We start from the raw sequence: 72,089 nt of genomic DNA, 5'->3' as shown, positions 1-72,089 counted from the left end.
CCTTTGAAAGTGGAGGCTGGTGGGGTGATAAGTGAGGACAAGGGGGACCCTATCATGTTTCTGGGAGGGAGGAGAAGGTGTGAGGGCGGATGCGCGGGAGATGGGCCGGACATGGTTGAGGGCCCTGTCATTTTTCATTAGGCCAGCCGCTGGCACAAGCTTGTGCTCAGAACTTAATGTTTATTATTCAACTCAGTCTGCTCTGATGATGAAAACTTGGGCCCAAGCATCTTTCAGGGGTTATCTTGGCATAGATAGCCATTACTAAAGCTGGTTTTATTGGTATTGCAAAATTAGGTAACAGTTTCTGCAATTGCTAATTAGGTATCAACCCAACATCACATGTGAAAATGCAGTTAGTAATGTTGCTTCTTATTGTACGACATTAACTCATCATCAGGCCTTGACAAGATTGTTTTAATTTTATCATTGGTGCAAAAATAGATACATGATACTCAAAGGATCACTGAATAGGAATAACTGACACCTTTAATGCAGTATATTTTTTCCTAATATGTAAATGTTGTGATGAAGTTCAAATACTTACCTTCTTTAGTCTGTAGTCAGGAACTCTGGTTCCCGACGTACCTCGGGCCTTCTGCGCATGCGCCAGCCGGGTAGTGGCTGCATAGGTGCAGTTCAGTTGTTTTGCATTCTTTAGGCCAAGGACCGGCCCTGCCCGCCTGGCCAGAAGGGAAAAAATAAAATGGTGCAAAGAGGCAGATCAGATGAGTTGATTGAGTGCCATCGTAGTGGGTGTGTCCCAGGGAGCAGGATATGGGAGGGGGAAATGGAGAAGGTCCCATACCAGGGAGGGGATCAGGGAGAGATCCCAAAAGGCAGCCTCAGACAAGTGATAAAAGTCAGAGGACAGAAATAGGTCCCTTAAGTGAAATTGAAGAAAGGAGCCAAGTAATAAGCTCTGAATTCAAGAAAGAACTGCAGGGAGCAGACTCTAAGCAAAGTGGGCATGAGAGAAGCCCTGAAGATCTGAGAAGGTAGGCGAAGGTTGGTGACTCCATGCTGCGGGCCACTGGGGCAAAGGTACCTCTTTGGAGCAGTGGTGTTCTGCTTGGTATGGCCAAAGATCTGAAATCATGGTTGGAAGGTGAAGCTTGAGTGTACTTGGAGATCCTGGGGAAAAGAACTTTGGAAAGTGAGATTGAAACCCTGTGAGATGGGTCATTGCTGAAGATGTCCGAGTGGGAGCGACTTTTGAAGAGGATTCCATGGCAATATATGAAAATTTGGAATTAAAAGTCTGATGACGTCCATGAAACCATTGCTAATTGTCATAAAAACCCATCTGGTTCACTAATGTCCTTTAGGGAAGGAAATCTGCTATCCTTATCTGGTCTGGCCTACATATGACTCCAGACCCACAGCAATGTGGTTGCCTCTTAAATGCCCTCTGAATAAGAGCATTTAGGGATGGGCAATAAATGCTGGCCTAGCCAGCGACGCCCACGTCCCATGAATGAATAAAAAGTAAAAATCTTCAAATGTGGAGATTGGAAACCCTCGTGAGAAAGCTGAAGTTTCAGTGAGATTGGTTGGCTCACAATGTGATAGACACCTGGGTGGGTTGTTTAGAAATCCATGGAGTCTGCTTTGGTCTCATATGTCATCTATTGTGTAGCGTGGTGTGTCTGACCACAGTTCGCCTGTTAATTCATATATACCTCATGCTTACCCTTAATGTTAGAGTATAAGATAGATATTATAAAGTGTTTTAGCTTTCTGAACTTGTATAGTAAAGTTTATTTTTGTTTGTTCCAAACCTGTGGAATCTTGTGACTTTATTCACTTTAGTAAACATCTTGACTCTCAAACTTTGTCTACTTTAAACAAAATATTATTGGTCCCTAAACAAATCTCCACCCACGTCCTGGGGTCTGGCCAAGGATCATAACATAAATTGGGGGCTCTTGCGGGATCTTGAATCCACAGACAAATGCAAATGCTGATACTTGCTGAGGTTAAGGTTTGTAAGATTTCCACGGTAAGTTTTACTATACTGATTGAAAAGCAGAATGGCTTTGTCAATTACTACGACTTTTCTGAAAAGGGAAGACATACCCTTGAGTGATTTGCAACAATTAACCAAGGCTAGGTTAATTGCATTAGGAGAAAACTTAAAGTTAGAGTTAAAAGTAGGGGCTAAGAAAGAAGCACCTGGGATTGGAAGAAGAAAAAGTTAATCCAGATAGCAATTCTGATGAGTTGGCTAGATTCAATTGCAAACGAAGCAGCCTGAAATGGAAAAAGAAATGAAAAAAACTTGAACTTGAAAAAGAAATGGAAATGTGAAAGCTCTCGTTTCTACGAGAGAAATAAATCAGACAGCATGAACTGGCTAGAGAAAAGTTTAGGCTACAGAGCAAAAGAGAGTCAAGTAGCTTGGATGAGGAATCAAATCCCATTTGGAACTTTGATGTAAAAAAGAATCTTTGTTTATTGCCTAAATTCACTGAAGACAGATTGAGAGGTATTTTATCGGATTTGAAAAGGTAGCTACAAAGCTAAAGTGGCCTAAGGACACATGGACTCTCATTTTGCAATGTGTTTTGTTTGGGAAGGCCATATATATGTATTCTAGTCTTTCAGAAGAATAAACATGTGATTATGAGGCAGTTAAAGCTACAGTACTTAATGCTTATGAGCTTGTCCCTGAAGGATATCAGTTGAAATTTTGGACCAAAATATTTGTAGAATTTGCTGGGGAAAAAAGAATGCTGAGGAATGGTGATTTTGATCACTAAAGTTAGAACAAAATTTTGAGAATGTGAGGGAGCTAATGATAATGGAACAATTTTGAAATAGCATACCAATAACTATTAGGTCACATATAATGATGGGGGACATTGCTCTGAAACCTTATGAACTGTTACTATGGTGATTCCACAGGAATTACTGCTGATGCCCTCCAGCACTGACTCCACTGGAATCTGTAGGTTCTGTGGCAAGTCACCTAATTAGCATGGTGCCAGTGAGAATCCATGGCACTCTAGCCTTATTTCCAATGCTTGCCTGCCCCATGTCGCTGGGACATCTAGTGCCTGGCTGCCATTGGATAGAAGTTCCCAGGTCTCCTCTCCTCGAGTCCCCTTTGGACTGCCCTGTTAGGGGGCTGATCTGGGAGTTCTTACAATTATGAGGTTAATAGGATTACTACATTTTGGGATTGTAGCTTTAAATTTAAGGTAAATGAAGGGCATCATGTGACCTGTTCTGAAGTCTGCCTGGCAATAAGCCTGGGTGGTTTGATTGTTAGAGATCAAATGAAGGCTTAGATTGTTTTACTGAGAGGAGGGTGCAAGGTATTTACACTTGGAGAAAATGGAAATCTCTGAGTTTGCAATGAGTAGACTGAGTCCCCTAAAGTCCCAGAAAAGTGTTGTAGGTATCAGATTGTAAACAGCTGTGCTATAAACTGTCCATTTACTTTTAAGATGAAAGGGAGTTGAGTTCAAGAATACCTAATTTGCATTTCTACCTGAATGCAAGGTTAATGTTTTTCACGGTGCCATGAGGCGAGGGCAGAGGAAGCCATTTTTGAGACCACGTTACAGGCTTCTTTCTAAATCAATGGATATCACAGACAGATAGCAGAGGTTCTGTGTGGTCAGCAGAGAGAAGAGGCTGCTTGGCTTTGTGAGCTACCAGGGCCAGATGTGGGAGGCAGACAGTCTCTAGTCAAAGAGACGCATCCTGCAGCCATCTAAGGATACCAGGAGATTTGTCCTGGCATGGCTGGGGGACGAAGTATGGGAAATGAGGGTCAGAGGATGGCAGGAAGTAATAGAGAGAAAAAAAAAAAGTAAGAGTACACCAATAGTCAAGACTAGCTGTTACAAAGATAACAAAAAGACAAAACTGAAGGCTCTGTATCTGAATGTGCGTAGCATTCATAACAAAGCAAATGAATTGATAGTGCACATTGAAGTGAATAAATATGATCTGATAGCAATTACGGAGGGGCTGCAGGATGACAAGGATTGGGCCCTGAATATTGAGGGTTACATGACATTCAAGAAGAATAGGAAGCTAGGTAAAGGTGGAGGGGTAGCACTGTTAATCAAAGATGGCACTGGTGCAATAGTTAGAGAAGACCTTGGTTCAGGAGATCAGGATGTAGAATCTGTTTGGGTGGAGATGAGGAAGAGTAGTGGGAAAAAAGCCACAGTGGGAGTGGTCTACAGGCCTCCTAACAGCACCCATAATGTAGGACAAAGTATTCAAGAAGAAATATTGGGTGCTTGTGATAAAGGGACGGCAATAATCGTGGGTGCTTTTAATCTACATATAAACTGGTAAAAAACAGATTGGTAGCCTGGATGAGGAGTTCTTAGAAAGCTTTCGAGATAGTTTCTTGGAGCAGCATGTTCTGGAACCAACCAGCAAGTGGGTTATATTAGACTTTGTATTGTGTAATGTGACAGGGTTAATTAATGACCTCAGAGTAACGGCACCCCTAGGTAGCAGCGACCACAATATGATGAATTTTACATCTGGCTTGAAATGGAGAAGAATGGGTCTAAGACTAAGATTTTAAACTTAAATAAGGGCATGAAAGCTGAGCTAACTGAAGTTAACTGGGATACTGGGCTAGGGGATAGATCAATCGAGAAGCAAAAGCAGACATTTAAGGAGATAATTCAGAATATTCAGAATAAATATATTCCTACTATAAAGAAAATTTCTAAGGGGAGGACCCACCATCCGTGGTTAACTAAAGAAGTTAAGGAAAGCATCGAACGTAAGGAACTGCGCAAGGATGAGTGACAGGACAGATGATTTGTCAGAATATAGAGAATGACTAAAAGCTAAATCAGGAGAAAGAAATTATAGTATGAAAGGAAACTAGCTAGAAATGTAAAAACGGATAGCAAGAGATTCTACAGGTATTTAAAAAGGAAAAGAGTAAGTAACGTGAGTGTTTGTCCTCTAGAGAGTGACAGTGGGGAGTTAGTAGTTGATAGTGAGAAAATGGCAGAAGAAATTAACAAATGTGTTCACTGTACAGGATACAAAAAACATTCCAGTAAAAGCTGTAAATCAGGAGGTGAAAGGCAGAGAAGAACTTGGTGAAATTGCAATCACTAGGGAAGCAGAACAAACTGATGGAGCTGCGGGCTGGCAAGTCTCCGGGTCCTGATGAACTACACCCTAAGGTCTTAAAAGAGATGGCTAATGAGGTAGTAGATGTGCTGATGTTAATTTTCCAAACTTTGCTAGATTCTGAAAAGGTTCCATCAGACTGAAAAGCAGCAAATATAACCCCTCTATTCTAGAAGGGAGAGAGGCAGAAAACGGGAAATTATAGGCTAGTTAGCTTGACATCTGTCATGGGAAAATTGTTATAATCGATCATTTAAGGAGGTTATTGCTAGGCATAATTTCCAGAGGTAATTGGGAAGAATCAACATGGTTTTGTAAAAGGGAAAACATGTTTAACCAATTTATTGGAGCTTTTTGAAGGAGTAACGTGGGCTGTGGATAAAAGGGAGCCTGTAGATGTACTGTACTTGGATTTCCAGAAGACGTTTGAGAAGGTGTCACATCAAAGGTTGTTGCAAAAAATAAAAACTCATGGTGTAAGGGGTAATGTATTAACATGGATAGAAGATTGGCTAGCTGGTGGAAAACAGAGTATGCATAAATGGGTTTTTTTCTGATTGGCAGTATGTGATGAGTGGAGTCATGCTGGGGTCTGTGCTGGGGCCTCAACATTTTACAATTTACATCAATGACTTAGATGACGGGAGCAATGGCGTGGTAGCTAAATTTGCAGATGACACAAAGATAGGTAGAAAAGTATGTTGTGAAGAAAACATAAGAAGGTTGCAGATGGATATAGATAGGTTGAATGAATGGGCAAAGATCTGGCAAATTGAGTTTAATGTCAGAAAATGTGAAGTTGTTCACTTTGGCAGGAAGGATAGAAAAGCAGAGTATTACTTAAATGGAGAACGACTACAGAATAATGAGGTGCAGAGGGAGCTAGGTTTTCTCGTGCATGAGTCACAAAAAGTTAGTATGCAGGAACATCAAGTAATTAAGAAGGTTAATGGAATGCTATCCTTTATTATGAAAGGAATTGAACATAAAATTAAGGATGTTATGCTTCAGTTTTACAGGGCATTGGAGAGACCACATCTTGAATACTGCGTGGAATTTTGGTCTCCTTATTTAAGGAAGGATGTGAATGCGTCGGAGGTTATTCAGAGGAGGTTTACTAGATTGATACCTGGACTGAATGGGTTGTCTTATGAGGAAAGGTTGGACAGGCTGGGCTTGTTTCCACTGGAGCTTAGATGAGTGAGGGGTGACTTGACTGAAGTATATAAGATCTTAAACAGTCTTGACAAGGTGGACAAGGAAAGGATACTTCCTCTTGTGGGTGAGTCCAGAACTAGTAGGCACTGTTTTAAAATTAGGGGCCACCCTTTTCGGACAGAGATGAGGAGAAATTTTTGCTCTCAGAGGGTTATGCGACTTTGGAACTCTGACTCAGAAGGTGGTACAGGTGGGTTCATTGAATATTTTTAAGGTGAAGGTAGATAGATCCTTGTTAGGTGAGGGAATCAAAGGTTAACAAGGGTAGATGGGAATATGGAATTTGAAACATAAGCAGATCAGTCATGATCTTATTGAATGGCGGAGCAAGCTCAAGGGGCCGAATGGCCTACTCCTGCTCCTATTTCTTATTTTCTTATGTTCTTATAAGAGCAGGCTTTACTACTGGTGGCGGATTTAAGGAACTCTCCAAAAAACCCAGGAATGTGCCTGGAGACAGTCAATCAAAGTTACTACTCAGCAAATAGGGATAAGGAAACCCATTGGAATCTGGGAGCAACTGTGGATTGTTTGCTGAAAGGACTGTAATTCCATGAAAAGTGTGATGGGTGATTCAGTAAAAAGGGGGAATGTCACTTTCTGTAGTTAAAGTATAAGTTGCCTACAAGAAGAAAATAGTGTTTAGACAATGGTATTTCTTTAGTCATTTGTTACAGTAAGAGTTTTAAAATGTGAAATCTTCTTGAGTCATTCTCTCAGCTAATAACTGGAAGGTCAAATATTTTTCATAAAAGTTATTAGTCCCTATAGAGATCATAACAGATTTTAAATAAAAAATTACCTTATCTGAAAGAGTCTAGGCCATTTCCAAGGCTGGCAACACCTCTTTCCCACTGCCGTGTTGTCCACTTACATCTAGAGGCAGGTATGTTTAATTTCTCTGGGTTCCTTCTGGGCCAAGGAATCTCCCAGCATAGGAACTCTCACCTATCTCCATCTCCCTGTTGGCATCAGTCCTATAAGGGCTGGATGGAGGTACTTGTCCTCACAAGTCTCTTCCAGTGTGCTCCCTGTGCTCCCTGCAGAGGATTGGGATGTGGGGGGAGTGTATTTTCACATGTATGACTTCGTGAGTTTGGACTTGGTCAGGTCACATTGCATGCCACACTACAGTCTCACTCAGTAAAACCACTTAATTGGCCCTTAAATGTATACTTCTTTGAGAACGTTTTTGTGACAAGTTAAAAATTTGTTAAAAGCAAAATACTGCAGATGCTGGAAATCAAACAGAAACAAAAATTGCTGGAAAAGCTCAGCAGACCTGACAGCATCTCTGGAGAGAAAAACAAAGTTAACATTTTGAGTCCGTATGACTTTTCTTCAGAACTAAAGAGAAGTAAAAATGTGGTGAAATATATACTGTTAAAGGTGGTGGGACAGGTGAAGCTGGATAGAGGGCCAGTGATAGGTGGAGGCAAAGGAGAGATTGCAAAAGATGTCATAAACAAAAGGTCGAAGGGGTGTAGATGGTAGTGATACTGGCTAAAGGAGGTGCTAATGGTGTCATTAAGAGTAGAAAGCAGAATGAGCAAGTGACAGATGGCTCTAGTGGGGGTGGGGTGGGGGGAGGGGATGGTGTGGGAGAAAAGATCAAAATAGGCTAAAAGGTGGGAATAAAACAATGAATGGAAATAAATTTAAAAATAATGATAATAGAAATAGGTGGGGAAAATATATATATAAAAATTAAAAAATAAAAAATAAAAAATAATTATTTGAAAAGGGGGATCAAAAAGGGGTGAGGATTGAGGAGACAGTTCATGATCTGAAGTTGTTGAACTCAATGTTAAGTCCGGAAGGCTGTAAAGTGCCTAATTGGAAGATGAGGTGCTGTTCTTCCAGTTTGCGTTGAGTTCACTGGAACATTGCAGCAGGCCAAGGATGGACTTGTGGGCATGAGGGCTGGGTGGGGTGTTGAAATGGCAAGCGACAGGAAGGTCTGGGTCATGCTTGCAGACAGACTGAAGGTGTTCCACAAAGCGGTGACCCAGTCTGTGTTTGGTCTCTCCAATGTAGAGGAGACCACATTGGGAGCAGCGAATGCAGTGGACCAAATTGAGGGAAGTGCAAGTGAAGTGCTGCTTCACTTGAAAGGAGTGTTTGGGCCCTTGGACGGTGAGGAGGGGGGGAGGTAAAGGGGGCAGATGTTGCACCTTCTGCAATTGCATGGGAAGGTGACGTGGGAGGGGGTTGAGGTGTTGGGGGTGATGGAGGAGTGGACCAGGGTGTTCTGGAGGGAATGGCCCCTATGGAATGCCGACAGGGGGGTGAAGGGAAGATGTATTTGGTGATGGCATCATGCTGGAGTTGGCGGAAATGGCAGAGGATGATCCTTTGAATGCGGAGGCTGGTGGGGTGAAAAGTGAGGACAAGGGGGACCCTGTCATGGTTTTGGGAGGGAGAGGAAGGTGTGAGGGTAGAGGCGCGGGAGTTGGGTCGGACATGGTTGAGGGCCCTGTCAAGCACCGTGGGTGGGAAACCTCGGTTAAGGAAGAAGGAAGACATGTCAGAAGCACTGTTTTGGAAAGTGGCATCATCGGAACAGATACGACGGAGGTGAAGAACTGAGAGAATGGGATGGAGTCCTTACAGGAGTCAGGGTGTGAGGAGTCGTAGTCGAGGTAGCTGTGGGAGTCGGTGGGCTTGTAATGAATATTGGTGGACAGTCTATCACCAGAAATTGAGACAGAGAGGTCAAGGAAGGGAAGGGAAGTGTCAGTGATGGACCATGTGAAAGTGATGGAGGGGTGGAAATTGGAAGCAAAATTAATAAATTTTTCCAGGTCCAGACGAGAGCATGAAGCGTCATGAAGAGCATGAAACAAATTTGTTAAGCCATTTTCATGAAAATCTTACATTTTCAGGGAATAATAAAGTTTTTGAATTGGCATTTAGAGAGGAAATCGCCAATGCATATGATGGAGGAGTTGGGGGGGGAGGGGATGTGACGTTGGTGGGGAAATACTGATACAATCAAAAAAATTGCTTCAAGTTCCCAAATGAGACCCCTTGTTTGTTTTATTCTTTTAGCACTTTTGCAAAAACTGAAAGTCAAAGTCACAATTGTGGGGCTGAATAATACGACCTGGAAACAGCACTGTTTCACACCCGTGGTGATGTAATATCTAGCATTATGATGTTTGGTCACGTTCCCAACATCATCTTGCCAGTAAGCAATAATGCAGCGGGTAGGCAGCCCTTGAAATTGGGAGCCCCCCTGCCATTTTCAAGTTGTCAATTAAGGGATAGTTAAACACATTAGCAGTCTAATCAACTGCAATAATAAGTTTTGCATGCAATAATATGCTCTCAGCACAGGAAAAGTTACCAGGTGGGAATCTTGTTTTTTCCCATGGTTGCTTGTCAGGTGTAGAATAATGAGTTAATGAAAAAGTGTTGTGTATCATGATGTAACAATGACATCAGCAGTCATGTGCAAGAGACAAAGAAGATAAGATGGAATAAATATATATATGAGAGAGATGTACTTACCTAGAAGCTTATTGTGTATTATAGTGCAAATAAAGAAGTTCTTTGAAGGAACCTACTGGAGTTAGACCTAAGTTACTCATAAGTAGATGGAAACCTTCCCAATACAAATTAGGCCACAGGTTACCCAAAGAGAGATCCAAGTACTATTCAAAGTGGGAACCAAAACACAGACTTTCAGAGTGGGTTTAACAGCTGCAGTTGGGTCAGTGTGTAACTTCAGCATTGGAGCCTGCCATGGAGTTTCTGAGTGGTTCTTCTGGGAAGGTAAGGATTCACCAGCATCTATAAGGGTTTAATCCTGAAACCTGCCTTCAGACTTGTGCACTTAGTGCTTCATCTGCATTGCAGCCTATGTGCTTTGAGCAACATGGGGATTGTGATCTCCGGGGGGAGACACATTCTCCAGTGAGGAGGAGCAGGAGGAGGAGGTTAAGGAGGAGAGGGAGAAGGCCAGATGGTCAGGGGCAGGAGGTGCTTGAAGGTGCCTGACCCACACAGGAGCAAGGGGTTGCTGTGGGCAGGATGCTGCAGCCACAGAGAGGTGGAAGGAGGCATTATTCACCCAATCGCATGTACAGGGTGAAATTGACATACCTGCAAATGACCATGGGAACCTTAAAAATGTTACAGCGCACAAAGAGGTCAGTCAACCCATACTGTCTACACCAGCTAAAAAAGAGAATAAGAAGAAACTAGCTGCTCATTTTAGTCCCACTTTCCAGCACCTGGTCTATAGCCTTGCAGGTTACAGCACTTCAGGTAAACATCCAGGTAGCTTTTAAATGAGTTGGGCGCTTCAGCCTCAACTACCAATTTAGGCAGTGAATTCCAGATGCCCACCGCCATCTGGGTGAAAATTTTTTTTCTCATGTCCCCACTGATCCTTCTACCAATCATCTTAAGTCTTTGCCCCCTGGTAATTGACCTCTCAGCTAGGGGAAACAGGTCTTTGCTGTCTACTCTATCTAGGCCCCTCATAATTTTATATACCTCAATTAGCACACCCCTCAGCCTTCTCTGTTCTAAGGAAAACAACCCTAGCCCATCCAATCTTTCCTCATGGCTGCAATTTTCAAGCCCTGGCAACGTTCTTGTAAATCTCTTCTGTACTCTTTCCAGAGCAATTATGTTGTTCCTGTAATGTGGTGACCAGAACTGTACACAAAATTCCAGCTGTAGCCTAACCAGCTTTTTATATAGTTCCAGCATTACATCCCTGCTTTTGTATTCAATACCTCGTCTAATAAAGGAAAGAATTCCATATGCTTTCTTTACCACCTTGTCCACCAGTCCTGCCACCTTCAGGAACCTGTGGACATGCACACCAAGGTCTGTCACTTCCTCAACCCCTCCCATTTATCGAGTATTCCCTTGCTTTGTTTGCCCTTCCCAAATGCATTACCTCACACTTTTCCGGATTGAATTCCGTTTGCCACTTTTGTGCCCATTCCATCATTGATATCATTCTGGAGATGACAACAATCCTCTTCACTATCAACTACATGGCCAATTTTTGTGCCGTCCGCAAATTTCCCAAGCATGGCTCCCATATTTAAGTCCAAATCATTAATATATACAACAAACAGCAAGGGCCCTAATATTTAAGCCCTGTGGAACGCCACTGGAAACTGCTTTCCATTCGCAAAAATACCCATTGACTATTACCCTTTGTTTCCTATTGCACCACCAATTTTGGATCGAACTCGCCACCTTCCCTGTATCCCATGGGATCTCACTTTTCTGACCAGTCTGCCATGTGGAATCTTGTCGAATGCCTTACTAAAATCCATGTAGACAACATTTATTGCACTAGCCTCTTCAATCTTCTTGTTACTTCCTCAAAAAATTTGATTAAGTTAATAAGACACAATCTTCCCCTAACAAAACCATGCTGACTATCCCTGATCGACCCGTGCCTTTCTAAGTGACAGTTTATCCTGTCTCTCAGATTTGATTCCAATTTGCCCACCACCGAAGTCAGATTGACTGGTCTATGGTTTTCTGGCCTATCCGTCACATCCTCTAAGTAATGGTACAACGTTTGCCGACCTCCAGTTGGCTGGTACCTCAACTGTATCTAGTGAGGATTGGAAAATGATCGTCAGAATATCAGCTATTTCCTCCCTGGTTTCCTTTAACAGCCTGGGATACAATCCATCTAGCCCTGGTGATTTATCCACCTTCAAGGATGTCAGTCCTTCTAGTACTTCCTGTCTCATTCAGCTTATTGTATCTAATATTTCACACTCCTCCTCCTTAGCTAGAATGTCTGCATCATCTCTGTCCTTAGTGAAGACAGAGACAAAGTACTCATTGAGAATCCTGCCCACATCTTCAGCATCAACTCACCAAGTTACCATGTACATCTCTGACAGGCGCTACCCTTTCCTTTGTTATTCTCTTGCTCTTAATGTACTGGTAAAACATCTTTGGGTTTTCTTTGATTTTACTTACCAATATTTTTTGTATCCTCTTTGCTTTTCTAATTTCCTTTTTTACTTCATTCTGTACTTTCTATACTCTTCTAGGGTTTCTACAGTATTAAGCTTTTTGTGACTGTCGTAAGCTTTCTTTTTCTGCTTTTTCTTACCCTGTATACTTCTGGATAATCAGGGGGCTCTAGATTTGGCAGTGCCACCCTTTTTCTTTGTGGGGACATATCTACACTGTGCCCATAGAATCTCACTTTTGAATGCCTCCCGAATGCCTCCCACTGATTTGACACTGTTTTCCCTTCTAGTAGCTGTATCCAGTCTACTTTCGCCAGTTCACTTCTCAGCTTTGTAAAATCTGTCTCCCCTTAATTTAGAACTTTTACTCCAGTTCTATCTTTGTCCTTTTTCATAATGATGCTAAATCTAACTGTATTATGGTCACTATCTTCAAAATGGTCTCCCACTGCTACTTCATCCACTTGTTCGGCTTCATTCCCTAAGACTAAATCCAGAATTGCGTCCCTCTCATTGGGCTTGTTACGTGCTGGCTGAAAAAGTTCTCTTGAATGCAGTTCAAGAATTTTCGGCCCTCTGTACCCTTCACACTGTTCATATCCCAATTGATATTAGGGTAGTTGAAGTCCTGAACTATTACTGCCCTATTGTTTTTGCATTCAGAGATTTACCTACTTATTTGTTCTTTTAACTCCCTTCCACTATTTGGGGGTCTATAGTACACTCCTAGCAGTGTGGTTGCCCCTTTTTTATTTCTGAGCTCAACCTATATGGCCTCATTTGATGCTTCATTTCATATGTGATCCCTCTTCACAGCTGCAATTGATTCTTTAGCCAATAATGCTACACCCCATATTTTTTATCTATCCTGCTTGAAAACTATATCCAGGGATGTTGAGCTGCCATTTTTGCCCCTCTTTGCCCCTCTTTAAGCTAAGTTTCCATTATAGCGATGATTTCGTGCTGCCATGTATCTATCTGTGCCCTCAGCTAATCAGTTTTACTTGCTTTACTCCTTGTATTTACATATATACCTTTTAACACTGCCAATTTCCTGTGCTGTACACTTTGTAACCTGTGCTTCTTCTGTATTTCAGAGTCTCTCACTAATTGTCCATCTCCTGTTCCCTCCTCTGAATTTGCCTTCAGGTTCCCAGCACCCTGCCAATCTAGTTTAAACCCCCCACCCTCCCACCCCTCAACGGCAAAAGCAAATCTCTCTGTGACGATATTTGTTCCAGTCCAGTTCAGGCGTTGACCATCCAGTTTGTACAGATCCCACCTTCCCCAGAACCAGTCCCGATGCCTCAGAAATGTAATGCCCTCCTTCCTACACCAGCTTTCCAGCCACGTGTTTAATTTGTCATGAACATATAATAATTCTCATAATAGTGTTGTGAGTTATTGTAAAAGTGGGTTAATAGTGGAGTTTAGATAGGTTGTGTGTGTGGGGGGGATTTAATTGAATTGGAGACAGCTGGTCTGGAGGCTTTGAGTTATCAACGAAGAAGCTAGGTTTGAAATGCTAAATACGTAAACATTACGTTCAGAATGTGAGGTGTAAGGAAAATTTGCATTTATGGATAAATTAGGTTAGTTTGAATTTCAAAGAGATGGTAAGATGTTACACATAGCCAGAAGAAGCTAAGCCAAACTGTGTGTTTATTTTTCCCAAAGGTTACTGATAAAAATTAGTACTATGAAAGTTTGTGAGAAAAGTAAAGTTGCAGGGACATATGGGAACAATGGAATTTACATTAAAGGGGATGAGGCTATGTGTCAGAAGGAGAAGGCATTCTCAGATCTAACACAAGTATGAAAGGCCTCCAGCCTCTGTGTATCAAGTTGCTGTCTACAGGAACCGAAGCTGAGAAAACTCACTTTGAATTCGACTGTCCAGGGTATTGTGCTGCTTTGCTTGGGTCTATTTAAATCTATTTGTTTTCACTGTTGCCTTACCAGTGGCATAAATGGGAGCCAGATTAATTAGGTGTTTTAGGAGTTATTATAGTAGTAATTTGTAGACCTCTATATGTGCTTGAAATCTTTTCTTTTGTTAATAAATGTTTAATTTAGTTTTGTAAAAATTCTTTAAGCCTTGGTGGACTTTTTACTAGAGTTCAAGGCACACATCTTGAAATAAAATACAAATTGCAAAATCATTGTGACCGGTGATCAAGTTTCCCTCATGGATTTGATCCATCTGGCACACATCATCTGCTGCACCAAAACAAATCGCTCAATTCTCCTATTATACTCAGTCGCAGGTGGGACTGGGAGTAATAATGAGATTACTGCTTTAGAGGTTCTGTTTTTCAATCTCCTTCCTCGCTCTCTGAAATCTGTTTTTCAGGACCTCATCCCCTTTCCTACCTAAGTCATTGGTATCAACGTGAACCACGACCTCTGGCTGATCACCCTCCCCCAAAAGAATATCCTGGAGCTGCTCCATGACATCCTTGGCCCTAGCACCAGGAAGGCACCATATCATCCTGGAGTCATGTCTAAGGCCACAGAAATGCCTGTCTGTTCCCCTAACTAATGAATCCCCTATCATTACTGCGCTTCCTTTTCACTTCCTCCCCTCCTGTACAGCAGAGCCGCCTGTGGTGCCAGAAACTTGGCTCTGATTGCAAGCCTCCAAGGAACCAACCAGTATCCAAAACTGAAAACCAATTGATGAGCAGGACTGCAGGGGGACTCTTGAACTACCTGCCTAGTTGCCTTGGACTGCCTGGTGGTCACCCATTCCCTTTCTACCTCCAGGCTCCTAAGCTGCTGTGTGACCACCTCTATGAACATGCTATCCACGCAGCTCTCTGCCTCGCGGATGCACTACAGTGACTTCAGCCGTAGCTCAAGCTCCGAAACCCGGAGCTCAAGTTTCTGCAGCCAGTAACACTTCCTGCACATGTGGTCACCTAGGACACCAGTAGTTTCACGACTTCCGACATATTAAAGAACACGCATCCCACACGACCAAGGTGTCCTGCCAAGGCTGTAATTTACTTCCCTTATGTTAACTTTATTTTACTTCGGTTTAATTATACTACTTTATTTTACTTGATTTTGACTTAACCTTACTTCCCTTTGGCTGGTGTTTCTTACTTAAGAGAAGTAGCTTAGATTTAAAAAGAATGCATTTTTCTAATTTTCAGTTACTTGAAGACCCGCCCTATCAGCAGTTTCTCACCAACCAATGACCTTATGTTTCTCCTGTGATGTCACTCTTGGATGTTTTCAAACTCAGCGCTCTCGTGCAGCTTTTCAACTCCTGGGGTAGAATTTTGCCCCCGTTGGGAGGGGGGGGGGTTTGCGGGGGCGGGCGCAGGCCCGATTGGTGTCCCCGATTGAGCCCACGCTGCCATTTTACATGGCCGGGCCAATTAAGGCCTGCCCAGTGTGATGCGCACCCAGAAGTGTAGTGCGCTCCCTGTGCAGGCGGGTGGGGGTTCCCTGAGTTGGGAGTGCGCTCTTTTGTGCATGCGTGCGAAAGAGCGCAGAAATTTCCCTGAGGCACTTTTAAGTTTTAAAAGGTTAATGAAGTGGAGAAATAATTTTTATGACATGTCCCCTCCTGTGAAACTGCCACATGAGCTGGGACATATGCATTAATTTTAATAAAAATTTGTGTGAAAATTTAAAATCATTCATGAAACCTCATCCCGCCAGTGGATGAAGTTCCATGAAAAATACAAAGGCCACCTGGGCTCTTAGCCTGCCTGCCAACCTTATGGTTGGATGGGCAGCTCAGGTAATTGCTTACTTGCCTTTTTAAATGGCCTAAAGCTGCACGCCCGCCGAACTGAAAATCTAAATGATGCGCGGTGACGTCGGGACGCACGCCCAATGTCACCCTGCGTCATTTTACGCCTCTGCAAGTGGGCTCCACCCTCGCTCGACGAGCTGAAGTTTCAGCCCTGATCTCCTTGAGGCTGAGAAAGAGAAAGAAAAGAGCAAGACGAAAAAGCACCTCCCTCCCCTGCTCACCGAACTCCGTTATTTATGAAACTCGCAGTAATTCCACATTGTACCAGTTGCACTCCATGCCAGTGCACTTCACTTCTCTTATTTATGCTACTGAGATTCAAATGAGTCTCCGATCTGGCAGTTACTGAACCAGATTAGGCCGGTTACTTAATTGGCCGATGTCACTTGCTCTCCTGTAGAGAGCTTGATTAGCCCTGCACAAGCCATAAGAAATTTAACTTAAAACAGTAAATTTACGTTAAATGCAAGCAGTACTAGAGTTTATAAAAGACTAGTCCTTAAAATTTCACTCCCTTACTTATCAAACTCGCAATAATTTCACTCTGTACCAGTTGCTGTGGGACACAGCGCCAGAGGGGATTCAGGCTATTTAGAGCTCCTCTGACCACTTTATGTGAGATGATGGCCAGGGAGATTGATTCCCACTGAGTAGGTAGTCGTCCAATGCGAGTTGCGCTGAAGGTCACGGTAGTGCTGATTTTTTTTGCATCCGGATCATGTCAGGCTGTGTGGGGGGACCTCAGTGGCATAACACAGCCTGCTGCCCACCACTGCATAAAGCTCTTCATTGACGCAATGTTCAGAAGAGCAGATCAATATATTACATTCACTGTGGACCGAAACGGTCAGTCAGAATGAGCCAGAGGCTTCGCGGCAATGGCAGGTTGGTGCAGGGCGTGATAGACTGCGATCATGTCACCATTAGCGCTCCAGCAGGCCAGCCTGGGACATTTATAAACAGAAAGGGCTGGAATTCTCTGAATATTCAATTAGTATGTGACCACCAACAGATAATCATACAGGTCTGTGCTAGGCACCAGGGTAACAGTCATGACGTATACATACTCACGAACTCTCAGCTGCCAGACATATTCACTGGATCTGATACTTTGGAAGAATGGCTGCTCGGTGACAAGGGCTACCTGTTGAAGAAATGGCTCATGATGACAGTGAGGGGGTCCTAGGATCGACACTGAGCGCAGGTACAATGATACTCATGGCACAAGCAGGGCCATCATAGAGCAGACAGTTGATCTCCTTAAGATGAGGTTCAGAAGCCTGGACAGATCAGGAGGTGCTCTGCAGTACATTCTATCCAGAGTCTCCCTGATAGTTGTTGTGTGCTGCACTTTGCACAACCTTGCACTCCAGAGAGGGGATGCCCTGGAGGAGGAGGATCCAGAACAGACGATTCATTCCCCTGATAATGAGACCCATGAGGACGTGGGGGAACCAGTGCAGGAAGATGAGCAAGGACCTGTAAGGAAGCACCTGGATGGCCATGAGACACATGAGGCCCGAATACTGCAGAGGTTCCAGTAGCTCAGACATTCGAGGCCTCTGTGAACCTATACACTGGTTACATTTCTGCCGTCCCGCCTCCACAGGAGACCATTTACACAGCTCATGTCAGCACATTCACCACAGCAATTCATCACCCCTGGTTGCAGCCTGACACAGTATTCTGCATGGACTTCATCTCCCTCCATTTTCTCACATCTGGAAAAAAAACACTGCCCCTCTCTATAATGTCTAAGTGAAACATAATTTATTGGGTCTTTAGCAGTGAAGCTAAATATAAACACACCGGTGTGCACTGTCATGAGGCTATGCCCCTTCATTTTTGAAAAATTGATTTTTCAACTTTCAACTGACTGGAAACTTTGCAATTTGAAATGAAACAGAACAAACTATTTAAAAATGCATGGCCACCTTCCAAGTTGAAGGTGAAAAACAAACAAATCACCCTCAGGTGAGTGTGAAGTGGTAGACATTTCCTTTAATTCAGAGACCCATTGAAACATGCCACTGTCTAAGGAAGAGACATTAAAATGCAAAGTATTGGTTATTGAAACAGTGGCTGCCATAGTCAGACACCCAAACTCTCTTGGAAATGCAAAATGGGTGGAATATTTCAAGGCCAGGCTGCATCCACTGCACAGGAGGTTGGCAAGAAAACTTTCAGCTGAGGAAACCGGCTGAAGCTGGTCTCTCTCTCTCTCTTTCTCTTTTGGAATAAGTGTATTACCTGGTTTGGAAGCCAACTTTACTAGAAATCTACCAACAAATTGCAACACCTTCTACATCTGACTGCATCCACAAAACCAGCTATTCCAAATTGGCCGCAATGCTTAAAAATCTGCGCTTCCAGGACAATCAAAGAACACTTGACCATATATTCTTTTAACTTTTTTTTATTGGACTCTTAACTTCCTTTATTTCTGATACCTGTGTGTGAAAGACATCACATTTTAAATTATTTTTTCCCTTGGTTTCGTGGTTAATAAATTTGCTCTTTCTTTGACTCAAGGAAACCTTGTTTTGTTGGCTTCTTGTTGCTCACCGCTTAAATAGTTAAATACATTCTGATTTGGAAAAGGCATATCCTCATGAAAAGGAAACTTAAACCTTTGTTGTGACCCACTGAGGAGGTTGAATATAGGGGAGCCAGTTCAACCCTGCTCACATGGTCGTAACAGCATGTCAAAATGTGACTATTGTGGGGTCTTTTTGATTCTCTTCCAGGTGTTGCGGAATGGTGCTCCCCCCCCCCCCACCCCCAACAATCAGCTGCAGTGTAGACCGGCTGCTGACCAATTTTCCCCCTTGCCTTGGCTGACTTTGGCGGGCATCCTCTGGGCAGCTGAGGCAGTGAAGACCTAGCTGCAGTAGAAGTCACCTGCATAGTGGTTTGAGGTCCTTCTATCACCACAGCACTTGAGGGTGACTGTGCCAGTGGCAGAGGGGCGGGGGAAAGAAGGCCCCCATCGGAAGAGCCCTGAGTGATGCCTCCAGATGGCGACAGCGGCTGCTCACCCTCCACCATGAGGTCTGATTGGACTTTCCTGCTTTTCTGAGAGGGACTGGGCACTGGATGTGACTCCAGGCTCGCAGTTCCCTTATCGCCCTGGCTCTTGGCACCTGAGCACAGAGCCAGGACTATGGAGTGCAGGTCAGAGTGCATGCCCACAATTGCTTCTGCAATCTGCCGGATCTGCCCCTCCAAGGCTGTCACCAGTCTGCCTACAGAGGAAGCAATGCACCCTGTACAGTGGGTGATCGCAGTGCTCATGGCCTGAATGGACACCTCCAAAGTCCGTGCCAAAGCATGCAACCCCTCCGGTATCTCTGCCACATCTCCATGCACCTCATGCTGGACGTCCAGCACCTGCCACCTCCTGGTTGACTCCAGAGGTTCATCATTCAACTGGGACTCAGTATCTAGCTCACCTGCCGCAGTCCTCCGACTGCCAGAGGCCTGCCTCATCTCAGTCTCCTGCAGTTGCATATGTGACTGTGAAGTGCCCTCACCAGATTGTGCTTGCCCTTGTTCAAAGGTGCAGTCCCCCACCAAGGTGCCAGCATCTGCGCTGATGGTTGGAGTAGAGAGAGGATGTGCCATTGCACTTTCTGAGGCTTCCTCTTCTTCCTCATGGCTTTGTCTTCTTTGCCAAAGGTCCAGAAATCTTCCCTTCAGTGAAAATAGTCAAAAATAAATAAAAAACCTCACTCACCTTTGGCAATGTTTCCAAATTATTACACCCTTACTTCAGGCAAACCAATATCCCTGGTGCACCTGACACCATGTCATGCCAGGGGTCGCTTTAAATTAGTGGCCGTGACTTCCTTCCGGATCACGGGCTGCCAGTTTAGTGCCCAGATGTTCTACCCTGAATGGCCCATTGGGCGAACAGCCCATTCTTAACTGACACTGTAGGCCAGCACCCGTCCGGCTGTCGCTAATTGGTTGATTAGCATATTATCTGACCTCCTGGAAAGGCGGGAGCAGGAATTGGCAATCCACGCACTTCAAGGTCATACTCCTGCCCATCACTATGGACCGTATTATTCAGCCCGTGGTTGACTCTTAAATGCCTTCTGAAATGGCGTGGCAAGCCACTCAGTTCTCAAGGGCAATTAGGGATGAGCAATAACTGCTGGTCTAGCCAGCGATGCTCCTATCCCATCAACGAATAAAAAAAAATTATTGTAATATGGCCCCTTCATGGCCATTATTCAAACTGTTTATGATACTTTGAACTAGATTTGTCCCTAAGGTTTCTTCACGTACATTTTATTCTAGCCCAAACTGTTGAAAATCATAATTTTATTCAATTATTTAGCTTTCTTTTTTAATGTTAGAAGCTTCCCACACTATTTGGCTTCAGTTTTTATTGTAGTCAATATATAAATGCCTAATTGATTAAAAGGAAAATTGTAAGCAAGAAAAGCAGATTCTCAAATGAGAAAACATTGCAGAGAAGTATTTGCACTTATATCGTGCCTTTCAAATCTCAGAATGCCTCAAAATGCTTTACAGTTAATAAAGTGCTTTTGAAATACGCTTAAGTCCACCTGACAGGGAAGACAGTATTGACAGAGAATAGAATCATATGTTTCATCCAAGAGACGTTCAATTGTACTGAATTTAATCTACCACAATGAATTGCTGCTAATAATGACAGATAAACATAAAAGCGGTACAGAAAATTGAGTTTTCCTATTTGCAGTCAATTTCAGAACACTGCTATTATTGCTGGGGAGAATCTGGTTCAGAGTATAAATTTGCATAGTGATGACATCACACCACTTGTCCACAGAGCTCTGCAAGGAAACTGATCAAAATGTTTAAATTGAAAAACATTTATTGATAGAACATCTCTCCACTCATTAATTAAAAATATACTTCCTCTTAAGATTAATATATATTTTTTTTTTCACTGTTTTTATTTATTGCCCTAGGCCTTTGCCCAATAGTTAAAATCAGTTTTACAGAGGTACAAGGAAAATAATTCAAATTTATTTACAATTTATGTCATCAACATACTAGACTTTACTAGACTAATGCCTGGGATGGGAGGGTTGTCCTATGAGGAAAGGTTGAACAGGCTAGGCGTGTACCCGCTGGAGTTTAGACTTGATTGAAACATATAAGATCCTGAGGGGTCTTGACAGGGTGGATGTAGAAAGGATGTTTCCTGTTGTAGGAGAATCTAGAACTAGGGGTCAAAAATAAGGGGCGGTCATCCATTTAAGAAAGAGATGAGGAGAAATTTTTCTCTCAGAGGGTCGTGAGTCTTTGGAACTCTCTTTTTCAAATGGCAGTGAAAGCAGAGTCTTTTAATATTTTTAAGGCAGAGATAGATTCTTGCTAAGCAAGGGGGTGAAAGATTATCAGGGGTAGGCAGGAATGTGGAATTGAGGTTACAATCAGATTAGCCATGATCTTATTGAATGGCGGAGCAGGCTCGAGGGGCTGAGTGGCCTACTCCTGTCCTAATTCGTATGTTCGTATCAAGAGAATTCTGCCTTTTGTGTTAATACTGTTACTGAGTTTCCACATGAGGTTTTCTTTCTGTCTATTTTAAATGGTAGTGTTTTAAACAATTTCAGCATAGCTAAAGGTATTAGGAATTTCTTTATTTCCAGTTGGAACTCAAATTCATAGTGGGCTCTTCTGCTTTTGCTATTCTGGAGTTTGCTGAGAGTACTATTTACTGTAAGAATGCTGTGAAAATGTTTACCATTTTCGAAAATGCACAGTAATTTAGAGCAGAAATATAATTTTTTAATAGAATGCCTCAACATGCAATACTGCGTTGTATTTGGGGGATAGTATGCAGCTTGGCCTAGAAGAAACAGCAAGGAAGGAAATGATACAATGGAAAAATTAGAGGGCACAGATTTTTTTTAAAACAGTGTCCCACTTTTTTGAAACTCCAAACTGTATTTCCTTTGGTGAGGGTGGTATGTTTCTGTTCCAAAAAGTTGAGGTATATCTGATAATGAGGCAAATCATAAATTTTAAAAAAGCACAAAGTAGCAGAAATGAATAGCAAGTTAACTAGTGTGTGATAAAGAATGGAAAGATAAGGTTGCAAGTGAGCGCTTCGTCAGAACTAGTAAGATGAAGCAAAACACCACACCAAAATTTGAACACCATTTGTGGTTGAAAGAGGTACATGGAATTGAATCTCATGGTATAATCATTGCAGACATTTGCAGCGATCAACTTTTGGCGTCTTATAATGTTTTGGGTGAAAAACCTTAACCGGTGATCACATTTAATATAACAATACCCAATGCCATAGAAATACTGTGACTGTGATAACAACAAATATCTTATGACAAAGCCAAGTCTCTGTCAGCCATGGTTTTCTTATATCCAGATTGCAACATTTGGTTAAGGGATGGAAAGCAACTGTGAAATAATAAAGGTTTAGGATTCTTATTTCAATGCAGAATTCTAATTAATTGAATATTGTGTGTGCAAGCTTAGCTGAAGAATTTTAGTCTCAATGCCAAATGTTCTTAAATGTTGTAACAATGAGAGCTAATGGAAGAAAAAGGGTAGTTATTCAGAGCGACAGAAGGTGGGAAGTTGTATTCCACAAGGATCAATGCTGGGACTACTGTTCACAGTTTATATTAATGATTTGGATTTTTGAATCCAAAACACAATTTCTAAATTTGTAGATGACAACAAATTGGAGGTGGGGTTAGTCAATACTGAGGAGGACTGCAACAAATTATGAGAGGATATTAATAAACTTGTAGAATGTGCAAGTAGTTGGCAACTGAAGATTAACAAATATAAACGTGAGATTGTACAATTTGGCAGGAAGAATGGTCACTTATCACTTGGAAGCTGCAAGTCTAGGTGGGATAGAAGAACAAAGACATCTCAAGAGTACAAATGCATTAATCACTCAAAGATGCGCCAAAGTTAGCAAGGCCAAAAAAAGCAAATCAAGCACTAGACTTTTTTCCCCAAAAAGGTTACAATTGAAAAGAAGGGAAGTCATGCTAAACCCATATCAAATCTTGGTTAGACCACACTTAAGAGTACTGCTTGCAGCTCTGGTCGCCATATTATAGAAAGGATATAGAGGCACTGGAAAAGATGCAGAGAAGATTTACCAGGATGATATCAGAAATGTGTGGGTATACATGTCAGAAAAGGATTGACAGGCTCGGTCTCTTTTCTCTTGGAAAAAGAAGGCTGAGCAGTGACCTAATAGAGATCTTTAAAATTATGAAAGGTTTTGATAGAGTGAATACAGGAAGAGCATAACTAGAAGCCATCAGTATAAGTTAATCACCAAGATATCCAATAGGGAGTTCAGGAGAAACTTATTTTCCCAAGAGTGGTAAGAATGTGGAACTTCCACCACAGTGGGTGGTTGAAGCAAATAATATAGATGCATGTAAGCGGAAGCTGGACAAGCATTTGAGGGAGAAAGGAATAGATGTTGGGATGGTAGACTTATAGGAGGAAAAATGGAAGGAGGCTTAAGAGGAGCATAGACACCAGAATGCACTGGTTGGGCTGAATAGCTTGCTTCTGAGCCATATAACCTATACCTATACAAAATTAGCTTTTCTCACTTGGGATGATGATAGGGACCTCTATTCTCAGCCAACAGAGGAGAAAAAATGGGCCAGGGTTTCTGTTCCAAACTATTATCTACCTCTGCTGGAAGCGTATATGTGATTACAGCAGGTGAGGACAAGTTCTAGCAGTGATAGCGTCTGTAGTCAAATATTCTGAAAATATGTGATATCCTGATTGGCATTTTGGTCAATTTTGCAAGATTTTGTCAGTGGTCAAAAAGTGTGGTGGATGACTCATACACTGATTCATTGGTCATCAAATTTTGCAACATGCAATTTCAAGTGTTGTACTAACCTCATTTAAATAGTATATTTATTAAAATTAATTATTTGGGGAGGCGATGGCGTAGCGGTATTGTCGCTGGACTAGTAATCCAGAGGCCCAGGGTAATGCTCTGGACCCGGGTTTGAATCCTGCCGTGGCAGATGGTGGAATTTGAATCCAATAAAAATCTGGAATTAAAAAGATGACAATGAAATCATTGTTGATTGTTTTAAAAGTTCACTCTGCTGCCTTTACCTCGTCTGGCCTACATGTGACTCCAGACCCACAGCAATGTGGTTGGCTCTGAAATGGCCTAGCAAGCCACTCAGTTGTATCAAACTGCTACAAAGTCACAAAAAAGGAATGACACCAGAGGACCACCCAGCATCGACCTAGGCAATCTCAGCCCCGTCGACCTGCAAAGTCCTTCTTACTAACATCTGGGGGCTAGTGCCAAAATTTGGAGAGTTGTCTCACAGACTAGTCAAGCAACAGCCTGACATAGTCATCCTCATGGAATAATATCTGACAGATAATGTCCCAGACACCACCATCAGAATCCTTGGGTATGTGCTGTCCCACCAGCAGGACAGATCCAGCAGAGGTGGTGGCATAGTGGTATACAGTCAGAAGGGAGTTGCCCTGGGAGCCCTCAACATTGACTCCGGACCCCATGAAGTCTTATAGCATCAGGTCAAACATGGGCAAGGAAACCTAGTGCTGATTACCACTTACTGCCCTCCCTCAACTGATGAATCAGTGATCCTCCAAGTTGAACATGACCTGGAGGAAGCACAGAGGGTGGCAAGGGCGCAGAATGTACTCTGGATGGGGGACTTCAATGTCCATCACCAGAAGTGGCTCGGAAGCACCACTACTGACTCAGCTGGCTGAGTCCTAAACGACATAGCTGCTAGACTGGGTCTGCGGCAAGTGGTGAGGGAACCAACAGAGGGAAAAACATACTTGACCTCATCCTCACCAACCTGCCTGGTGCAGAAGCACCTTTCTATGACAGTATCAGTAGGAGTGACCAGCACGCAGTCGTTGTGAAGACCAAGTCCCACCTTCACGTTGAGGATCCCTCCATCGTGTTGTGTGGCACTACTGCAGTGCTAAATGGGATAGATTTCGAACAGATCTGGCAACTCTGAGCAAATGGGCATCCATGAGGCACTGTGGGCCATCAGCAGCAACAGAATTGTACTAGAATACAATCTGTAACCTCATGGCCCGGCATATCCCTCACTCTACCATTACCATCAAGCCTTCTTGAGTCACTGTAGTCCATGTGGTGTAGGTACACCCACAGTGCTGTTAGGAAGAGAGTTCCAGGATTTTGACTCAGCGACAGTGAAGGAACGGCAATATATTTCCAAGTCTGGATGGTGAGTTGCTTGGAGGGGAACTTCCAGGTGGTGGTGTCCCCATGTGTCTGCTGCCCATGTTCTTCTAAATGGTAGCATTCCGGAGTTTGAAAGGTAAATTTTGACAGAGGAAGAGGCCATTCTAGCATCACTGCGGGTATACCTACACCATATGGACTGCAGCAGTTCAAGAAGGCAGCTCACCTCCACCTTCTCAATGTCAATTAGAGATGGGCAATAAATGTTGATCTAGTTGGCAACACCCACATCCCATGAATGAATAATAAAAAAAAATTACAGCAGAGGAAGAGGCCATTTTTGATCCTGGAACTCCTCTCCCATGACACCCCCACCCCCACTCCAAGACCATTTTATGTTCCTCTTTTTAAACATGTAACCCATTCCCTTTGAAATGAAGTTTTAATCTCTATCTTAATGACCACACCTGGCGAAGTATCCCACAGTGTAAGCCCTCAGTTCAAGAACTCTCCTCCTCCCTTCCCCCTTGGTTCTTTCAGTAAAAATCTTTATGACCTGTTCTCTAGTTTCCCATTCACCCACCAATGTAGATAGTATTTTACTATTTACCCACAGTAAGGTCTCTGGGTTTCATTTACTTGTTTACTGGTTACTGCTCTTGCAGTAATGCCTCACCACTCTGCTGCTCTGTGGGAAATGCTGGCCCCCAAGCCCACCAACCCATTCTTCTCCAAATTCATGAGTCCCAATCCGCCGTAATCCTTTCTCTCCCATGACCTCCCATCTTCTCATTCTCTATATCCCGCATTGAACCCTCAGTCCCAGTCGCCCTTTTCCCTGAGCCCCATTCCCCATCTTTCCCCTTGATTTCTTGGTCTTCTCTTTGTCCAACCCCAACCTGGTCCCCAAATTTCAAGCCTCCCCCTTCTGTTTTCATAGACCCCTCCTCTCATGGTTTCAAGTTCACAGTTTGGAAGAGGTACCCTCAATTCTGAGAAGCTCCCACCATTCCAGGAGTGCCAGGAACACTAATTGACACCGCATAATTTGATGAGATGATTTGTTCTTGTGAAATGGATGACACTAGCAAGACATATTTATTGCTCATCCTTTAGTGTCCTAAGGGGGTTGCAGAGCCAACCACATATACAAAATTGATGCCAAAGTTAGGCCATGCCAAATCAGAACCCCTTCCCTAAAGAACGGGACCCTTTGGGTTTTTTTTGTGAGAATCACGTTTTTATGGTCATTTCCTGTTGCTGGCCACAAATTACTACATTTTTAAAAATTTAATTTCCAAATTTGCTATGATGAGATTTTAACACGACTTTTACTGTGCTAATCCAGTAAAATAACCATGAGCTACTTTATCCAAGTGAGTACCCGAAGGGTCAAGCATAGATGGAAAAGCAAAAGGGTGGTAGAAGTGGAGACAATGAATGATTTTGAAAGAAAAAAGTGCGGTGGAACTTGGGATGCAAGCCATCCAGAGCAGGCATGCATCCTAGGTTGCTAAAGGAAGTGGGAGTGGAGATAGCCTTCCCGAGATCTTCCCTAGATACAGGCTAGGTACCAGAGGATTAGAGAGTGGCAAATGTGACACCCCTATTCAAGAGAGGAGATTTCTTATTCAAGTAAGGACATTTTAGCTACAAGGTTAGGTTGAAGAAGCTGGGGTTGTTTTCCTTGGAGCAAAGGAGATTGAGGGGAGATTTGATAGAGATATGCAAGATTATGACAGGTTTAGATAAGGCAGAGAAAAGAAAAGTTGTTCCCCTTAGGACTAGGAGACAAAGATTTAAGGTTTTGGGCATGTCAGGAAGAGCTTTTTTACACAGGGAGTGGTAATGAGCTGGAACTCGCTCAAGGGTGGTGGGTGGGGAGACGATGAATGATTTCAGAGGAAAATTGTTGGGCATTTGAGGGAAATAAATGTACAGGGTTGCAGGAGTGGGGAGTGGGGAGCGGTGGAACTGATTGGATTGCTCTACGCAGAGCTGGCATGAACTCAATGAGACAAATGGCCTCCTTCTGTGCCATCATTACTCTACAGCTGGACTTTTTCCAAGGAAGCAGTGGCCCTTGTTACATCTTCTATAGCCAGATGGTGAAGTAGGAAACCAGACACAAATCATTTTACTTAAAACCAGATTTATTTACAGAATGTAACATTACATATGTCTGCCTCTTCCCTAGCCAACACTCACTCTTACTTTAATGTGCTCCAAGGTAGTTATCAATGTCCTTCACCTGTGTATCCTTAACCTTGATAATACAATTAACATATCACTAACAGATTCCCCTTTTTTCTTTAAATTCAAACTTTATAACACACAAAAAATATTTTAAAACAAATCAAAGAAAAATAAAATAATTTTTCATATTCTGTAAAACCCATCTGGTTGACTAATGTTCTTCAGGGAAGGAAATCTGTCATCCTTACCTGGTCTGGCCTACATGTGACTCCAGACCCACAGCAACGTGGTTGACCCTTAACCATCCTCTGAAATGGCCTACCAAGCCACCCAGTTCAAGGGGAATTAGTGATGGAAAACAAATGGTGGCCTTGCCAACAATGCCCATATCCCTTGAAAGAATAAAGGATCAGAATACAAGACATCCCTCTTCTATGACCTCAAATAGTCTTTTTCTGCAAGCATTCCTTTTTGTAAAGAAATCCAACAATTGGTAACTTGTGTTGACCCATTTTATCTTGGAGATTTCTTCTCTTTCTAGCTTCTCTTTTATACTACCAAGGTCAACCCTTAACCTTTTTGCAGTCACACATTTTGTCAAATGTGCATTATCCCATAGGGAGCAATTATCTACATTATGTTCAATGGGCAAACTATTCTCAGAATGCCCCTTGTATAGAATTTCCCCGAAAATATTTGATTAATAAAACCCCATATCTATTGCTTCTACAAGAGCCAGTGTTTCTACAGCTGTAGTGCTTTTAACCACACTTTTTATTTTCTTAGTTTCCCAGGCCAAAGGACAACATTTTTCTTTATATAGTCATTTGGTAGTACAGAACTTGAGTGTTGCTGAAAAAAGAGACATGTCTAAGCTTTTCGTCTTGCACCCATCAGGGCACTTCGTAAGAATACCAATATAAGGGCAAAACAACAATTTATACTGTATGTGAAGACAGTGCTGATTGGTTGGCAAGTGGCATTGCCATGGAGAATGCATGTGATGGTGACTGACAGTTAACTGCCAAGCATTGTTTGAAATTTAAACCAGGCAGCTTGATCCTGATTGGTCAAGGCATTGCCCTAAGGAATGAGTCAGCGAATATCTGTCACTTATTTAGTTTAGCTGAAACAGGCACAGTGTGTGTACATGTTCTTTCTGTCTACAAAGAACAGCGTCCTGTGTATTAATATATGTAGCTTCCAGTACAAGCAAATGCGCCACACTGCGAACCCGACTGACAATCTTAAATTGGTTGTCAATGTAATTCTTAGCACACTGAAAATTATTTAGCAAATATTGTCCAATCGCGGAATCACATCTAATGTTGGACACTGAGTTTTGAGTTTTGCAAGCATGGGCTGACTGGGTACAGTCTGTACCCTGCCCATGTCCCAGCTGCAATTCACATATTATGATTAATAATGGAAAATAAGGAAATGACGGACGAACTGAACATATATTTTGTGTCTGGCTCCACTGTAGACGTTACAAATAACATTCCAAAAATAAATGTGAATCAAAGGGTAAAAGGGAAGAAGGAACTTATAACAATTACAACCACCAGGTGCTAAGAAACTTATTAAAACTAAAAGCTGACAAGTCCCCAGGTCCTGATGGACTTCATCCTAAGGGTCTTAAAAGAAGTGACTGCTTAAATAATAGATGCATTGGTTTTATTTCCCAAAATTCCTTAAATTATAGAAACCGTAGAACCATAGAAAAGTTACGGCCATTCAGCCCACCGTGTCTGCGCTGGTTATAAATAGAGAAAAAAGAAGCTAGCTGCTCATTTTAAATCCCACTTTCCAGCACCTGCTCCATAGCCTTGCAGGTTATAGCACTTCAGGTGCATACCCAGGTACCTTATGAGTTGAGCATTTCAGCCTCAACCACCAATTTAGGCAGTGAACTCCAGATGCACACCCCACCCTCTGAGTGAAAAAGTTGGTCCTCATGTCCCCTCTAATCCTTCTACCAATCACCTTAAATCTATGCCCCCTGATAATTGACCTCTCAGCTAGGGGAAACAGGTATTTCCTGTCCACTCTATCCAGGCCCCTCAAAATTTTGTACACCTCAAATAGGTCATCCCTCAGCCTCCCCTGTTCTAAGGAAAACAACCCTAGACTATCCAATATAGCTGCAATTTTTCAAGCCCAGGCAACATTCTTGTAAATCTCCTCTGTACTCTCCCCAGAGCTATTGTGTCCTTCCTGTAATGTGGTGACCAGAACTGTAAACAAAATTCCAGCTGTGGTCTAAGCAGCATTTTATACAGTTCAACATCACATCCCTGATTTAGTATTCAATACTTTGTCCAGTAAAGGAAAACATTCCATATGCTTTCTTTACCACCTTATCCACCTTCAGGGACCTGTGGACATGCATTCCAAGGTCTCTCACTTCCTCGACCCCTGTCAATATCCTCCTATTTATTGAATATTCCCTTCTTTGGATTGAATTCCATTTGTCATTTTTCCACCCACTCAATCAAACCATTAATATAATTCTGAAGATAACAGCTATCCTTTTCACTATTCACTACTAGGCCAATTTTTGTGTCATCTACAAATTTCCCAATCACACCTCACACATTTAAGTACAAATCATTAATCATTAATATATATGTCAATGGCCCCAACACTGAGACCTGTTGAACGCCACTGGAAACCGCTTTCCACTCGCAAAAACATCCATCAACCATTACCCTTTGTTTCCTGTCACTGAGCCAACTTCCCCCCTATCCCATGGGATCTCACTTTTCTGACTTTCACAGTCTGCCATGTGGGACGTTGTAAAATGTCTTGCTTAAATCCATGTTGACAATGTCTACTGCACCACCCTCATCAATCCTCCTGGTTACTTCCTCAAAAAATTCTATTAAACATAGAAACATAGAAAATAGGAGCAGGAGTAGGTCATTCGGCCCTTTGTTCCTGCTCCACCATTCAATATGATGATTGCTGATCCTCTATCTCAGCGCCATACTCCCACTTGCTCCCTATACCCCTCAATGCTTTAGAGTCCAGAAATCTATCTATTTCCTTAATTATATTTAGTGACTTGGCCTCCACAGCCTTCTATCACAGAGAATTCCACAGATTCACCACCCTCTGAATGAAGAAGTTTCTCCTCATCTCAGTCCTAAATGGCTTACCCAGGGTTATGAGACTGTGATCCCTTGTTCTAGACCCCCCCAGCCAGAGGAAAGAACATACTTGCATCCAGTCTGTCCATCCCTGTCAGGATTTTATATGTTTCAATGCGATCCCTCTCATTCTTCTAAACTCCAGTGAATACAGGCCTAGTCGACCCAATCTTTCTTCATATGACAATCCTGCCATCCCAGGAATCAGCCTGGTGAACCTTCGCTGCACTCCCTCTATGGCAAGTATATCCTTTCTTAGATAAGGAGACCAAAACTGCACACAATATTCCACCACAGTGTTATTGCTAATTTGGTTTGCCCAGTCTATATGTAAATTAAAGTCACCCATGATTACTGTAGCACCCTGTTACATGCATCTTGTGCAAATGCCCACCACTAATGCCATTTGCATCCAGGGATACTGGGAGCACCTGAAGTCCGTTGTCCTTGACACCTGCATTCAGATTATCAGGTTTGTGCCACGACGGAGCCAGGACTGGTTTGACGTCAATGACACAGTGATCTGCAATCTCCTCAAGTGGAAGTGAGCTGCCTTCATCACTTGGCAACATCTCCCACGTACCCGGCGAATGACGGCAGTGTACCACCAACTGAGGGCTGAGGTCCAGCGATGCATTCGAGACATGAAGAACAACTGGTGGGTGGAGAAGGTACACAGGATTCAGGCCTATGCCGATCAGCATGAGCTTCTTCCAGGCTACTAAGGGGAGGCAGTGGCATAGTGGTATTGTCACTAGACTAGTATTTCAGAGACTCAGCATAATGCTCTGGGAACCCAGGTTTGAATCCCACCATGGCAGGTGGTGAAATTTGATTTCGATGAAAAAAAAATCTGGAATTAAAAGTTTGGTGCTCACCATGAAACCATTGCTGATTGCTGTAAAAACCCATCTGGTTCACTAATGTCCTTTAGGGAAGGAAATCTGCTGTCCTTACCTGGCCTGGCCTGGCCTACATGTGACCTCCAGACCCACAGCAATGTGGTTGTCTCTTAGATGCCCTCTGAACAAGGGCAATTTGGGATGGGCAATAAATGCTGGCCTAGCCAGCAGTGCCCACATCCCATGAACGAATAAAAAAAACAAGACAATCTATGGACCCCACTTGACCGGACAAAACCGTCTCCAATCACAGGACAGCTCCCAGCTGCTCAAGGACGATGACACCATTCGTCAATGTTGGAAGGAGCACTTCGAACTGCTCCTCAATCAGGACTCCACCATAGCGGAGGAGACCTTCCAAGCCGTTCCACAACACCCTGTGGAGGATTCCCTCGGGGATCCATCAACCATCGATGAGCTTAAGCATGTCATCCAACAGATGAAAACCAACAAAGCTTGTGGGCCAGATGGTATACCCACAGAGGTCTACCAGCAGACAGCTATCTGCTCACATCACAACTCCACCACTTCATCCTCCAACTCTGGGACAAAGAGGACAACCCCAGGTTCTCAAGAATGCACTCATCATTACTATCCACAAGAAGGGGGACAAATCTGATTGTGAAAACTTACAGGAGAATTCCCCTCCTGTCCATCGTGGGTAAGACACTGACCCGCATCTTCCTGAACCACCTTCATCCGGTCACTGAGGAGATCCTCCCGGAAACCCAGTGTTACTTCCGATCATCCTGGAGTACAGAGGGTATGGTCTTTGTGGCTGGACAGATCCAGGATAAATGTCACGAGCAAAATCAAGAATTGTTCCTCGCCTTCATCAACCTGACCATGAAGCTGTATAGATCATCCTCCAATGCTTTGGTTGCTCATTGAAGTTTGTCACCATCTTGAGACTCCTGCATGACAACGTGACTGCCATAGCCCTGAGTGGAGGATCTGAAACTGACACCTTTCACATCGGACCGGGGTCAAACAAGGTTGTGTGATCGCCCCCACCTTGTTCACCATTTACCGGACCGTCATTGTCCACCTCATCCAAGATGACCAATCACCTGGTGTCAGCATTTAGTATCATCTGGACGGGAAGCTCTTCAGCCTTGGTCGCTTCTGGGCAAAAACAAAACTCACCACCATGGACATCCATGACCTTCTGTTTGCGGATGACTGCTGTGTGATGGCTCTCTCTGGACAGGACATGCAAAGGAAGCTTGACCTTTTCAACGCCTTGCATAAGAGTCTTGGCCTGTCCTTAAATGTCACCAAGATGAAGGTCCTTCACCAACCTTCCCCGGGCCAGTTGAGCATCCCCCGTGCCATCCACATAGATGGGGTAGCTTTGGAGTACGTGCAGCAATTCCCTTATCTCAGCAGCCACCTCTCCCAAGGGACTACCGTCGATGAGGAAGTCCAAAACCGAGTTAACTGTACCAGCGCTGCCTTCTTCAAGCTGCGCCAACATGCCTTTGACAAAGGGGAGCTTTGCAAGTCAACAAAGGTTCTAGTTTATAAGATCGTAGTGTTGATCACCCTCCTCTACTGCAGCGAAACATGGATTGTCTACTGACGCCACATTAAGATCCTTGAGACCTTCATCAGCGGTGCTTGCATTGAATCCTGGGGATCAAATGGGAGGACTGCCGGGCTAACGCAAGCATCCTCCATGAAACTGCGTCTACAGCATTGAAGCCCTGGTCATGCGGAACCGACTCCAATGGATGGGCCATTACGTCTGGCTGCCTGAAAACTGCCTCCCTCTCTTCTCACAGCTCTCCGTTGGCAAATGCTCAAAGGGCGGCCAAAGGAAAAGGTATAAGGATACACTCAAGGTCGTTCTAAAGTCCGGAGCCATTAACACCACTGACTGGGAGAAAAATGTTGCTGATCGCTCAGCATTGCACCACTTGGTCCATCAAGGTGCAAGCCACTCCGAGTCTTAGTGACTCGACAGCGAGACAGAATAGTGACAGCAGAGGAAGGAGAAGGAAGCCAACCCGGGACTGCGATTTTCACTCCCCTGCGCAACAACGTGCCCCCAGTGCGAACGAACATGTGGATACTGAATTGGGCTCAGTCAGCTGAAGTCTCACCAAGCCTGATGAACATCATCCTTGATTCAACCAATGACAAGCATCTCTAATTTCCTGTTTAATACCATCTCCTACCTTATCACTACTGTTTGGAGGCCTATAGACAACTCCCACTAATGTTTTCCGCCTCTTATTGTTTCTTAGCTTCACCCAGACTGATTCTACATCTCGATTTTCTGAGCCAGTATCCTCTCTCACTATCGCACTGATTTCATCCTTAACTTACAGCGCTACGCCACCTACTTTTCCTTTTTGCCTGTCCTTCCAACGTATCGAGTACCCTTGGATATTCAGTTCCCAGCCTTGGTCACTCTGCAGCAATGTCTCTGCAATAGCAGTCATATCGTACCCGTTTACATCTATTTGTGCTGATAATTCATCTACCTTATTGTGACTGCTCCGTGCATTCAGATACAGTGCCTTTATACTTGTCTTTTTAACATTTTTACACATCTGTTTTGTACTTTGGCCCTACTTGCTGCTAGTCCTTGTTTCCTCTTTCTACTTTTCTGTGTTTCATTCCTGTCTTTCTTTTCCTCTCTTGTGTATCTCCGCTCAGGTTGCCATCCTCCTGCCACTCTAATTTAAACCCTCCCCTATAGTACTAGCGAATACCCCTGCGAGGATATTGGTCCTGGTCCTGCTGGGGTGCAACCTTGTACAGGTCCCAACTTCCCCAGAATTGGTCCCAATGTCTCAGGAATCTAAATCCCTCCTTCCTACAACTTCCCTCCAGCCATGCATTCATCTGGTCTATTCTCTTACTTCTGATCTCGCTAGCATGTGGTACTGGGAGTAATCATGAGATTACTACCTTTGAGTTCCTGCTTTTTAATTTATTTCCTAGCTCCCTATATTCTGCTTTCAGGACCTCATCCCACTTTTTATCTATGTCGTTGGTACTGATATGGATCACGACCTCTGGCTGTTCACCCTCCCACTTCAGTACATCCCGTAGCTGCTCAATGACATCCTTGTCCCTGGCACCAAAGAGGCAACATACCATCTTGGTGTCACGTCTGCGACCGCAGAAACGTCTATCTGTTCCGCTTATGATAGAATCCTCTATCATTATTGCTCTCCTGCTCTTCTCCCCACCTCCCCCGCCCCCCAGGTGCAGCTGAGCCACTTGTGGTGCCACAGACTCTTGCTGCATTTCCCTGAGGAACCATCTCCCCCAGCATTATCCAAAATGGAAAATCTGTTAGAGAGGGAGATGGACCCAGGGAACTCCTGCACTACCTACGACCTACCTAGTGTTTTCACTCTGTCTGCCGGTCACCCATTCCCTTTCTGCCTGTGCACTTTCTACCTGCGGTGTGACGCCCTCACTGAATGTGCTATCCACGAAGATTTCATCCTTGCGGATGCTCCATAGTGACTTCAGTCGCAACTCTAGCTCTGAAATGCAGATTTCGAGTAGCTGCAGCTGGAGACATTTCCTGCACACATGGTTGCCCTGGACGCTGGAAGAGCCCCTGATTTCCCACATTGCACAGGAGGAGCATTCCACTTTGTCAAGCTGCCTTGTCGTGACTTACCCTTAAGTTACTCCCTTTACTTTTACTTCCTTTAGTTTAGAGGATATTAAGGACAGGAGAAATACTCACCAGGTCCTACTTACTAAGGCTGCCACTCTTCTTATTGAGGAAAGGTAGAAAATGAAAGGATTCCTCCTTTCCCCTTCATCGAACTCCCTCTCACTAAAAACTTCAACTTACGCACTCTAATGCAGCCCAAAGCAGCACTCCAGTGCAGACAAAGGCAGCATTGTAGATGGCTTGCTTTTATGCTGTCAGAACCTAGCTTCTGAAAACCTATTTAAGCCAGTTAACTAATTAACTAGTTACAGCTACAAATAGAGCCCGTATAACCCCTGTTTTAAAGCTGGACTAAAACTCACCTTCTCCCAACCCAAAGAGCAACATTTAGTTAGTTGCTAAATTAAAGAAAGATTGGACTTTAGATGGAAATTAACCATCAAATTAAAAAAGCTGCTCTTTCACCAAACTCCAACCTAAGCATGCTAATGCAGCCCAAAGCAGCACTCCAGTGCAGTTAGTAAGACATGATCTTCCCCTAACAAAACCATGCTGACTATCCCTTATCAATCCGTGCCTAAGTGAACAGTTTATCCTGTCTCTCAGAATTAATTCCAATAACTTGTCCACCACCGAAGTCAGACTGACCAGCCTATAGCTTTCTTGCGTATCCCACCTAAACTTTTTAAATATTTGTACAATGTTTGCAGACCTCCAATCCTCTGGTACCTCACCTGAATCCTGTGAGGATTGGAAAATGATCCTCAAAGCATCCGCTATTTCCTCCCTGGCTTCCTTTAACAACCTGGGATAAAATCCGTCCAGTCCTGGTGATTTTTCCACCTTCAAGGATGTCAGTCCCACCAGTACTTCCTCTCTCACTCTCAGATTGGAAAATAACAAGTATGACTCCTCTATTCAAGAAAGGAGGGAGACAGAAAGCAGGAAACTACAGGTCAGTTAGCTTAACATGTATCATAGGGAAAATGTTGGAATCTATTGTTAAGGAAGTGATACTGGGGCACTTAGAAAATCTCAATGCAATCGGGCAGAGTCAACATGGTTATGTGAAAAGGAAATCATGTTTGACTAATTTATTAGAGTTCTTTGAGGAAATAAGAAGCAACATGGATAAAGGGGAACCTGTTGATGTGCTGTACTTAGATTTCTAGTAGGCATTTGACAAAGTGCCATATCAAAGGTTACTATGCAAAATAAGAGCATGTGGTGTAGGGGGTAACATATTCGCATGGATAGAGGATTGGTTAGCCAACGGGAAACAGGAAGTCGGCATAAATAGGTAATTTTTGGGTTGGCAAGATGTAACGAGCGAAGAGCCGCAGAGATCAGTGCTGGGGCCTCAGCTACTTACAAATTGGATCAATGACTTGGATGAAGGGACTGAATGTCTGGTTGCTAAATTTGCTGATGAATCAAGGATAGGTAGGAAATGAAGTTGTGAAGAGGATATAAAGAGTCTGCAAAAGGATATAGATAGGTTAAGTGAGTGGGCAAAAATTTGGCAGATGAAGTATGTGAACTTGTCCACTTTGGCAGGAAGAATAGTAAAGCAGTGTATTATTTAAATGAAGAAAGATTTCAGAACCCTGAGGTCCAGAAGGATGTGTGTGTCCTGGTAGGTGAATTACAAAAAGTTAGTATGCAGGTCCAGCAATTAGGAAAGAAATTGGAATGTCGCCACTTATTGCAAGGGGAATGCAATATAAAAATAAGGATGTTTTGCGACAGTTGTACAGGGCAGTAGTGAGACCACATCAGGAGTACTGTGTACAGTTTTGGTCCTCTTATTTAAGAAAGGATATAAATGCATTAGAAGTAGTTTAGAGAAGGTAAACGACTGATAGCTGGGATGGAGGGGGGTTTATCTTATGAGGAAAGGTTAAACTAGCTAGGCCGTTGGTGTTTAGGAGAATAAGAGGTGATCTTATGGGAACATATAAGATCCTGAGGGGACTTGATAGGGTGGCTGCTAAAAGGATGTTTGTGGGAGAGACTAGAACTAGGGGACACGATTTAAAAATAAGAGGTCTCCCATTTAAGATGAAGATGAGGAGAATTTTTTTCTCTCTGAGGGCCATGAGCCTTTGACACTCTCTTGGCTGGGGAGTGGTGGAGGCAGGGTGTTATGTTCCTCTGTCAGGTCACTTTGCTCAGTGAACACAGTTGCATGCCTATCTACTGATGAGTTAGTTGCTAAACAAGATACTGCAGATGCAGAGACCAATGTAAGATGAAGCACATGCTGTTTATTAACACAAGTAACAGCACTAACATGTGTGCTTCTCCAACTAGACCCTATTCTAAACTACTGATTAACATTGTAGCCCACGCTACACAGCAATTGGATAATACTGTCATGTAGTCAATCTGCTCACATTCTCTTAAAGGTGTATTGCACCTCAGATTACTACATCCCTCCCCCTTTACTCGAAAGTACAATTTACAATTTTTTACAATATATCAACTGTTTACATTAATAAGCAAATTCAGTCTCTCTGGAGGCTTCTTCAAATGTGTTTAACGTTGTAGTTCTATGACTTTGGATGGTTTGTCCGAGGCCTCCCTCTCAGGAGTTATTTGTTCACTAGGCTCTCCAGTGTGAACCTGTAAGTTTGCCTCTTCGGCTTTCTCAGAATCAACAGTTCCTACAGGCACTTCCAAACCAAGTGGAGTTCCTTCCACACGTGGTGTAGACTCCAGCGGGAATCCGTGCACCATCTTTCGGGCCTAATCGCATGCACTCCTTCTGCCCCTCCCCTCCAAGGTCAACAAGATGAAGGTCAATTGTTTAGGAAGGTTCACAAAATCAGGATGTTGGGCAATGCTAAATTCATCACGGTATGATCAGCTTCCTGTTGTGTAAAAATGTTTTTAAAAATTTTGGGCTTTGTTAGTAATTCCACTTTTTCTTCCTATGCATCTTCTTTTGATGGGTTTTCTTCTTGGCAGCGCTGACTTTCATCTCGGCCTTCTTTTCAATTTTCCTATTGGCTAGACTAGGCTCAGATATGAGCTCAACTTGAGTGAACTCAGCGGTTGAGTCTTCCAGCATTTCCTCTTCTGTCAGCTCCTTTGTAAAGCTTCTTGGCTTTTACGTAGCTGATACTTCAGCTCTTCCATTTCTTTTCTATATTTGTTAGTTGTTTCTTGGAGAATTAAGCATTGTTGTGTTTTCTTGGCTTATTTATTCTTCGTCTTGGCCAGAGATATGCTGAATTCTTTCTGTTCTTCCTCATGCCTTTTTAGTGGTACAAATTAGGATCTGAGGGAATCTTGCAATATGCAAAAGTCCTTCAGCAGGTTTTATTTTTCTTTTTGGAGGTTACTGACTTCAACTCGAACTCTTCTGAAGCGTCACCTCTACGAGTTCCATTTGTTGAGTCTTTACATACTCCTTATTCCAAACAGTAACATTTCCTGCTTCTGATTGAGATCTCAGTAGTCTCTCAAGATTAATCTCTCTTAACCAGTTCCTTCTGAGGAGATTCGGTCCTCTGCCTGCTGTCACTCTTAGCAGTAGATTAACAGACTGATTTCCATACTGTACTGGAACTTTGCATATACCTCTTACTGGTATGTCTTCACCAGTACACGTCTTTAATTCAGCACCTGAATTTTCCAGATTTAATGAGTGGTCTCCTCCATTCAGATATCTGAACGTGTGTTCCCCTATAACTGTCGTGGATGCCCCTGTATCCACCTCCATTCGGATGGGTTTCCTGTTGACTTCCACTGTCACGTAGATTGGCTCTGTTTTACCCATTTTTAAGTTGTTTAGTGAGTAAATATCTGACTGTTTCTCCTGATTCCTCTATTATGTGGATTTCACAATTTCTACCTTTCTGCTTAAAGTTTTGTCTTAACCTCGTCTTTACAATACTGTATAATGTGCCCATTACGATGCAAGTAGAAACACGATTCTTTTAAATTGTCATTCGCTTGCAAGCTGCCTGGTTCCATTTCTGCCATTATTATTGTGGGTTTTCTCTGTTAAACCATTGTTTTTCGCTGGTCTGATCATGGTGGCTGTTTCCTGTCTCTCCGTGGAGCCCTGTGCTTCCGCGCCATTTCTAACCGGTGCCTCCCTCCCAACGTGAAGGACGGTGCCATTTTGTGCTCCCTTGATTGCTTCTGAATCCCTGGCTGCTCTCCCTATTATGAGGGCCAACTCCAGGGCCTTGCTGAAGTCTAAATTCATTTCTGACAACTTTTTTGAATGGCATCTTCATTACCCCCACATACTAATCTGTCTCTTAACATGTCGTTAATTGATGTCCCAAACTCACAGTGCTCTGTCAATTGTTTTAAGGCTGCTACATAGCAAGTGACTGTCTCTTCAGGGGCGTGACATCGCAAATTAAATTTGAAACACTGTGTTGTTACCGAGGGTTTTGGCTGAAAATGGTTTTTCACAAGGTTTACCAACTCATCAAAGCTCTTGGAATCTGGGGCGTTGGTGCCGTTAGACTACGAATTAGGCCGTATGTTTTACTGCCAATGTCAATAAAAGGATTGCTCGCCTCTTCTCCTCCCTGATATGTCGTTGGTCAAAAAGAAGAACACGAGGCATTCAATATAATGTGACCTGTCATCGGTGGTCTGATCAAATGGTTTGATGCACCAAACTATGGCATACTAGAGGGAGATAACTTCAAAGACTATGATGAAGGCTGTACTTACAATTGCCTTGCAAGGTACAGCTGATTTACTTCTGTTTAATTTCTGTGGCTTTCTGTGGTGTCATTGACTGGTTGTGTTTTGCCTCATAATGTTTCTTCTGTCGGGTCACTTTGCTCAGCGAACACGGTTGCACACCTATCTACTGGTGAGTGAGTTGGTAAACAAGATACTGTAGTTGCAGAGACCAATATAAGGTGAAGCATATGCTGTTTATTAACACAAGTAACAGAGCACTAACACGTGTGCTTCTCCAACCAGACCCTATTCTGAACTACTGATTAATATTCTAGCCCACACTACACAGCCATTGGGTAATACAGTCATGTGGTCAATCTGCTCACATTCTCTTAAAGGTGTATTGCACCTCAGATTACCACACAAGGTCATTGAATATTTTTAAGGCAGAGGTAGATAGATTCTTGGCAAACAAGGGAGTCAAAGGAAATTGGGGTCACATGGGAATGTATAGTTGATGCCACAATTAGATCAGCCATGATCTTATTGAATGGCAGAGCAGGCTCAAGGGACCAAATGGCTTGCTCCTGCACCTAATTCATATGTTTGTATGTCAGCATCCTCATTCCTACTGTCTGTAACTCTTCCATTGTACTGATGCGTCCCCTATCTGAATGGTGCAGAAATGCTGTAATCATTGAGTCCTCTATCCTTTGTGAAACCACAGATTGTCCCTTTTGCGCCATCAAGGCTGATAGAAATGACTGCTTCCCCAAGAATTTTTTTTAAAGCAGCAGACATTTCATCCAATAGGGTGTCATTTTCTGAAAACTGGAATGGGGCCAACTAAGACCAGGAGCCTAACCATATGCAACACCTTAATACAATCCAGCAACTTAAATGTGAGCACTGAATAACAAATCTCCAAATTGAATTTTTACAATATTTTATCCAGTTGGTTAAAGTCCATAATATATTCCTCTATGGAATGATAGTCCATCTTTTTGACATCTTTCAAAATCTGACTATGCCTCATAGGCATCTAATAAAACATCTTTCCTGTAAATTTCATCTATAAAGCTTCATAGAGGATCCAAACCTTCCTCAGTATCCAAATGATGGGCATCCAACTCACAAAATACTTTGCTTCTGATCTTACTTTTGTTATGAAGCAACAATGCCAAGGCCATATGTTGTTTTCTGTTTGCTAAGGACCTTACCTGTGTCCACATATCCACTTCTTTCTTTCCACTGGTCAGAAGGTTCGGATTTAAAGAACATCAGTGGATAATCATGCCATGATAATTTACACTTGCATTCAGCTATACTTCACAAAAGTAACACAGATCACAATCTTCTGTCTGAAAAAAAAATTCTTAGTTTCCAACTTTCACCTTTAGGTAATGATCCTCTGCTTCCAAACTAAATCCTTAGTAGGCAGATGGTGATGTAGGAAACCAGACGCCAATCTTTTATTTAAAACTATATTTATTTGTAGAATGCAACATTACATATGTATGCTACCTCCCTTACCAACTCCAGTGTCCCAGATGTCTTTCTTTATACTCTTTTGAGCAAACTAAAAAAATTGGCCAAATTAACTAATTAACAACCCTTTAAAGGTGTAATGCAACTAAAACAAAAATTATAAAGGAAACTTATCAAATTAAAGTAATTCCTGGGGTTAATGATGCACTGCAGCTCCTGCGGCACCCACCAGTCATGAAAGGCGTGGGAGACCGTGAACCAACTTAGTCTTTTATTACACGGGGACTGCTACATGAAACACCCTCCATGCCAAATCCTCGATGGTAAAGAGGAGGACTCCTATGCAGAGAGCCCACTGCCAGGGGCCCCGTCACCTCCAGATGGCAGGGCAGAATGCCATGGCATGTCTGGATGGTTATGAGCGCGAGGAAGTGGAGTTTGTGCAGCAGCAGCCCATACAGGAAACCCTACCTCACAGAGTGGAATGGCACGCAGGGAATTTCTGCAAGACAGCTCAAAATGTGGAGCTGAGGTTCCCCAGGGAGGTTTCGGGACCTGGGGTCAAAGTCTTTCTCTATACTCTATTGAGTATACGAATAAAAATAACTACTTATCAAATTAACTAATAAACAAGTTAACAGCCCTTTAAAGGGGCACTGTGGCAAAAAGACAAAACTTTAAAAGAAACTTATCAAATTAAATTGAAATAACATTCCCAGAGCCTGCCCACCGGTTGTGTAATGCTTCGACCATACTGACGGACATTACATGCTCCCTTTGCAGGGATACCGGAGCGCAAATGTGGAGGAGGAGTAAAAAGTTGCCCCTCAACTGCCCGCTGCCTGGACCTGATAATGGCTGCCTTGGCCGTGCCCTGGAGCAGGCTAGTGAGGAGGTTCTCCATCCTGCCCCAGCCCCCTCACACCAGGTGGCCAAAAATCAGTAGTGATGGGCTGAATTATAAACAAAACTTGAGGAGCAACCCCCTCAAGTAGCTCGGACAACCTACATATACATGGAACACAGACTCCTCAAGGCCTCAGAAATTACAGGTGGCCTGGGAATCCATGAACCATCTTAATCATCCATTGCATGGGACTGCTGCGTGCAACACCCGCCACAACAAATCCCTGATGTAAAATGGGGGACTCCCATGGACAGCCTCCTACCAGGGGCCCCTGCCACCTCCAAATGGCAGGACAGAATGCCTTGGTGTGTCCTTACAGCTGACAAGGATGAGGAAGTGGAGGGTGGGCAGCAGCAGCCCGTACACAAAATCCCTGCACACAGAGTGGAATGGCATGGAGGGAATTTCCAGGAGAAGGCTCAAATTGTGGTGCTGAGGTCCCCGAGTGAGATTTTGGGACCCGGGGCCAAAAGTCTTTCTCTGTACTCTTTTGACTAAACCAATAAAAAAATAAATCAATTGCATCCGGGCATGAACATAACCATGGAAGAGGGGCAGCCAGTTGGGCTGAACAACCCCCTCAACCGCTTGCTGCCTGCACCTGTTAATGGAGCAGGCCAGCAAGGAGGTCCTCTGCCCTGACTGCCCTTCTGTGCACCGGGTGGCCAAAGATCAAGAGCATGGGCTGAAATGCAACCAAAACCTGAGGAGCAGCCCCCTTAAATAATCAAATAAGGGCTGCAACCTCGCACAACCTACGTAAAACGTGGAACATGGACTCCTCTAGGCTGCGGAAAAGACAAGCGGCCTAGGAGTCCGTGAACCACATTAATCGTTTGTTGCACATGACTGTTGCGTGCAATTCCCTCCATGCCAAATCCCTGATGGTAAATAGGAAGACTCCCATGTAGAAAGCCCCCAACTGCGGGCCCCCGCCACCTCAGGATGGCTGCTGAAGGCGAGGAAGTGAAGAGTGTGCAGCAGCAGCCCATACAGGAAACCACTTTGCAGAAAATGGAAAGGCACAGTGGGAATTTCCGCGAGATGGCTCAAATTGTGGGACTGAGGTCCCCAAGGAAGATTTTGGGACCAAGGGCCAAAGTATTTATACTCCTTTTAAAGAAAAAAAAACTCAATAAATTAAACTAAAAATCAATAAATTGGGCGGGTGGTGACAGCCCTTGGTGGAGCACTGTAACTAAAACAAAACCGTGAAAGGAAACTTATGAAATTAAATCAAAATGTAATTTCTGGGGATGATGATGCACCCCAGTCCCCACAGCGCCCACCGATTGCGGAAGGACTCTAGCGCACTGGTGGACACCGTATGCTCCCTCTCCGGGGCCACCCGGCCATGAATATAGCCGCAGTCGGGCTGGGCGACCTCCTCGATGGCCTGCTGTCTAGACCTGTTGATGGTCACCTTGGCCAGGCCCAGGAGCAGGCTTACCAGGAGGTCCTCCTCCCTCCCTGCCCCCCTCTGCACCAGGTGACCAAAGATCAGGAGTGTGGAATTGAAGTGCAACCGAAAATTGAGGAGCAGCCCCTCAAAAAATGAAAGAAGTACTGCAACCTCGGGCAATCTATATACACGTGGAACACGGACGCCCCTTGGCTACAGGAAACACAAGCGACCTGGGAGCCCGTGAATCACCTTAACCTACGATTGCATGGCACTGCTGCATGCAACACCTTCCACACCAAGTCACTGATGGAGAAAGGGAGGACTGCCGCGTAAAGAGCCCTCCACTAGGGACCTCCCCCACCACCAGACGATAGAACAGCATGCCATGGCATGTCCTGACGGTGGAGGAAGGCAAGGAAGTGGAGGGTGTGCAGTAGCTGGCCATATAGGAAACTCCTCTGTGCCAACTGTAAAGGCACGGAGGGAATTTTCACAAGACGGCTCAAATTGTTGGGCTATGGCTCCTGAGGGAGGTGTCGGGACTCAGGAGCGATGTGAAATTCAGTCCAAACATGGGTCAGCTCGGATGGAAGTTCACCACACGCCTGAGCCGCCTCAACACCACGAGTGCAGTCAGGCCCGAGTACCACCGTTTTCAGGCTGTGGATGGCTTTGGCTGCAAGTTGGACATTAACTGGCGCTCGCCTGGTGAGTTCATGCGGCGTCATTCGTCCATTCCTCCACCAGCCAGCAGTCCCCAAATCGGGTTGCCCTTGGGACCGAACTCTCTCTTCCGCCAGCCATCATAATCCATATTAATAGAGGTGCGGATTCCTGAGCAGCGGCTCTCTGGCGATAGCCACTACTCCTAACAGGAGAGAACTCTGGCGTGAGGCAACCATGTTCCAGACCTTAATTAGTTTCCTATAGAAGACTCCTGCAGGGAGGCATGGAGACCACCGCCCCTCCGCGCCCCCCCCGCCCCTGCCCTCGCCACCCCCCCCCCCCCCCCCCACCCCCCCACCCCATCGGCCAGCTACCAGTTTGCCGGCACTATTCTATTCCTGAACTATTTTGCTACAGGCCAGTTCAGGGAAAGAACCTCAGGTGGCTTGTTAAGAAAATTTAAAAGCCAATTATGGCCAATTATCAGAAGCTGCTGGGTGGGCCACCTATGGATGCCTTTGAGGCCCTACCCCCTCCCCCACCCCCTCACAGCCCACTTACTCACAGCTGTGCCCATAGGTTGCCCTATGAAGGGGTTTCCTCCCCCTGTTTTTAATTGGATGAAGAATGTGCCCTCTGGCCAGTAACTGGCCAATCAAGTAAAATCGCTGATTGGGTGACTGGTCCCAAGACAGTGTGGAGTCGGGGATCCCCATTTGATCCCAATGTTGGGGTCCTGGCTCAAAATGCCAAATTCTCCCAGAACGAAAAAACAGTGAAAACTGGGAAATAAGAATACTGGTCCAAACTGGTCTTGTATACTTTAAAATGGAACACCAGTAAAAACTGGGAAATAAGTGTACAAACTGGCCTCTGCCCAGAGGTTCTGAAAATGCTCAAAGGTGATCCACAACAGCTACCCAGCGATATGATTGTGCAGTTACAGCATAAAAAGTTTACATGGGACATTTCCATTATAGGTACCGACATAGGACTTTATAGTGGAAAATGACACAACAATGTGACAACCTTTGAAAGCACAGTGATACAGTCAACAAGTCTATGTAGACAGAAATGTGTAGAATTTCTGTGGTAGTCCTCCCGTTGGCTGGTGTGAGTTTATAATAAGTGGCGCAAGTTTATAATAAGTATAAAATAAAAGCAGACATTTTGAATATGCAAAGTCTTAAGCAAGTGAATACATCTTAAATGATAAATCAGCCAGTGGGCCTCAGCTCTCGGGTACAAAGGGAAGGAGTCAGGGAACTGTGATCCTGAGTGTCTGCCTACTTTACATTATCCTGGGATTTATAGGACTTTTTTTGATGGGGAGGGGGCACAGGTTGGTTTCATGCGAAGAAGATACCAGCAATTGGCAATCTGTAGAAATGGAGAGAAAAAAATTGTGACCATTAAGGAACATGGTTTCAGAGTGGTAGGCAAATAATATATTCCATACTGAATGATGTAATTCTTCTGTCCTTGCACCTGGCATGAGTAACGCTCATGAGAGATACACTAATAATATTATAGAAATATCATTATATCTGTTACTATTTGAGGTTACCACAAGCTGTCTAATGAGGAGTGCCTAGATTAGCTTTTGAAGAGAGAAAAATGCCTTGACAGTTTAGGTTTATGGTGGAGGTAGATAGTATGGGAAACTTTTAAGGGAGAATAGGAGAGATTTTTTTGAGTTTTTGGTACGGGCTGGATGGACAACTGTTTTTTTCCCTGTACACAAGTTCCAATGATTGCTTCTTACTGGATTTCCATCAACAATACGAAGACCTACAAAGAGGGAAAGTGGATAGTAGGTTTATCACACCTCTGACCTGTCCCTAATAGTCTGATCTGGAACTCTGGTAACATTTGTATTTATTGACCCTTGATATGGGGTGAAATATCACGTATTTGGCAATAACCCCATGCGCTGCTGTTGTTTGAAAGAAGAGTTACCATTGTTGATAAAGTCCTGTCCCCAGTGATGGGGGTTAGGAAGGGAATCACTCACATTAAATACTACAAGAAGACAGACGATAGATGCTTTTTTTAAAAAAACATCAGAGGAATAGCATGTCTAATCCAATTGATGAAGAATTACTGCATAAAGTCCCTCATTTAATACACTGTATAGGTTTTTAGGCATATGCTGCCACCTACTGAGTGTCTCAGCTAATATTATGTGCAGAGAAGGAGGAATATTTTCAGTCTTAGCTTTGTTTGATTCAGATATATTAGTTATAAATTACATTAATAAACATCAAATCCCAATGAGTCCTTTCAAGCACTGCTGATATTTATTTCTCGGTGTCTGTTTGGAAAGCTGTAATGTAATCTGCTATGTTTGTTATTTTTACGTTTATGATATTGAATTTGTTTTAGATTCTGCAATTCTGTATGAAGAAAAAATTACCAGTCAGTGGCCAGTACATAGTAAGGACTTTAACCATATAACACAGGACCAATAATGTACCCTGTATATTTCAAATACATCTGAATGGTTTGTTATGTTGGGTGGTATATAAGCAGTATTCTTTATTGTTGATGATCTTTTTAAGTACCTCTGTACTTTAGGACACACAGACTACCATAATCCTGTCCCTTGAGCCAGATCTGGGAAACCTTATAGGTAAGATAGGTGGACAATTTTCTGTTTCAGTGAATCAATCAGCTCAGTTTTCTACTAGGCTAGGACTGCTTTGAAATTCCCTTTAAAGAATTGTTATCTGAAAGGCACTTTAAAACATGGTTGTGTCTATCCTTTTTGCAGCTTACAACAACAAATTCATTTGAGATTGCTGATAAACACACCCGACAATGACTGTGCCTAAATCAATATTGGCAAGGTGTGAGATCAGACACTCTCACATTACAGATGAAGAGGATTAAATTACGAACACCCTCTCTCAGATATTTGACATTTAATTATCTTTATCCTGTGGGTTTGTAAATCTAGTTTTTCGTTTGGAGCTGTAGAGACAAGAAGATATAGCTGTTCAAAAAAGTGGAGTATATTTATATAGGATTTGATATGTAGCATGCATACCGAGCAACTGTGCTTCATAGAAGATCCATTTGCTAGTGGCTCTAAGTATTTTTAAAATTTCTTAAAAACTGTTGGCCAATAGGAATGATGTTAGTTGAAGTATTTTGATCTTTTTTCTGCTGGAAGATACCAGATGCTATTTGAACTCAGTGAAGACAGTGAAAGGATATGTATAGGCAACATTGGTCTCATCATACACACCTAAAATTTATAAAAACATCTTTCAGAGTGCTATATTTTTTAAATCACTTGAGGTACAACTACAGGAGGATCCTGACTGCACTATTCTAAATAATATGTTAATAGCAACTGGATTTGAGTATTAGTGTTCTTAAATCAAAGAGAACCTTGACTGGAGTACACATGCACTGTAGATTTCTATTTGCTGTGCTGATTTTAATTAGCACAAAGAAAGGTGCAAGTGTTCTGGATACATCAGACAAGAAAAAGTCAAAAATCAGATCAGTGATTTTTATTCTTCCAGTTTCAAATGGTGTATGTTGGGCAGCATTTGTTCCATTAGATGGCAACAAAAGTCTAGTATTATAACAATGATGAAATGAACAATGTTTCTTGCTGCTTGCTTTTTCCACTGCACAAAGGCATTTTGCTCATCACGGACTGTCCTAACAGCATTTAATATTTTTTATTCAGAAGTAAAACCATAACTTGTGATTTCAACCCTAGCTATCATTTTTAGTACAGTTTTCTTGCATTCCTGCTCATTTTAATTTACAAATGAAGGAATTAAGGTCTGCTTGCTAATGATATACCACCAGTTTTGTATGATATAAAACATATATTAAAACCATGTTTTTAAAACCATGAATTATTATTATTAGGATAATAATCATGCAACTTAAAACTAGAGTGTGTCAGGAAAATAAGGCTTATTAAACCAAAGAGGAAATCCCTTTTTTATTATTTGCTATCAAAATGTAGACAACACTGTCAAAATTACATTATATTGTCCCTCTCCAGTATCCCTGAAAAGGTGCAGGAGGGCCTTCTGCTTGTAGTGCTGCAATTCTCGTGGTGATGGCACTCCCATGATGGTGTTAGATAGGGAATTCCAGGATTCTGACCCAGCAACGATGAATGAACATTCAGGAACTTTAGTAGTCTCGGTGTCATTGTTTGGTTCTTTGCAAAATGTCATTTATGTTACAGAGAAATTCATACTCAAAGAGACTGTACAGCAGTTCATATGTAAGTAGTGATTATAGTCTTTGTTCATATAAAATGTCAGTATTAATTTGGCAAGAGCAATGGATTAGCATATATAATGTTGCTGTATTTAAAATAATTCAGTAAAATGCCCATGTTTGAAGTGAAAAAGCTTTTGAATTATTTTGTGTTTCTTTTATAATTGTATAATTGCAAATATTTGGAGAAGTTTTTCTCTTCTTTCCTCCCCGCTTCTCCTGAAGCTGGTGAAAATTGTTGGGGTACAATTCCACAGTGCATTGGCAATGCTCTAGTACCATGTCGAAATACATCCCGGCAGTGGATTTCAGCTATTCAACAGCACAAGGCATTGCAGTGACTCTGATTCTTTTTCATCTGACACCCACAGCTGGGGGCATTTGATAGTGAGCAGGAACAGGAAATCTGATTTCCATTGCCCCGCCCCAACACCCCCCACCTGAAATAATTTCTCTGGTCCAAGGACATTAGGACTAACTTTGGCATTTCTGCCACCATGTCAACTGAGATGAATTAATTCCATACAGCCCAGGAAGCAAAGGCACGGCTATTCCAGTTTTAGGGCTACACTGGGCAGAACATTTACCCACTTAATCACTACAGAGCAGTTTTTTTAAAGAAAGAAAGTTTATTGAGAAGAATTAAATTAAGGTAGTTGAGAATGACATTTTGTAATCAAACATGTAGAGAGCTACAATGTGCACTTGGGAAAATACTTCACACACTATTTAACATGCCTCCTGTGATGTTGTTTAGATGTATTTTTACATTTTGAATTAAAACTTTCTGACCTACAAACTCCCCAAGGCAGGATGAGAATGCGTTTGTTAAAAATGCAGATTTGATTACCTCATCAATGCATTCTAATCCCTCTGATTCCTGCCATCAGAGAATCTTGCTCAAGATGGTTGTTAGACTGGTTCCTTTAACTCCAATGCTGTATGTGTACATTTTATTTACTAACCTAATACTGTAAAAGTGTTATGCCATAATGGAATTTGGAGTTAAAAATAAACAAGATAAACAAGGCCAGACAGTTGTATGAAAATTTTCAGAACAGGCTTTACTTGGTCAATGGCAGATTGCTGAAAATTAAATTCTGAATAATGCAATCAAATGATCTGCTGAATACAAGAAGGACATTGGCAACAATATTTTTGAGCTCCTAAAAGAGCTTTAATATCTATGTACCAACAAGCCTTAACTTTGTTATCTAAGGCTCCTACATATATCTGTCATTGTTTCCCAAGACATACTTAAAAAACATAACTGATGACTATAGTTAGTAAAAATAAAACTTGTATTGCGCCTCTTTCTCTATCTTTAGACAGATTGATATTTTCTGTTCAGAAACGAGCAGCATGAAGCCGTACTGAGTGCTCTACTTTAATTTAGACTAGGAATTAAAATATTGCAAATAGCACAAAGAAACCCATATGCAGGCTACATCACTGAAAGCTAATGATTTTGTAAGCGTGAGAAGGAGCCCAGCTTTTCAAGATAGTTCTCCACACAGTGAAACATGCCGGCTAATGCCTATCTGAGCCTGTTTGACAATTACCACTTGCAAACGTAATTAAAAGATAATTTATGAATACTGAGAGAGCATTATGGGAAAGAGTAAATAGGTGCTTATCGGGACACTGAATGAAGTTAATCTGCTTCAGTGACAATTCTCATCTCTTATCAGAGCTTTTAACTGTTTCTGTTTGTTTAGTTTTTTTGTTCAGGTTTGTTAGTTATTTCTGTATGTTCACTTCTCTCTGCTTTTCCGTAGTTCATATGTTTATCACTAAAATAATAACTATCTATTTCAGTATTAATAATATTTTAATGGTTTTATGTTCAAATCCTTGTGGTTTGTCAGCTATCAGGTCATGCAAAGTCACTATTTGCTTAATTTTGCTTGTTGAGTTATTCTTCTTTATAATCCACTTTTTCAAAACAGCAAGAAAACGTTGAAGCTTATTTTGCTGCAGTGCGGTAGAAATTCCCCCTATTTCATAAGAAAGAATTGGGTGTATAAAAATCATTTTGAGAAATCTAAGAGTGTTTACAATTAGTTGATATGATTGTCTTTAAAATGTTGAAAAGAATAGAGAATATTGAGATTAGTATTTATTGCATTATCCCTCAGTTGTAACATATTTTACAGGATAGGTTTGATTAAATCTTATTTTGCTGCTTCAAACTCGGATCCATGGGGTCACCTTGTAAGCCTGCCTATTCACCATGAGCAATAGACCTGCTGTAGTTTTGAATTTTGCAGTGATTTAATAAAATTATTTTTTAATTATTGCAGTGCATTCCAGTTATGCCAGGATTGAGATGTGATGATTATGACTGAGGAATACTTTATATATTAAAATTAACTACTTTTGTAAGGTGGGATAATTTTTGACTTGCATCTATTTCCCTGCATTTTAGTTTTAATTAAAATAAAATAAATGGTACATTATATTGAGTTATTTCCCACCATGCTGTGCTTAATGTAAGACGCTTAATTAAGCTGAAAGCTTTTTATAGCATTAAAAGCAATTCAAAATTCAATATTATGGGTATGAAATTCAAAGAAAAAAATTTATGAACAAACAAAATGTGTTCATTCTAAATCATTTCTAATATGTGGATGAAATGTCCTCCTGGAAATGAGACATAACACACATAAGCGATGTAAGCATTGTGACTGGAAATGAGAACAATGTAAACATAATATCAAAAGCGAGAGCTGTGCAATCTTGCAATATGACAGATTATCGTGTCAGAGTGTATTTTCCTATTTACACCTACTCTCTAATTTTTTCGATGTGCTGAAGTGGAAAAGAAGGCCATTTTTATTGGAGCAACATATCCAATGTGTAGAACGTTCTATTAAAAATAACTGTTTGTATGGATAAATAAACATAAAAGAAAGATAAACCAATCTCATTTTGGGCTTTCATTTTATATAACTGAATACCAGTTAATTAAATTAAGATTATAGCACATAAATAGAAATCAAAATCTCAGCATCATAAGGAAAACTTTCATGCTAACCCTTCTTTTGGACAGTATTTTAGATCTTTCTATTTCTCAAAACTCCTGTGTCATTAGTTTAATCTGCATCTGTTAGCTGAAAATGATGTGTGCAGTGCCCTGCAGTTTGTATTTGTTAATTAACACAATGCAAAACAAGCCCTTTGATTTGGTGCATTTTCAAGTTTTTTGGAGCATGATAAAATATAGTCAAAAATATCATTAAAATGTAGTAGTGAAATTAGATACATCTGTTTTAACAGATATATTACTGACTTGGCGTTTACAGCAGAGTTTAGTATTTTTAGATTTAAGATAGTTATTGCAGTAATTCTGGCATTTACTCACAAAAGCGCACATAATATGTTGAATAAACCCATTCTGAAAGAAAGCAATAATTACCCAACATTGTAACAATGGGTGGAATGAATACATGGATAATATCTCTTAAGACTTAAATAAAATGAGTATGTGTATTCATGAATTCAGGAATGAAGAATATTCAGTGTTTGAAATAGTGGCATTTTATTACTTTTGATTGTTTATTTCATATTAATTGAATCATTTATTAAATTACAAATATTTTGAAATCTTAAATTGTTTTTATTTTATATCAACAATAGTAAACATTTACATAATGCCCCTCACGTTAAAGAATTTCTTGAAACACTTAACAAGAGCTGGACAGTGAGAGGGACACAGAAAGAAATTTTGAAGGTGGGAGAAAGACTGATGACGTGGTCAAAAAATGGAAGACTTTTTGCAGTCTTTTAAAGTCAGGGTTGTAGGTAGCAAGACGAATTATTTTAAGGAGAGAATGCCAGAGACCAAGGTCGCAATAATCAGACTGGCTTCTGATGGTGGAGCAAGGGACAAACAGTGGTTGAAAGAAATGGAAGATGCAGGCTGGGACATTTAGCCGGAGATGACTATCTGATTAGGGTGGGTCATGGAAATGGTGAGATTTGCAGATGAGGACAGGAATCTTATAAATCCATTTCCTGGAACATAGGAAGTTTGGAAGGGAATCTTTCTAATCTCCTTTTGTATCCCTTCCTGCATAGTTATTCTACCATCAATTTCACTATTTTTATGAAAAGTGTAAAAATGGAGCACGCATTTAATACCTTTGAAAATAAGTTGTGAGAATTAACAGGATATCACAGATAATAAATTGGTGCAACTTTTAAGTTGAAATAAACAAATTATTTTGTATGTAAGATTTACTTATGATACTGCTAATGAAATTAAAAAGGAATTTGTCCTGTTACTGCCAATAAAAGTGATAAGAGCAAAATGATTTTGATTAAAAGAAATTGCTGACATTGAGGCATCTGAAACAGTAACTAATTTGAAAGCAGTAGAATAATTTCTGTCTTTTGAAATCTGGTACTTCTCAGTAATCTTCAAAGATTATTTAGCATAATGGAACCCATCACCGTGTTCTGAAATGTTAGTACTTCCATCAAATTTTGCTGCTACCTTTTATTTTTATATTATAATAAAAAGGCCTGAATGATATTATCTCACCAAAGGACTGCAATTGTAGAGATGATTTGATTGAACAAAAGAAAACCACACCAACCTTTTTAAGTTCAAGAGTGTATTGATGGAAGGCTATCATTTGAAGCAATTAATGCAGTCCTAAGGCAGGAGATGATCATGTACAAACAGTTCTGGTACTGGACCTTAAGCGATAGTTGTCATCATTAGGCATGCTATGGATCTTTGGATTATTTATCTCTTTGGTACTTGCAGAGTTTAACCTTACACTTTACAGAATTATCACTGAACTCAGCAAAGTGGGTTAAAATGTAGAGAGATAATCAGTTGTCAGAAATGTATTACTTCTAAAACTAACCAGAGGTATGCAAAGCCTCAAATTAACTGAAGGAACTGAGAGAAAGCATGTTCTGGGCTGCTTATGGAGCCATATCTCATCCAAATTCTACAAGACAAGTGATCTTCAGAAAATTCAGATTACTTCAGCCTATATTATGCCCTAGATTGATTTAGCTCTTGTTTTGCATATCCTAGTAGAGGCTTGACACATCTAATATTGTTGATGTAATTTAAAACATGTAATCCAGAAGATCTAGCTTTATATTCAAAGTCTTATTTGTGCAGAATGTTAAAATAAAAACAAATATTTTTGTTTGTCAGGGTAATTCTATTTAAATTTAACCAGGTTTTCCTCTCTACTCACTGTTGGAGTGCAGTTCCACAGGTGACAACTTTCTGGCAACAGCCCAATTGGCCATTAGTCATGTATGATCTTTGACATTGAGTATTGGCAGGCCATTCACCCTCAATTTAGCCTGATCCTGATCACACTTGACATGCACACGCTCATTTCCAACCACGGTTTCTGGATAGTGATCAAGAGCTAGAACTCTGGTTGAATTCCCTCTCCCTAATCCCACTGTACCAGCTGAGATCACCTGCCTCAGCAGAAGTGAAGAGTGCTATCTTCCTGGTCTGTATAGTTAAGCTGCCTATTGGAAAAACATACTGATTTATTGTATCATATTATCAAAAAAGCAAATAAATCCAAATGAAAACAAAATGCTGAAATACTGAATACAAATACTGAAAAATGTTGATCAGTGTATAAATAGTAAGGTAAAATTAATGTTTTGGATGACATCCTTCAACAGGACTTAACAGTTAACCATGACAATTAATGGATTTGTGACTGGTTCATTTAGAATATATTTTTAAGCTCATTAGTCATAAGATAATAGATAGTTAAGTGTCCTTCTTTCTTAAAATGACTGATTTTTAAAAATACAAAACGCAATATTGTGCAACAGATTAGAACATCTGCACCACTAGTGAAGAAGTGTTATATCATTCACTTCAGTCAGCTGCATATCATTTAATATTTGTAACATGGGTTTTATATGAAGAGTGTAAGAGGTGGCTTCTAAGCAAGCAGGAGAGTGTTGGCAGTAGCGTTGCTATGTAAGTCCTGGCCACTATGTTGTTTACAGCAAATCTTTTGAATATACTGGAAAACCATTGTGGCAACATTTCTACATATAATCACACAACAAAGCTTAGGAACAAAGCTCTCATCACATTTTATTGAGCGAAAATTATGAACAAATATGAACATTTTTGTTGTTAATTTACTAAGTCAATTTAGGTATTCTTTTGTGGTCACAATTTAGTGGTGCGACTAAAAATTGTAAGCAGGTCTTTCTTCCTTGGTGTAAGAAGAGCATAGTAGTTGGCTGTTTGAAAATTTCAGGTGGCGATGCATCGATTAGCTCAAATCAAGCTAGTGAAATGAAGTAGAATGGTTTTGCATTTCTAATGCATTATAATTTTATTTTTAAGCTATTGTAAGTGCCTAATTATAAGTTAACGGCAACAGTTAAGAACAGTAACACACACAGAGTTGTCAGCATATATTTAACACCTGCAGGAATGAAGATGAAGTGTGTGACAAGCACAAAGGTAGGAACCACCCCTTTGCCGCTGCTGTGAACACTGCCGACAAATGCTGTACTTAGTTAAATGCTTGCTATGCAGGGTACACAAATTAGTCTTTACAGAAACTTGGACATGCAGGTGTCCAAAACACTCATCTAATGATAACTGCAGGCTTTAGCCTGACAGTTCTACCCAAACTGCTGATGGGTTGCTGGTAATTGACAGGCTTGCACCAAACGAACCAAGGAACTCCTGTAACACCACCTACGTTGTTTGTGACCCATTCCATGTTACACAGTTTGCAGATGAGTTTTGACAGGTTGGGTTCATCATGTTTATATATTTTTCCATCCATTTATGGATGTGGCTGTAAATTTGAGGCCTTCTTTAGTGTTTTTAACTGAATTGCTATCTTGGGAAGTGACCTCAGTTTCCATGTTATGTTACCTAAATCAAATTCAAATAACTGCTTTGTCTTTATGAAGTGGTTTTTCAAAAAATGTTGTAGCTATTGACTTTACCCCAACAAAGTGTAGGAAAATACTAAAAATTATTAGTACTTCTTATACAAACCTATGGGTTTTGATCAGGAAACACATTGGATTTTTCAGCAGAACAACCTGTGCAATATTTTGTAGCAGCAGAGAGTATTCTCTTTTCTTTAAATTATGCCTTAAGCAGCTTCAGGTTTAGTTACAAAAGCATTTTGTAGGTCAAATTGAATAACCACCCAGCTTGTCTATTCTGCTGCTAATAATGTATGATTACATTCTAAAATGGCTAAATGAGAACAGACAGCTCACTAATGCTGCTTCCGTGCATCAGCATGTGGCAGTTTATTGCCCGCAGCTAATGTTAACACTGTATAGGTTTCTTGTTTAACCTTTAGCCTGCCATACAAATAATATGTAGAGTAAACGTATGTTCCCTGTTTTTCATCAGTTCAGTCATTTTTCATTATGTGAATAATTTTGACATAATGCATTGTAAACTGCATGACAACATGATTTGTGGTGCCAATGCTACGTATGAACACGTATTGTTCTTGCAAGGTTAAAGGTTAATTCTGTGGAATTGATGAATTTGTAGAGGTTCACACACTGCTATATTATGGATTGGGAGCTGGAAGCTGTATATTTTACACCCCAGCGTGAGTTCCAAAGGTTAGAAAGCACTTCAGCTCAGTCCCAGTGGAGCTGTCAATGTAACAGGGGTCTCTGTTTCAAGTAATCAATGGCAATGTTAACAGAACATTCAAAACCATCTGCTAGAAGCACAGCATTTACTCTATCAAATCCTAATATTTGCGGAAGACTGATCCCAGGGCCCATGAGACCTGGAAGCAGGGGTTTCCCTCAGACCCTTAGGCAGTCTGGCAACACATTTTGCAAAGATACAATTGATGAACTGCTTTGATTAAAATGAAGGAAGCATGCACGATATAATATGATACTACTGGGCATAGAAATTGAATCATAAACCAGCTTGCTGCAAACTGTACAATAGAGACTGAACCTCTGATCAATTTAACTAAACAGCCACCTTTCTTAAGCAGTCTAACCCCCTGCTCCAGAACCAACAGGTTCTTGATGTAATGAAACAGGAGTTATATACAATTTATCAGTCATTTTGTAAGATAACCATAGTCATGAGAAAAAACAGATTGGTCATATAAATAAATTGTATAGGCACCTGAATTTGGGCAGTTGGCATTGGGACTGTCACTGCCTGAATGTTCTCTAATGCTTGGATTTCAGCCACACATTAGCCACCATTAAACCAGAAGATGCTGGAATTCAAGAGCAGATCAGTCAGTTATATAAAGAAAAAAGAAGGATTATGACATTTTGAATGTGCACCTATCATCAACAGAAATAATCACGAAGAGAAGAACAGAGGGCAAAACCTTGCCTCAGAACCTCTTCAAGCTGCCTTAGAAATGGCAACAGACCAAACAGTACAATAAAAAGGAAAATCTTTTTATTGTATCTGTCACTTGTAATCAGCAATATGCAGCAAAGCAACTTCAGATCTATGTTCAAAACTGGTTCTATTACATTTTTCTAAGTTTTCAAGTGACTTTTCAGCTCTGTACTATTGAATTTCCACAATATAAGTTAGTTATCTGTATCTCAATTTTAATTACAAATAATTTCTACCTTTTCTTCAAGATTTTACCAGGGGACTTTGGGCAGTCAGTTTTCTCCTGCAACAGTGAATGATACTCCATTTAGCAATTCACTCTACAGCTGGTTAAATGCAATTAATTGAGACAAGAGAGCTTTAATAACAAGCAGCTATGGGACTCAAATTTGTGACCTCTGGTCTGCATAGTGTTTCCTCCAGCACCACAACCAAGATTGGGAACCATTTATAATGGCAAAAACCTGCAACCAACATCTCATGACCAGCTGACGACCCTGGATTGTCCTCTTCTGATGAATTATCAGATGGAAAATTACTTCTCAAATAAAGAACAGAAATGAGCAATTGTTGAACAGTGGAATCACTAATTTAATTCTATCATTTGAAAATCTGCAAACCTGGCCTTAAATTTTAAATGAACAAGACTTCTTGACTATGTTTGAGCTGAAGGCACATCTGATCATGATCTTTAATGGGGCAGATTAAGAGTGTGTCGCCTTAATTAAATTGCAATGCACAGAACAAAAATAGTAACATCATTATATCCAATATTTGTAACAAGAAGTATAATTCTTACACTCATATATTGAAACAAAATTAGAGAGATTCACACAGAATTTTTGAAGCACATGCTATGTTACTAGCCTAGTGAAGCCATTGATGTTGTTCTTCTACTTTCCATCCTATCTTTTAGGCACACATGTTTGATGCTGTCCCCAAATAATTCAATGAAAATTAGTCATTTTGCAGTAAGGAGAGGTGGTGGGGGTTTAGCGATCCAAGCACCAATGCTATCTGCTGATCCTGGATGGTGGACCCTGGGCTAATGGACCACCCCATTAGGGTTCCCTAAAATACAATACCTTGCATTGAACTGTTTACTCCATTATGCTGCACTGATTGTTTTCTTCCCTTGAATAATCAATGTAATAATCTGAGTAAGAGCATTCAGTACTTTAATGTGACATTGAGGAGACAGTTGAAAGGCAGCACAAGCTGCTGGTGAACTGATTGGTCCAAAAGCTGAAATAAAACAGAAAATATTGAAAATACTCAGCATGTCCGGCAGCATCTGTGGAGAGAGAAACAAACAGGAAACGCAAACTCTGTGCTGAATCTTTGGGCCCAACTGAGGCCAGGAACTGGGTCGGACAGGGCCCGCAAATTACCAGGCCAGCCAATGTGCTGGTTTCCTGACCCTATGCCCGTCGTCAGTCAATTATGTTTTTTAAGAGCCTTGTTAAGGATACGTAATGGAGGCTGACCTGGATTTTCCAGTTGGCCTCCAGTTGGCCAACATGACAGACTTGGAGCGGGGTAGGGAGGCGGGTACAGGCTGGGTTACCAGTGCTCTAGGCATGTCTACAGGCCCTGCGTGCCTGCCTGAGAGGGGTTGTAGCCAAAGGCTGCCCTGTAGAGGAGCTTCCCCACCACAGTGGTGCCTGGCTGCCTTTTGTATTTTTTAATTCAATTTTTTTTTAAAGTGGCTGAGAGGGCAGCTTCCTGTTGAAACACCCTCTCAGTTACTTACATTTTAGTGCAGCTGGATGCTCCTCTGAAGTTGGAAAGCCTCTGATTGGCCCTCCAGCTTTGAGAGCCTGCCTGCTGCCCTTGAATAGACAGGATGTCTTCATGCCAATTAACGGGTGCCCTGGTCAAAATTCCAATCAGTGACTGTTCTGCCGCTCCCCCCCGCCCCGGGAACAGGTTTGAGGCATGGACAGAGCCCTGGTTCCTACTTCCTGCTCCCAAATTGAAAATTCTGCCCTGTTTCTTTCTCCACAGCTGCTGTCAGACCTGCTGAGTATTTCCAATATTTTCTGTTTTTGTTTCAGATTTCCAGCTTTTGTTTTGGTGGTCAAAAAACTGTACTTGATTCTCTGTGGGCAGAATTTTCCGTTTGACATGCGGGGAGCAGGACCCGCACGCCGACGCGTAAAATGACGTGCGGTGATGTCAGGCGAGCGTCCCGACGTCACCGCACACCATCGCGATATTTCAGTGGGTGGGCACGCGACAATCTCCGTTGCGTGCCCGCCATTGATTAACGGGCCACTTAAGGCACTTGAGGCTCCAATTGATGGGGATTTTGCGGTGCCTATGCGATCTTCGGCTCGTCGTACGGGCACAACGGGCAGGTGGGTAACAGAAATTTGTATAAACCTCATCTACGAGCGGGAGAAGAGGGCTCAGTGGGGTCGCGGTTCTACAGATTTAAAACTTTTGTACAATAAGTTACTGAAACTTGCCTGTGTGAGCTGGAAAAGTTCAAAACGCATACCAGCTGCTTGGACTGGACTCATAACCTTCAGGTCAGCAAAAAAATTTGCAGTGGGGATTTGTTTTGGGGCCTGTAGGTTTCAGGAAGCCTCCCTGAGCCTGGGAATGGGAGGTGATCTCTCCACTGGAGGCACCTCCTCTGAGGAGGAAGGGAGGGCTAGAAGGGGTAGGAGGCCAGGAATGCACATTCAGCCTCAAGGGGAGCCACTTTTGGGAGGAGAGGCACAGGCACAAAGGGTGCAGGGCCAAGAGGTAGTCCAAGGCAGAAGGTGCGCAGAAGATGCCACTATCCTGCTGCCAGGGTATACAGGCGGCGAAGCAGCGACCTCAATATGTCTGAGGTGCAGTGCTGAAGGAGGCTCCGTCTGTCAAGGGAGACAGTCAACACTATCTGTTAGATGATTGGGCCAGAGATCTCAGCTAACTGTGTGGATGGACACCTCATGCCTGTGGCTCTAAAGGTCACAGCTGCCCTCAACTTCTATGCCTCCGGCTCTTTCCAAGGGTCGGTGGGTGATCTTTGTGGTGTCTCCCAATCAGCTGTCCACACTTAGACCATAAGACATAGGAGCAGAAATTAGGCCATTCAGCCCATCAAGTCTGCTCTGCCATTCAATCATGGCTGATAAGTTTCTCAACCCCATTCTCCCGCCTTCTCTCCGTAACCTTTGATCCCCTTACCAATCAAGAACCTATCTATCTCGGTCTTAAATATACTCAATGTCCTGGCCTCCACAGCCTTCTGTGGCAATGAATTCCATAGATTCACCACTCTCTGGCTAAAGAGGTTTCTCCTCATCTCTGTTCTAAAAGGTCTTCCCTTTATTCTGAGGCTGTGCCCTCGGGTCCTAGTCTCTCCTACTAATGGAAACATCTTCCCCACATCCACTCTATCCAGGCCTTTCAGTATTCTGTAAGTTTCAATCAGATCCCCCCCTCATCCTTCTAAACTCCATCAAGTATAGACCCAGAGTCCTCAAATGTTCCTCATATGTTAAGCCTTTCATTCCTGGGAACTTGTGTCAAGCAGGTCACAAACGCTCTGTTCAGACGTGCATTGACCTTCATCCACTATCGCTGGGATGAGGCTAGCCAGAGACAGCGAGCCAGAGGCTTTGCGGCCATTGCTGGGTTCCCCCGCATCCAGGGTGCAATAGGCTGCACACATGTGGCCATCAAGGCGCCAGCAGGTGAGCCCGGTGCCTTCGTCAACAGGAAAGGCTTCCACTCCATGAATGTGCAGATAGTGTGTGATCACAGGATGCTGATCCTACAAGTCTGCGCAAGGTACCCAGGCAGCTCCCACAACGCCTATATCTTCAGACACTCCCAGGTTCCGGGGCTCTTCAGTGCTCCAGCCCGGCTGGATGGATGGCTGCTGAGTGACAAGGGCTATCCCCTCAGAAAGTGGCTCATGACACCTCTCCACCATCCAAGAACAGAAGCTGAGCAGCTGTACAATAAGAAGTCATGCCCCCACAAGGGCTGTGGTGAAGAGAGCCATCGGTCTTCTCAAAATGCGCTTTCGATGCCTGGACCATTCTGGGGGCACACTCCAGTACCCCCGACATCATGTGTCGCTGATAGTGGTTGCGTGCTGTGCTCTCCACAATCTTGGGCTGCAAAGGTGGATGAAGAAGATGTAGATGGAGTGGCTGCGGCTGAACACGATGAGTCCAGCAGTGAGTCCGAGGATGAGCACACACAGGGAAATGCTGATGGGGTAGACATTGACCCGGGCATACTCCAGGGAGCCAGGGACACCTGGGATGCTTTAATCCAAGGAACCTTCAGCTAGCACAGCACATATGGATCTCCAACACAAGCCTGGGCTGCAGCCTCCACACTGGAGACCTTAGTGCAAATCTGTCATGATAGGAGCATTGACGATGGGCCCAGTCAATAAATGTCAATGCACACAAATCACTCATTAAATCTCAGGAACCCATGCACCTACCCAAGAAAAGAGGCACCCCCAGCCATATTAGATGATCTTAATTTAACGCTTTCACAAAAGTCTCTTAACATAACACAAATAAAATGGTGTTGCAAACACAATCAGAAGGAACTCATAGGGGGGCCAACAAAAAGTCACCAGTGATGAACCCGGAGTGTGCCTAAGGCGCCTTCATTTTATGTTTGTGGGCGCTATGTCTTTGTGGTGTCCCCTCACTGGGAGTGGCATCTGAGACAGCCTGCTATCTCTGCTGTCCTCTTGGCCTTGATGTCCTTGGCGGATGTCCTCTGGCCTGTGGAGCCTGTGCTGGCCCTGCCTGCGAGGCAGCTGCCATTTCCACAGCTGGCATCTCCCTAGTCATCGCAGCTACATTGGGTGCCACGGTCACTGGGAGAGGGGCGGAGGAGCTGCTGCCCTCATCCAGAGCACTCTGAGAGGCGTCAGCAGAGACGACAGGCAGCTGCTCCGTCGACGTGAGGTCCGTTCGGCCCTCCCTGCTCACCGTAGATGGATGGGCACCAAGGTGGGATACCTGGTGCCCAAACCACCACCCACATGGGCACTGACCACCTGGGGTCAATGCCGCTGTGAGGGATTGCAGGTCTGAGCACAACCCCAGGAACCCCTGATCCTGTCCCTGGAGCTGCATCTCCCTGAGAGTCGCCACTCTCTCCATGGAGGAAGCTTTGCGCTCATCCATGAGGCTCAATGCATCGACTACGGTCTGCATAGACTCCTCCACCACTGACACCAAGCCAAGCACAGCCTCACGTATCTCCAGTAGATGGTCCCGCACACCCAGCCGCATCTCATGAGTTGGCTGCATCGCGGACTACTCCAGAGGCTCATCATCAGCCACAGACTGAGCATGTGCCTGGGCCCCTGAAGTCCCCCGACTGCTGGCGCCATGGGCACTCTCTGTCTCCGTCAGCTCCTCAAGCAACTGTGAACTGCCCTCACCGCTGTGCCCCGGGAAACTAGCCGAAGATCTGATGCCCACCGAGATGCCAGGATCTGCACTGGTGCCTGCCTGAGATGGTATGATGCTTGTGATGTTGGAACTTCAGGGCCCTCAGGTGTCAGAGGGGGCCCCTGCTGCTCTGAGTCCCGGCCCAGCACCGCTGATGCTGAAAGAAGAGTAAGGCAATTCGATCAGTTAGCGTGCCCCCAGATCATCATGCGCTCATCATTTCACACGCAATGGGCAAGCCATGTTGGTAATGTCACTCACTCGACAATCAGCACTGTCACGGCTGTTGGCAGACTACTGGTGACGTGAGTGCTGGACACACATACCTGCCCATGGAACCCCAGCCTCTCTGGCTCCGGTGCACCTGGGCACATGGCGCCTCTCCAGGTCAAGGGCCTCCTGCTCGAAGCGGCTACCAGCACTACCAGGGCTGACCCACCGCCAGTCCTCACCCGCTCGGCGGTGTTGTGAGAATTCTTCTCCTGGAAATGAGAAAAGAGCTTTGATAAGTGTTACTTGTACCATGACTCTCCTTGAATGGCCGGCCCACCCCAAGCCCAGTTGGCCATTGCAGGGGTCCAGTGCATCCTTCCCCCGCTGCTGCTGAACACTCACACAAATATGCCAGGTGTGTCCATCCGCCTCCCCCCCACCCCCCACCTCCCCCCACCTTGGCCACATGCTGCCTTCATCACACTTGGGAGCACACAGTTTAACCTGCCTTAGCAAGGAGGCACAATGACGTGGAGCGCAGAGGGCAGCAGATCTATCTGTGCCACGCCACCTTGAAGATCCCCTCCCACCATGTTATCACCCTGACTTCGACATGTCCTGGAGTTCGTGCACTGTGCCCTGAGTGCAGATCCTCCAGGTTGACCCCACCACAGTCATGTGGGTCTCAGTCCACCACATGCTGCGGGTGCAGAACCCATCTCATCACCACCCTCTCAGGCTGACCAACGCATAGGGAATATCTGCTGGTCCGCCCAGCTAAGGACACATGACATCAATGACTCATTGCACTCAGGCCACTCAGACATGGGTGGGGCGCCGGGGGGGGAGAAGCTTACATGATGGGTGAAGTGAACGATGCCAATGTGCTACTCACCCTTCCCATGCGCAGCAGGTTGCTGAAACGCTTGCGGCACTGGATCCATGTGCACCGCACCACGTTGTGGGAGCTCACGATCTCCGCTACCTCTGCCCACGCATGTTTTGTCAAGTGAGATGGCCTCCTCCTCCCATCCTGGGGGACGAGCACCTCCCGCCGTGCTGCCATCTTGTCGAGGAGGGTAGCAAGGTATTTGTCTGAAAACCGGGGTGTACATTGACCACCTGCCCTACCCTCCTGCATGGCCAGCCTGGGTCTGCATTGACCCCCGACCCCTGGCCATGTACAGCAACCTTGGAGCGGCTGCAGCTTGCCCTTTAAACAGGCCGCTGGGTCGCCATTGGACCCGGCAGCGATTGCCGATCCGCCATCGCCCGCCCACTCCCGCCGTCCCCGGGAGTCGCCAAACACGTTGGGCGGGCCTTAATTGGACTGCCTGCGTAAAATGGCGGCGCGGACCCGATCGGCGGCGATGATTGTGTCCGCGCCTGCCCGCACCCACTCCCGCTCCACCGCCCCTGCCAGATGGAGAATTCTGCCCTGTATTTTTCTCTCTCTGATGAAATCCTCCTATGTTATTAATTTTACAGTGATATTGAGGTAATTAATATCCTGTTGTAATTTCTTTCATGCTCCATGCACTGGACAAGATTCCTCAATACCTGGATTACAATATGAAAATCACTGGGTTTCAAGGATTTTGTTTTCACACTCCAAAATACTTTCTTGATGAACCTTGACCACTGATTTATATCTCATTCTAAATTAAATGTTTTACCCAAATACTTGAAGAGCAATTCTGACTTATGTTATCATAAGCTAATCAATTCTGGGAGGTGCATTCATTCATATTCTTCAAATGTAGTACTAAATGCTATTGTCAAATTTATTGGCTAATATACTGTAGCAAACATGTTGGTGCACTAAAGCCTTTAAATCAGAGGTAATAGGGTTAATTATTATCTAAAAATTGCTCTGCGGTTTCCAGCCTGCCAGCTTTGATTGTTTCTCTGGGGGAACCCAGCCCAGATGGCATTTGCCTGTAGGCTTTGACCTGAGAGGGGAGGGCCTGTGGGAAGAGGGACAAGGTGCATCTCATAAGACTAATTAATTTACTATTATAGCACCTGTTCCAGAAAAGATAGGGCTGTGGAGAAAAATGATCCCCAAGCACAGCAGTTGGCTCACTAGTAAATGGGTTTGAGCTGATTACATTAAGCTGATGCTTTGATCATCTAAAGGCGTTAAAATGGAAATATATGTATGCAGCGGCTGTCAACCTCAGTGAGTGTGCAGTGAGGACACTCAGGGTATCTTCTATTGTATCTGTTCAAGAAATAAAAAATAAAATTTAACAAATTTACATACAGGAGAAATTGTTTGCAATGTTTTATGTCTGATAAAATTAGTACTAATCCTTTAGGGCATTTAAGTGGAAATGAATAGAGTGAAAGTGAGAACAGATTAGCATATTCTGAATCCATTTGCAAGCGGTATATGTGTACAAAAGGATTTGCTTTCAGTAGTTATTATTCCATCGTGAAAGCTTAATTTCACAATTTTGCCCTAATTTCACTTGAAGTGGGCTCTGATATTTTGTGTAAACATTGTTGAATTGATTAAAAAAGCCTTCCCCAAGGACTGAACAACGAGTGTGCCTACATGTATTGCTCTAAGTTAATATTTAACTGAGTTTATTCATGCAGGTTTAGTTAATCTGCGTTTACTAGATGTGAGATCTCCAAGTTTTTATATAGGTTTAGAAAAACAGACATTTTATTAAGCATGATCTAAAGATTTTGAACAGATAATGCTAAGTTTACTTAAAATTTTAATTCAGTAAGTATTTTGAATAATCGGGCTAACCCAGTAATTCAGTATATGTGACTCAGTGCGTGCGTGTGCTTCAGTGGACTATATTTAATGGAGGTGGGTGTCTTACCATCCCCAACCCCACATCCGCGCGCCCCCCCACCCCATTTGGAGACCTGATGATAGTCCTGCAAGCGTTGCCTCTTTTCAGAAAGGCCCAATCAGGCACTTAACTGGGGAGCAGTGGGCTTTCCCCAGGATCAAGGACTCCGGGGTGGGTGGAAGTCATGGCCACCAAGAACTGCCAGCCAATCAGAGGCCGGCAGCTCTTTGCTCAGTGGTGGCTGCTTCTGGTACTAAACAGAACCAAGGCCCAAGATATCTATGGAATTAGGCACAGATGAGTGGTGGTGGGGTGGGGGTCACAGGGAGGGGTGACGGGAGTCAGCAGCAAGAGTGGGGGTTGCCTCTCAGCAGGCCCCCTCCTTCCGGAGGCTGGGTCCCTCAATCAGACACTGAGTGTCTGACATTGGGGTTCTCCCCGTCCCCCTGCCGCCACCCTCCCCATTGTGGGCCACTGCCGGCAAACACATCAAGGTCTACTTTTTGGACTTTCCACAAGGTGAGTCCTCCACGCCCAGTGGAAACGGGATGAGGCTCTTAATTAGGTATGAATTTCCCACTTAAGGGCCTCAATTGGAGGTGGGCTGGTAAGGCCGGCCCGCCATGGACTTAATTGGGGCAGTGGCAGAAAGGCGGCAGGGACCCAAACGCCACTCTCCCACCTAATTAAGTACCCCCGCCACCAAACTCAGCAAATTCCACCCAGTGCATGTGAACCAAATCCTGGAGAAGGCCTGATGCTGCCCAAGTAAAATGCCTGATGGAGACTTAATTTCAGCAGTCTGTCCCCAAGGAAGACGACATTGTGACTCAGTGTCAGTGTGAGTAGCTCAGTGTTCAGTGTATGTGGCTCAGTGTCAGTGTGAGTAGCTCAGTAATCAGTGTACGTGGCTCAGTGTCAGTGTGAATAGCTCAGTAATCAGTGTATGTGACTCAGTGTCAGTGTGAGTAGCTCAGTGTTCAGTGTGTGTGACTCAGTGTTAGTATGAGTATCTCAGTAATCAGTGTATGTGACTCAGTGTCAATGTGAGTAGCTCGTTCGTTGACCAGACTCGGAGTACTCCTTTCAGATAATTGATCAAACCGTGTTATTTTTTAAAAAAATCTTTTTAAAAGTCCTGTTTTATTTAAAATAAAATCGTTACCGCTTTTAGTGTGTGTGACTCAGCGTCAGTGTGAGTAGCTGTGTTCAGTGTGTGTGTGGCTCAGTGTCAGTGTGAGTAGCTCAGTGATCAGTGTGTGTGACTCAGTGTCAGTGTGAGTATCTCAGTGTTTCAGTGTATGTGGCTCAGTGTCAGTGTGAATAGCTCAGTAATCAGTGTATGTGACTCAGTGTCAGTGTGAGTAGCTCAGTGTTCAGTGTGTGTGACTCAGTGTTAATATGAGTATCTCAGTAATCAGTGTGTGTGTGACTCAGTGTACAGTGTGTGTGGCTCAGTGTACAGTGTGTGTGGCTCAGTGTCAGTGTGAGTAGCTGTGTTCAGTGTGTGTGTGGCTCAGTGTCAGTGTAAGTAGCTCAGTAATCAGTGTGTGTGACTCAGTGTCAGTGTGAGTAGCTCAGTGTACAGTGTGTGTGGCTCAGTGTCACTGTGAGTAGCTGTGTTCAGTGTGTGTGTGGCTCAGTGTCAGTGTAAGTAGCTCAGTAATCAGTGTGTGTGACTCAGTGTCAGTGTAAGTAGCTCAGTAATCAGTGTGTGTGACTCAGTGTCAGTGTGAGTAGCTGTGTTCAGTGTGTGTGTGGCTCAGTCTCAGTGTAAATAGCTCAGTAATCAGTGTGTGTGACTCAGTATCAGTGTGAGTATCTTAGTGTTCAGTGTGTGTGACTCAGTGTCAGTGTGAGTATCTTAGTGTTCAGTGTGTGTGACTCAGTGTCAGTGTGAGTATCTTAGTGTTCAGTGTGTGTGACTCAGTGTCAGTGTGAGTAGCTCAGTAATCAGTGTGTGTGACTCAGAGTCATTGTGAGTATCTCAGTGTTCAGTGTGTGTGACTCAGACTCAGTGGGAGTAACTAAGTGTTACGTGTGTGTGCCTTAGTGTCAGTTTGAGTAGCTCAGTAATCAGTGTGTGTGGCTCAGTGTCAGTGTGAGTAGCTCAGAATTCAGTGTGTGTGACTCAGAGTCAGTGTGAGTAGCTCAGAATTCAGTGTGTGTGACTCAGAGTCAGTGTGAGTATCTCAGTGTTCAGTGCGTGTGACTCAGTGTCAGTGTGAGTATCTCAGTGTTCAGTGTGTGTGACTCAGCGTCAGCGTGAGTAGCTGTGTTCAGTGTGTGTGTGGCTCAGTGTCAGTGTGAGTAGCTCAGTGATCAGTGTGTGTGACTCAGTGTCAGTGTGAGTATCTCAGTGTTCAGTGTATGTGGCTCAATGTCAGTGTGAATAGCTCAGTAATCAGTGTATGTGACTCAGTGTCAGTGTGAGTAGCTCAGTGTTCAGTGTGTATGACTCAGTGTACAGTGTGTGTGGCTCAGTGTCAGTGTGAGTAGCTCAGTGTACAGTGTGTGTGGCTCAGTGTCACTGTGAGTAGCTGTGTTCAGGGTGTGTGTGGCTCAGTGTCAGTGTAAGTAGCTCAGTAATCAGTGTGTGTGACTCAGTGTCAGTGTGAGTAGCTGTGTTCAGTGTGTGTGTGGCTCAGTGTCAGTGTAAATAGCTCAGTAATCAGTGTGTGTGACTCAGTGTCAGTGTGAGTATCTTAGTGTTCAGTGTGTGTGACTCAGTGTCAGTGTGAGTATCTTAGTGTTCAGTGTGTGTGACTCAGTGTCAGTGTGAGTATCTTAGTGTTCAGTGTGTGTGACTCAGTGTTAGTGTGAGTAGCTCAGTAATCAGTGTGTGTGACTCAGAGTCATTGTGAGTATCTCAGTGTTCAGTGTGTGTGACTCAGACTCAGTGGGAGTAACTAAGTGTTACGTGTGTGTGCCTTAGTGTCAGTTTGAGTAGCTCAGTAATCAGTGTGTGTGGCTCAGTGTCAGTGTGAGTAGCTCAGTGTTCAGTGTGTGTGACTCAGTGTCAGTGTGAGTAGCTCAGTAATCAGAGTGTGTGACTCAGTGTCAGTGTAACTGGCTCAGTAATCAGCATGTGTGACTCAGTGTCAGTGTAAGTTGATCAGTAATCAGAGTGTGTGACTCAGTGTCAGTGTGAGTAGCTCAGTAATCAGTGTTTGTGACTCACTGTCAGTGTGAGTAGCTCAGTGTTCAGTGTGTGTGTGACAGTGTCAGTGTAAGTAGCTCAGTAATCAGTGTATGTGACTCAGTGTCAGTACAAGTAGCTCAGTGTTCAGTGTGTGTGTGGCTTAGTGTCAGTTTGAGTAGCTCAGTAATCAGTGTGTGTGACTCAGTGTCAGTGTGAGTATCTCAGTGTTCAGTGCGTGTGACTCAGTGTCAGTGTGAGTATCTCAGTGTTCAGTGTGTGTGACTCAGTGTCAGTGTGAGTAGCTCAGTAATCAGAGTGTGTGACTCAGTGTCAGTGTAACTGGCTCAGTAATCAGAGTGTGTGAGTCAGTGTCAGTGTAACCAGCTCAGTAATCAGCGTGTGTGACTCAGTGTCAGTGTAAGTAGCTCAGTAATCAGTGTGCGACTCAGTGTCAGTGTGAGTAGCTCAGTAATCAGGGTGTGTGACTCAGTGTCAGTGTGAGTAGCTCAGTAATCAGTGTGAGTGACTCAGTGTCAGGGTGAGTTGCTCAGTAATCAATGTGAGTGACTCAGTGTCAGTGTGAGTAGCTCAGTAATCAGTGCGTGCGACTCAGTGTCAGTGTGAGTAGCTCAGTAATCAGAGTGTGTGACTCAGTGTCAGTGTAACTAGCTCAGTAATCAGTGTGTGTGACTCAGTGTCAGTGTGAGTAGCTCAGTGTTTAGTGTGTGTGACTCAGTGTCAGTGTGAGTAGCTCATTGTTCAGTCTGTGTGACTCAGTGTCAGTGTGAGTAGCTCAGTAATCAGAGTGTGTGACTCAGTGTCAATGTGAGTAGCTCAGCATTCAGTGTGTGTGACTCAGTGTTAGTGTAGGTAGCTCAGTAATCAGTGTGTGTGACTCTGTCAGTGTGAGTAGCTCAGTAATCAGTGTATGTGACTCAGTGTCAGTGTAAGTAGCTCAGTAATCAGTGTGTGACTCTGTCAGTGTAAGTAGCTCAGTAATCAGAGTGTGTGACTCAGTGTCAGTGTAACTAGCTCAGTAATCAGTGTGTGACTCAGTGTCAGTGTAAGTAGCTCAGTAATCAGTGTGTGTGACTTAGTGTCAGTGTGAGTAGCTCAGTAATCAGTGTATGTGACTCAGTGTCAGTGTGAGTAGCTCAGTAATCAGTGTGTGTGACTCAGTGTCAGTGTGAGTAGCTCAGTAATCAGAGTGTGTGACTCAGTGTCAGTGTGAGTAGCTCAGCATTCAGTGTGTGTGACTCAGTGTTAGTGTTAGTAGCTCAGTAATCAGTGTGTGTGACTCAGTGTCAGTATGAGTAGCTCAATGTTTAGTGTGTGTGTGACTCAGTGTCGGTGTGAGTAGCTCAGTGTTTAGTGTGTGTGACTCAGTGTCAGTGTATGTAGCTCATTGTTCAGTGTGTGTGACTCAGTGTCAGTGTGAGTAGCTCAGTAATCAGAGTGTGTGACTCAGTGTTAGTGTTAGTAGCTCAGTAATCAGTGTGTGTGACTCAGTGACAGTATGAGTTGCTCAGTGTTTAGTGTGTGTGACTCAGTGTCAGTGTGAGTAGCTCAGTGTTTATTGTGTGTGACTCAGTGTCAGTGTGAGTAGCTCAGTGTTTAGTGTGTGTGACTCAGTGTCAGTGTGAGATGCTCAGTAATCAGTGTGTATGACTCAGTGTCAGTGTGCGTAGCTCATTGTTCAGCGTGTGCGACTCAGTGTCAGTGTGAGTAGCTCAGTAATCAGAGTGTGTGACTCAGTGTCAGTGTAAGTAGCTCAGTAATCAGAGTGTGTGACTCAGTGTCAGTGTGAGTAGCTCAGTAATCAGAGTGTGTGACTCAGTGTCAGTGTGAGTAGCTCAGTAATCAGAGTGTGTGACTCAGTGTCAGTGTAAGTAGCTCAGTAATCAGAGTGTGTGACTCAGTGTCAGTGTGAGTAGCTCAGTAATCAGTGTGTGACTCAGTGTCAGTGTAAGTAGCTCAGTAATCAGAGTGTGTGTCTCAGTGTCAGTGTGAGTAGCTCAGTAATCAGTGTGTGTGACTCAGTGTCAGCGTAAGTAGCTCAGTAATCAGAGTGTGTGACTCAGTGTCAGTGTGAGTAGCTCAGTAATCAGTGTGTGACTCACTGTCAGTGTGAATAGCTCAGTAATCAGAATGTGACTCAGTGTCAGCGTAAGTAGCTCAGTAATCAGAGTGTGTGACTCAGTGTCAGTGTGAGTAGCTCAGTAATCAGTGTGTGACTCAGTGTCAGTGTGAGTAGCTCAGTAATCAGAGTGTGTGACTCAGTGTCAGTGTGAGTTGCTCAGAAATCAGTGTGAGTGACTCAGTGTCAGTGTGAGTAACTCAGTAATCAGTGTGTGCGACTCAGTGTCAGTGTGAGTAGATCAGTAATCAGAGTGTGTGACTCAGTGTCAGTGTAACTAGCTCAGTAATCAGTGTGTGACTCAGTGTCAGTGTGAGTAGCTCAGTAATCAGTGTATGTGACTCAGTGTCAGTGTGAGTAGCTCAGTAATCAGTGTGTGTGACTCAGTGTCAGTGTGAGTAGCTCAGTAATCAGAGTGTGTGACTCAGTGTCAGTGTGAATAGCTCAGCATTCAGTGTGTGTGACTCAGGGTTAGTGTTAGTAGCTTAGTAATCAGTGTGTGTGACTCAGTGTCAGTATGAGTAGCTCAGTGTTTAGTGTGTGTGTGACTCAGTGTCAGTGTGAGTAGCTCAGTGTTTAGTGTGTGTGACTCAGTGTCAGTGTGAGTAGCTCATTGTTCAGTGTGTGTGACTCAGTGTCAGTGTGAGTAGCTCAGTAATCAGAGTGTGTGACTCAGTGTCAGTGTGAGTAGCTCAGCATTCAGTGTGTGTGACTCAGTGTTAGTGTGAGTAGCTCAGTAATCAGTGTGTGTGACTCTGTCAGTGTGAGTAGCTCAGTAATCAGTGTATGTGAGTCAGTGTCAGTGTAAGTAGCTCAGTAATCAGTGTGTGACTCTGTCAGTGTAAGTAACTCAGTAATCAGTGTGTGTGACTTAGTGTCAGTGTGAGTAGCTCAGTAATCAGTGTATGTGACTCAGTGTCAGTGTGAGTAGCTCAGTAATCAGTGTGTGTGACTCAGTGTCAGTGTGAGTAGCTCAGTAATCAGAGTGTGTGACTCAGTGTCAGTGTGAGTAGCTCAGCATTCAGTGTGTGTGACTCAGTGTTAGTGTTAGTAGCTCAGTAATCAGAGTGTGTGTCTCAGTGTCAGTGTGAGTAGCTCAGTAATCAGTGTGTGTGACTCAGTGTCAGTGTGAGTGGCTCAGTAATCAGAGTGTGTGACTCAATGTCAGTGTGAGTAGCTCAGCATTCAGTGTGTGTGACTCAGTGTTAGTGTTAGTAGCTCAGTAATCAGTGTGTGTGACTCAGTGTCAGTATGAGTAGCTCAGTGTTTAGTGTGTGTGTGACTCAGTGTCGGTGTGAGTAGCTCAGTGTTTAGTGTGTGTGACTCAGTGTCAGTGTATGTAGCTCATTGTTCAGTGTGTGTGACTCAGTGTCAGTGTGAGTAGCTCAGTAATCAGAGTGTGTGACTCA

The sequence above is a fragment of the Cetorhinus maximus genome, chromosome 19, assembly GCF_964194155.1.
Source record: "Cetorhinus maximus chromosome 19, sCetMax3.hap1.1, whole genome shotgun sequence".
NCBI lineage: Eukaryota > Metazoa > Chordata > Chondrichthyes > Lamniformes > Cetorhinidae > Cetorhinus > Cetorhinus maximus.
Note: the sequence above shows the minus strand (reverse complement) of the source record.